General features: G+C 34.6%; 9 protein-coding genes across 12 annotated transcripts in view; 5 read left to right on the forward strand and 4 right to left on the reverse strand.

Annotated features, from left to right (window-relative positions):
• Positions 1-1261, forward strand: part of LOC129319725 (nuclear transport factor 2) — a 6085-nt gene extending 4824 nt beyond the window's left edge. Inside the window, exons 8-9 of the mRNA XM_054964804.1 lie at positions 510-573; positions 671-1261. Coding sequence (XP_054820779.1) covers positions 510-573; positions 671-927 — 321 coding nt within the window. The 3' untranslated portion in view covers positions 928-1261. The remainder of the gene's footprint in view (positions 1-509; positions 574-670) is intronic.
• Positions 1262-5716: 4455 nt separating this feature from the next.
• On the forward strand, positions 5717-10086 carry LOC129319384 (ninja-family protein AFP3-like). Of its 2 annotated transcripts, none has more exons than XM_054964435.1 (3): positions 5717-5883; positions 6217-6792; positions 9337-10086. In XM_054964435.1, exons 2-3 carry the CDS (start codon positions 6276-6278, stop codon positions 9789-9791), a joined length of 972 nt encoding a protein of 323 aa, XP_054820410.1. In that variant the 5' UTR covers positions 5717-5883; positions 6217-6275; the 3' UTR covers positions 9792-10086. The 2 variants fall into 2 exon arrangements, with proteins under 2 accessions (XP_054820410.1, XP_054820411.1); XM_054964436.1 differs by lacking the exon at positions 5717-5883 and adding an exon at positions 6065-6103.
• A 926-nt stretch (positions 10087-11012) lies between these two features.
• On the reverse strand, positions 11013-14686 carry LOC129320736 (replication protein A 70 kDa DNA-binding subunit B-like). 2 transcript variants are annotated; one of them, XM_054966314.1, is made up of 13 exons: positions 14459-14686; positions 13887-14033; positions 13574-13792; positions 13281-13458; positions 12901-13171; positions 12716-12818; positions 12498-12622; positions 12336-12414; positions 12114-12255; positions 11819-11976; positions 11610-11730; positions 11318-11523; positions 11013-11163 (listed from the first exon to the last, which is right to left on the reverse strand). In XM_054966314.1, exons 1-12 carry the CDS (start codon positions 14584-14586, stop codon positions 11326-11328), a joined length of 1869 nt encoding a protein of 622 aa, XP_054822289.1. In that variant the 5' UTR covers positions 14587-14686; the 3' UTR covers positions 11013-11163; positions 11318-11325. The 2 variants fall into 2 exon arrangements, with proteins under 2 accessions (XP_054822289.1, XP_054822288.1); XM_054966313.1 differs by having other exon boundaries at positions 11097-11523; positions 14459-14684.
• Positions 14687-19006: 4320 nt separating this feature from the next.
• LOC129319425 (uncharacterized) lies at positions 19007-21231 on the reverse strand. Of its 2 annotated transcripts, XM_054964489.1 has the most exons (3): positions 21141-21231; positions 19375-20431; positions 19007-19276 (listed from the first exon to the last, which is right to left on the reverse strand). In XM_054964489.1, the coding sequence occupies exon 2, from the start codon at positions 20393-20395 to the stop codon at positions 19532-19534; it is 864 nt and encodes a 287-aa protein (XP_054820464.1). In that variant the 5' UTR covers positions 20396-20431; positions 21141-21231; the 3' UTR covers positions 19007-19276; positions 19375-19531. The 2 variants fall into 2 exon arrangements, with proteins under 2 accessions (XP_054820464.1, XP_054820463.1); XM_054964488.1 differs by lacking the exon at positions 21141-21231 and having other exon boundaries at positions 19375-20580.
• An 8255-nt stretch (positions 21232-29486) lies between these two features.
• Positions 29487-32429, forward strand: LOC129319344 (exocyst complex component EXO70E2-like). Its single transcript, XM_054964384.1, has one exon. The coding sequence runs from the start codon at positions 30334-30336 to the stop codon at positions 32263-32265; it is 1932 nt and encodes a 643-aa protein (XP_054820359.1). The 5' UTR covers positions 29487-30333; the 3' UTR covers positions 32266-32429.
• Positions 32430-38612: 6183 nt separating this feature from the next.
• On the reverse strand, positions 38613-40265 carry LOC129319399 (presenilin-like protein At2g29900). Its single transcript, XM_054964456.1, has 2 exons — positions 39880-40265; positions 38613-39492 (listed from the first exon to the last, which is right to left on the reverse strand). The coding sequence occupies exons 1-2, from the start codon at positions 40046-40048 to the stop codon at positions 38708-38710; spliced, it is 954 nt and encodes a 317-aa protein (XP_054820431.1). The 5' UTR covers positions 40049-40265; the 3' UTR covers positions 38613-38707.
• A 141-nt stretch (positions 40266-40406) lies between these two features.
• Positions 40407-43450, forward strand: LOC129319396 (glycine-rich RNA-binding protein 3, mitochondrial-like). Its single transcript, XM_054964454.1, has 5 exons — positions 40407-40548; positions 41171-41321; positions 41430-41498; positions 41616-41722; positions 42110-43450. The coding sequence occupies exons 2-5, from the start codon at positions 41180-41182 to the stop codon at positions 43076-43078; spliced, it is 1287 nt and encodes a 428-aa protein (XP_054820429.1). The 5' UTR covers positions 40407-40548; positions 41171-41179; the 3' UTR covers positions 43079-43450.
• Positions 43451-44273: 823 nt separating this feature from the next.
• LOC129319397 (60S ribosomal protein L4) lies at positions 44274-46705 on the forward strand. The gene is made up of 2 exons (XM_054964455.1): positions 44274-45440; positions 46457-46705. The coding sequence occupies exons 1-2, from the start codon at positions 44337-44339 to the stop codon at positions 46568-46570; spliced, it is 1218 nt and encodes a 405-aa protein (XP_054820430.1). The 5' UTR covers positions 44274-44336; the 3' UTR covers positions 46571-46705.
• A 1765-nt stretch (positions 46706-48470) lies between these two features.
• On the reverse strand, positions 48471-53547 carry LOC129321039 (uncharacterized). The gene is made up of 3 exons (XM_054966767.1): positions 51820-53547; positions 50064-50482; positions 48471-49260 (listed from the first exon to the last, which is right to left on the reverse strand). Exons 1-3 carry the CDS (start codon positions 52718-52720, stop codon positions 48514-48516), a joined length of 2067 nt encoding a protein of 688 aa, XP_054822742.1. The 5' UTR covers positions 52721-53547; the 3' UTR covers positions 48471-48513.
• Between the last annotated feature and the right edge of the window lie 2327 nt (positions 53548-55874).

A 55874-nucleotide genomic window follows, 5' to 3' on the forward strand; every position in this document is an offset into this window, starting at 1 on the left:
GACAAATGCATGCATTTTGAATTTTTGATTAGGGTTCTATCTATGCCATGTGAAAGGAGGTGAGGGGGAGAATGAGAAATAAGTCGACTTAGTGATCCATTTTACTCATAAAACTCCTAGAATGGTTTTGGCCTCTAGAAAGATGAACTTAGTCTAGTTCCGTGTGTGTGTGTGTGAGACTTCTGCAGTTTTTGTATGTTAAGTTCGGTTGTAATACCCACATGAGCTTTTGTCAGTAGCAAAGTAGGGCCATGGCCATGAGACATAATTTAAAACCATATGTCTTTGAATTTCTATTTCTCTAGAATAGAAACCCCATCAACTGAAATAAGTAGTGATATAAATTATCCTCTTCTAGTTCTGTTATATTATTCATAGTTTGCACACTGGCAGACTGGAACAGTTTCTGCCAATTCAGATTGTTTTGTCTTCATGATGTCCTGAATTTTCTATCATTGAATATCATGACTTGCCGACAGTATAATAAACCTGGGTAACATTCATTTCAGGCGGCACATGTCGCTATTGGTGGTCGGCAAGCTGCCATTGAGGAAAAGAGAACAACTACACGAGGTAAACTGTTTGACATGAAGAAGTTATATCTTATGGGGATCGGACTATGGATGTAAGATAGAGGCTGATTTTGCTATTTCTTGCAATCCTATTCCAGTCAGCGGTAGTAGTGGGAGAGGGAGGTATCCTTCAGGAAGAGGTAGCTTCAGAAGTGAGAGCTTTAGGGGCCGAGGAAAATTTGGCAGCGGCCGAGGTTACGGAAGAAGCGATTTCAGAAACCAGGGAGAGTTTTCAGGGCGGCATAAAGGTTCAGCTGGACAGAAAGGAGATAGTTCGTTACAGGTAAGCCAAAATGGAAGTGGACGAGGCAGCCGGCAAGGTGGCGGAAGCCGTAGTTCTCAACCATTAGCTTAAGCATGATCGTTGGTTAAGAGAAACTACTCAATGGATTTTTACCCCCTTTTTGGTTAGCAGGAAAACAAGCAAAACACGTTAACATTTTTCCCTTGTTGAGGAAAGGGGACAATAATTTAACTTGTGGTTAAATAGGCGCAAGTTGAGGGTTCCGATTTGCATGTTCCAATCATTCAATGGTATATTAGTCATAAATTTATGATTAGGAGGCTTACTCAGCCCATACACGAGTGTTTTTTCTGGGTCATGTTATTTTGCTTTTTCAAAAACGACTTTTTTCTTTTCCTAACCCCCTCTCCCTCACTTGTTATGTCATTTTCGTTTCTAGACTGTCTCTTTTTGTTTGGTTTATTGGCCATGTGATTTTCTTTCAAGGGGAAAACGAGCACTTCAGGCTGTAGTGAATATTTGAGTGATTTAAGAACCATCTCTATGAACTTGACAGATTTAAAATGGCAGGTTGACAATAATCAATATTGTTATTTTTTATGTAAAACATAAACTCTATGGAGGTTGTATAATTTTAGTCACGATCATGTCAGTTTTTTTGACATTTCAAATGTGTTTTTAACTCTTCTGTGGCCTCTTCGATGACCGAAAGCGGCGGTGATAATGAGTTAAAATAGAATGTAAAACTGGACTAATGATTGGACAGGTCAAGGTAGCAGATCATGATATAATAGTTAAGCTGTGATTAAATCATGATCAAACTAGTTATGAACAAATTAATATATTTTATACAGTATAAGTTTGAAATAAAAAGAAATAATTATTCATAATAATAGAAATGAATATTTAAATTCAAAGAATAATAATATAAAATTAAAATGGCAATATCCAACAATTTTTCATTATAGTCATCCGAAATATTTATGCTTATTTTATAATTTTAGAATACATGCATGCATATTATCTTTATATTTGCTCATTTTCCCTCCTTCCACATGCTTATTTGATAGGGATATATGTAAATTTTAGTTCAAAAACGTGAATTAAAATTTTTAAAAATTAAATAGAAATAAAATGAAAAATGTGCTATGTCTATCCCATCATTGGTTTTAATCAGTTCGAGGTTGGGCTTAATTAGTTCTTGACCAATTCTTTAGCTCATCGATTTCCTCTCATGTGCGAACCAAATATTAAACCGGTTCTCAGTTCAATCAATCAAACCGATCTAGTTTTTAAGCCGTGCTCCATCACCATTTGAAAAAATAATAAACCAATTGATTGTGGTTAAAAATAATAAAAATAAGTGACATGCATGGTGGCGGTGACAAATGAGAGAAATAAATGAAAGGGAGCATGATTTATACCCCATTCGTTAAAAAATATAATGCATTTTTTGAAAAGTTAAATATTTAAAAATATAAAGTGTTTTTAGTTTTTGAGATATAATTATTTTTTTTTAAAGTGCCCCTGTTGATAAATAACTTTATATTTATTGTAGAATATTTAATAAGGGTAAATATGAAAAATATAGGGTTAGTTTAAAAGTAAGTAATTATTTTATTGAGGAGTGAGATTCAGTTAAAAATGTCTTACATTTTTAAATAGATAGACTACATAACATAAACATCAATATTTCTATAACAAAAAAATTTAAATATCTATTAAATTATATTAAGGGTATAAGTTAATAAAATCAAATATTAAAAAATTTATATCTATTATAATCATGTATTTTTAATTTTTGTTAAATAAAATCCATATACCTCTTTTGTGTGATATAATTTTTGGTGATAAAATTTTTATATACAATTTTTTTAAGTTATTACTCCCTCTAGACCATAATATAGGTTATTTTCTAAAAGTTCCACTTGGTCCAAAATATAGAACACTAGGAAGGTTATATACATATATATTCAATTATAACCCTACTTTTTTAATATTTCACCCAAGTAATTAATGATAATGTTTTAAATGAGTCAGATGTTATATTTATTTAACTCAAAGGTATGATTAAAAATATGTGAAATTTTTTTAAAAAATCAAGATTTTAACTATTCTTTTAAAAAATTATAAATTAATTAACAATAACTTATATTATACTTGTAGTCTAAATGAAGTAGTATTTAAGGCTATAAAACATGTAAAAATTTGATATGATAAATTTTCAAAAGGGATAAATAAAATTTTATAAGGAGAGAAGTGCAATTTTTTGAAGTGAGGGGCCTAATAAAATTTTTTTAAGAGGACAACTAAAATTATTAATGGTCATTCTAGATAGGTTTTTCTTGTGCTATGGTGAACGTGGATGCGTCCTGATAGTGGGCGTACATAAATATGGAGGAAATTAAGCATCCCCTGAAATAGTGATATGAAACATTTAAGACAATGAATACAAATCTTATTTGTCAAAAAAAAAAAAAAGTCGCAAGGTACTACTCCCCTAGTCCTTTTTTTTTTTTCAACCAACAGAAAATTTATTGGGGAAAAAAACACACTAAAGAAAAAACAAAGAAAATAATTGGAGGTTTTAACAATACCTGACCGAAATGGACACAATCTTTTTATTAAAAAAAAAACTTCTATCGTTCGTTAATTGCCTAAATCGTAAAAATTATTATTTTTATAAATTTCTCTCCCTAATTTTCTTTTTCAATATTTTCTTCTCACTTTTTTCTCCACCCTAAATTATCTATCGCTAATTAACAAGAATGAGAGGCGAACATAAGTTCATCATTGTCAAAGGAGTCTCAACCAAGCAACCCAAAACAAAGAATTAAGCAAATTTGATCCCCAGAATCTGCCATTAGCTATTTCCAATCAAAACAGACTTAAATTCAAGCTAAATCAAATGAATAATAATTGAACATTTTTGAATGGATGGAGTATGTGTTTAGTGTTCTACTTCTTTTTAATGTAATAAATTAAAAAAGTGCAATAACATGTTATAAATTATAATACTAATGTAAAATAAATATTTTTTTGATGCACAGGTATCTTTCTATTAGCAACAATATTATTGAAGAAACAGCTAGATATTAAATGTAAATATTTTTTTCAATGAGAATTTGAATATTGATTTGCTACATTATGAAGATTTTAAAAAACTAATCCTTTTTACTAGATTCAAATCCATTGGTAACTTAAAATAAAGATTTTAATAAGAAATACCACACATAAATGTACCATAGCATCTGAACCATAAACATTGTTCTGGTTTTCCATTTTAAAAATTGCACGGGCAAAATATGAATAGTTTTTGAATAATATTTCTTCTAGAGATAAAAGCAACGTATTTTTTTCTGTCCAAAATATACTTTTTTTTGTTAATTTTGATTCAAAATATAAGTAACTTAATATTTATAATTTTTTTAAATTTTTTTATTTATTAACTTAAGAATTTTATGTCTGTGAACTAATGTCCTTCTTTTCATTTGTCACAAAATGAAACTAAGAGTAAAAAGTAAAAATAATACTCCTTCCATTTGTATATATAAGGTATTTTTAACTAAATTTTGTATACCAATGAAAATATATTATCTAATTGAAAACACATAAAATTATGATAAGTTTTTAATTTTATTCTTAATAATATCAATTAATATCATGACGGTGGGTACCAAAGCATCTAATTAATATCTCCTCATCTTTTCAAGACAAGAATAATATTATTTAATTATTTAAAAATATTATAACACTTCTTATATTTAGAGGCAAAATAAATTTATAGAAAATATCTTTTATATATAAATAGAGAGTATATATTTTTATAAAAATAAAAGATTTATTGATATATAAATTATTATTAAAAGATTATTATATTTTAAACTGGATGTAGTAAAAATTTCATGTACACGTGTGGGCTCAAATGGAGAAGAGGAAAGGGGCAACGGTTATTTTCGTTGGGAAGCCAGGCTTGAGTCACTTGCCACTTTAATGCTGCTGACCCAAGCTTTGATTTCAATATAGTCTAGTCCTATTTGAGTGTGTTCTGTCTTTTCATGTTGACAATTTTTTTTAATGTTTTTTTAATATTTGACATTGTTTCAAATAATATTTTTTTAATATTTAACAATAATGTTTTTCTAATCCAGGTAAAAAATAATAATAATATTTTTATAGTTTGAAAAGCGAGGAGAATCTCATGAGTCATTGCATACTATTTTTAGCTTTGATATTTTTTCCACAATAGTATTCATTATATTCCTTCTGTTTACTACCTCGACATCTTGCACTATAATATCCAGATTGCAAGAAAAGCAATATATGAAACATTTTTAAGATGTTTTCTTAATATGTCTGTTTGATAATTTAATGAAAATGTCTATATCATTTTTATTTGATGATAAATCATGGATACAAACATCTTTAAGGGCAAAAAAATAACAAATCAGCTGTAACGGATACTTCAGTTTGGTCAACGTGATTCACAACTACATACTGTAAAAAAAGGCTAATTATGCATGCATAGATATATTAATTTTTAATGTTATTAGTTCATAAAAAATGATCAGCTAAGTAAATTAATTTTTTATTTTAAAAAAATGGAATGTCAAAAATTACATTCTGGCACCAGATGTGAGGAAGAGACACGGCGGGTGAGCGATCTCGCCGGAGAAGTGGGAGAAGGATCCAAATGTCATTTACACCAAAACAAACAAACAAACAAACAATCTCATATTTTTCCATTACCAACAATACCCCCATCTTCTTTCAAAATTACAGGACAGTCCCATGGCTCACGAGTCAGAACTCTGGTTCATGTAACAAGTGTCCCAGCAGAGCACTTTTGCTTCGACTTGCCCCTACTCGGAGCGCCGAAGCAAGAGCGAGCTGGCTAGAGAGGTCGCGCCAGAGCAAAAGGGTCTGTTAACCACTGGCGATTTGAACCCCTCTTTCTCTCTCTTCTGTCTGATCACCACGTGGAAATTTCGAAGTGCGTTGTCACACTGTTCACTATATACCAACAGCATGCAGACCAAAGTAACTGTGTATGATCTTCTCGTTCAGGTCCGCTCTCCTTCATCTCTATCTTTTTTCTCTCCGTTTGTCCTTCATTTCAGTGCTTTCTTTCTCTGCCGCCGTAGTTTTCATTGTAACAGCCGTATAATAGGCTGCTCTGCACCCACAGTTTTGATTCTCTTTTTACTTGTATAAATATTTTGTTCATAGAACTCGAGGTTGTCTTCAGATTTGAGCTTCTTCCCCTATTTCCTTGTACATTTTCTCTGTATGTGATCCCCATTAATCTCTTGGGGAAGTGGGTGTGGAAAATTTTCTTGAAATGATTTTAATGTGACAATCCAAATTCCTGCGTCTAACTTGTGTGTCTGTTTCTCTCAGGAAGCCTTTCGAGGGGAGTTGTTATCGTCAAAAAGTTTTCACCTTTCGCTTGGATTTCGATGGAGTCGACAATCCAGGTTGATCAGATTGATTTCTTCAAGCGAGACGGCAATACTACTCCACATTTCTTGCACCGATTCTTTCCGGAGAAGCCAGCAAACTCTGAGTCATCTACCAATGTGAAAGAATTAAACCTTTCCCTCAGTCTTTCTATGGGCGGGTTCTATAGTCAAAATGCCGAAGAAATGCCTTTGACGAGGTCTTCAACCATTCCTGGAGAAATTACTCTCGTGGCTCATAATGGGGTTCATTGGAATTCCTCTGCTGCTTTGGATAGGTCCTCTTCCCTTCCCGTGGAGGCTGAGAGGACTCTCGTGAGGTTTGGGGATTTGCAGACGATGAGAAGGGCAGAAACTGGTAGGAGATGGCTCCAAGAGAGGCTGAAGAGAGCGGCGGAGGCTGCGGCAGCGAAAAAGTTTGCGGCCGCTGTAACTGCTTCAAAGGTTCCTGCATCTAATGCCTCTGTCAACCTCATGGTAATGGCAAATCCTTCTGTGGATTCATCAAAGCATGAGGGTAACTTCATTTTCCTTTACTACATTTTTCTCTATGTTTCTTATTTGATTGATTGATAATCAATTTATGTTTTGCATTGGTCCTTTAATTATTGCCGAAAATACAAAATGAGAAGAAATGCTTCTGGAATGAGAAAATATCCTTGTGCTCCATCATCCTGGTGAACTGGCTGCCATATCATATATTGATGCTTTGACAGCTACCAGTCATATGGTGACGCTTTAACATCCTTGTATATGTATATTTCTGAATCAAATTCGTGTTCCTCTAATGTTAGGGTTAATTAGGAATGATTGCTTGCCTCTTAATACTTATGGTGATTGCATTAAAAGGCCAAGTATCAGTATCACATGGCTGGAATCGCAATTAAATGGTCAAAGAAAAGCCAATTTTCTTCTTTGAACGCTTAACATTCCCATGCTTCACGTTATTCTTCGTTCCTAAATGATTTTAAGCTAATTTATACTCGCTTAAGATTTTATGCAATTCTATTCAAGTTGGATCCTTGTGATGCTGGTGGTGGTGCGTAGTGCTGAAAGAGTAGAATAGAGAAAGTTACTTTAATAGGGAGAAAATAACTTGAATGGACAAAAGCAGCATTTATGGCATTTTTCCTTAGAATATCATTGTATAAAAGATACGCGTTGCCACAGTGGATAGTATGTGTCAAACACTAGGAATGGCAACATTAACATGTAAAACTGTTGTTTGTCGACCATTAAAGATTCGAATGTGAGATTTTTAATACTGCTTAAAGGCAAGTATGTGTTGAATGATATGACAAACCTAAAGGTGACAAGGTATCTACAAAAGATATAGCACTAAATCCCACAAGTTTGTTGCATAAGATTGATTGCATGTGGCAGCGTGACAACTAAAGAAACGACAATGGAAAAAATACCGTCAATTGATAGTAAAGCCTACTAACTAATTCCAGCCTAGGCAATACATGGTTATAGAAGCTTCTCCCTGATAGGAAAGAAGATCTATGTCTTGTTAAGATAACATGAGAGTCATTTTAGGTAGTATTTGGGTTGGCAGATTTGGATTTAAAATCTCACATTTCAAACCCATGCATTTGAAATTATTTATTTGAGTAGTTTAAATAATAAAGGTTATTACCATTAGTTAGTGTTTCAAGGTGCATATGGAGGTTTGAAATAACATGGGTTTAGAAAAGATTTCAAATTATGAAGGAATTAAGATAAAATTTGGATCCAAATAGGGGACTTGGCCCAAATCCAAATCCAAATGTATCCAAACATAGCATTAATTTATTTTCATTTACAGGCATACTAATCAACTATTAAGCAAGTGTTGAACTTCTGTTAGATCTCATAATTCTCTATTATTTTTCTGTGAGTAGTAGTATAAGTAACAAGTCATCATAGGACACATGGAAGTGAGCAGTTTAGTCGTTGTGAGAAGAAAGGACAGTAAAGTTCCCTCCTCTTTGTCTGGTGCTTCTTCTTGTTAAATATGTAGATGTTATCGGTGTTGTCTGATGCTGTTCATTGCTTGTATATGTTTGAACCACCCAAGATAATCAATCGTGGGCAGTTGAAATGATCAGAGTCACTGAAAGTTACATGTGTTTTCTTTTGCTGTTCCTTTATCAAGCCTCCCTTACATCGGACCTTCTCCTCAATGCTCCTCACCACACAAAGATACATTGATTTTTCTTTTTTGGGAGAATGATACATTGATTTTTTTTATATGCTCAGCTTTTTCATCTCTCTCTGTATCTCATGTCAATAATTTTCATATTGCTTTGCTTTTTCTTTGGATAAACCTGACCGTCTGGGTGTCCTGTCTTTCATCTATTGGAGCTGAAATAAAAACAAGAGGGCAAGGATATAATTCTAATATCAAACAATGGGTCTGGGAAAAAAATTATGTTTGCCATGTAATCTAAATAAATGTTCGAGCTTTACAAGGTGGTCTGGCATTTCTCGCTGGTAGTAAGACCACCATCAGCTGTGTGTAATTATCAAAATCATCTAATATGCTTGCTTCATTTCACTCACTACAAGCATTGATTATGTCAAATGCAGTCTCATGTCTGTGTTGCTGAATGACAGGCTTAGCCCAAACATGACCAATCCTATGCCAATAGGACTTGATGGAATCTGGACAGACTTCACTGTTATAGTTGTTTAGAAAACATCGATTAATTAAGACTTGATGTTCTGAAACATGGCTTAATGTTCATGACAGCAAAGCTGGGTTGAAAATTTGCCTTCTAGATTTATGTCGCTGGTCCTAGATTGATAACTTATGAACACTTGTGTGGTTCTGTCTTGTGTTCTTCTACCTCAATAATAATGTGATGAGGTAGAACTGCAGTTGACTCATAGCTTGTAGTGTTTCATTTAACAACTACTTATTTGCTTGGCTATAATATTTTGTAATTTTGCTTTTCTAGATAAGTTACCTACACTTCCTTTCTGCCACAATTCTCAATGCAGCAACTCAAATATTTTGTCATCTTATCATACCCATCCGAACCTAAATTTCTTTTGCTCTTTGTTTATGTTCTAAAAGGTGGGATCGTGAATAATTCATGCGGCATGCCCTACACAGGCCCAAGAGGTTTGGCTGAAGTGGGAGCCAATTCCAACATCCACACATCATCCAACAAGGGCAAAGGGATCATGTTTTGCCCAAAACCAATTACTACGGTTTTGCCACCGAGGCCCGCAAATACTAGACAAGAGAATCCACCGAAAAGGCCTAAGCTTAGACCTTTAGAACCATGCGGTCTTAGATATGAAGATTTGGCGGTCCTAAGCAGAATGCCGACTGTGACTACCACCGGAGATGGCCCTGGTGGGAAGAGAATACAAGGCTTTCTTTATACTTATAGGGGAGGCCAAGTCAGCATTGTCTGTGTTTGCCATGGCAACTTCCTGACTCCAGAAGGATTCGTGCGGCATGCTGGCGGCAAGGATGTGGCCAATCCTATGAAGCATATCACTGTCTGCCCCAACCCCTTTTAAGTGTCTTCGTCACTCACCCATCTTAGGATGTACAGAGGAAACAAAGAAAAATATGTATCCTTACATAGTTGTCCATATTGTCTGCTCCTTTAGGTGAAGGAAAACTAAACTCCAACTAAGATGGTTTTTCCTTCTAGTAAGAACTTCTAATAATTTTCTTTTACTAGATAGTTACAATTTCAATACTTGAATGGGCAAAACAGAAGACTTCATCTTGGAGAAGACAGTATTTCTGATGTAATGAAACTCTTGCTGGTATACACCATGATGTTATTATCTTGGTATTGAAGTTTAAAGTTGGTATAAAATTGTTGTTTATAGTAAACTTATTTTCTTTGTAAGATTTATTAGTTCATGGCATTCAAATGTGCTAGCGTGCTAGTGTGCAAAAACATTAGTTTTATCGCAAGTAGTATGTATTCCTTTTCAACCATCATTGAAGTTTAGCAAAGTTGTTCTAAACATGGAAAGTTGATGCACAATTTAAGTTTAGAAAATCACACCATCCTTATCATGTTATGAGATGACTGAATGATAAATTTAGGTAAATATTTAACTTTTTATATATACCTGTTTTAGACTTTTATTTTTTTTGAAATACTTGCACGAAATATTTTTATTTTCATCCGAGCAACTTATAATTTTTTTGGATGAAAATAAAAATATTTCGTGCAAGTATTTTGGGAAAGTAACTATAAAACTAGTGTCTATCTAATGAACTTGTACACATATTGGTGATTGCAAATTCGCAAATGACCTTCATTATTTTCAATAATGAAATTATATCTATAGAAAATATTGTTCCTTAATTTTTTAAATAAGACGGAAAAGGTGTTTGATGTTGAGACCAATGGCGGCAACTCTCATTTGAGGATTCAATCACCAATTGCCTTAATACTCAGGAATGTAAAGTATGGCAATATTGATTATTGAAAATGAATCAACCTAAACAATAATTTTGTTCACAATTATTTAATTGAATAATTTTTAGATTTACAGTTAGATTCTTCTTATTTGTTTGGATAATTTCTCTTACACTCGATAATGCCTGTTAACAAATTTAATTGAAATGAAAAATGACATAAAAAATCCATCATAGCTGTTGAAATTAACTTTCCAATATATAAAATATAAGGAATAAATTACACTACATACATCGTAGTATAAATATAAAAGTAGTTTTTATATTTTAAATCGATATACTGATTTGTTTGGCTAAAATTAAATCAATCCGAAGAAATTTATTTCCAGGCAGCTAAGTTTGAAAACAAGTGGTTACATCCATGAATTCAAAACAAGCTTCCGTTGCACTCTTTTTAAAAGACTGCTCCAATATATTCTGCTCATCCAGAGATGTAGTAAAGACAAAAGACTGCCAGCATAGAGTATGAAAGTTAAATTACGAATTTATATATACATTAATAATTAGAGCCAATAACAAGAACCTAGAGCTATTGGTCCCAAAAAATCTAAAATCCAGAACCTAGAGCTGTGAACCGAAAGACCTAAACTCTACATAAGCCTACCAATTTTATTATGAAGCGCTCATCTTTGAAATCTCTTCCAGGAGAATCCTTGACTCTGCAGCATAATCAACAGGAGCAACTGCTCGGACGGTTATCCTCTGCCTCTTCTCGTTCATATACTCGTTCTGAGAAACACTAACCCGGAACAGATGAGGGGTCCAAGTCGCTCGTTTCAATTTCATTTGATATGGATTATCTTCTCCCTCCTAAAATCAACAAAAGACTAAACAAGTTTAAAAGCATGTTCAACTTGCCATTATAATAATTTAAACACGGGTTACTGGCAATCTACCTGTGATTTTAGGCTATCTAGCTCATTAGCAGAACAACCAACAATTGCCTCAGCTTCATTATTGAACATTGAGACATAAGCTTCACCACTAGCATCAGAAACTCGTGCAACCAAAATATACCTAAAACCGATGGGATAAAATGATAAATTTGAGAAAAGGCTACGTAGACAAGTAACGCCTTTCACTTGAGCGCAGCTTACAGCATTACCTTAAAGTGCTTTCTACATTTTTCTGGCAGCCTTCACACCAATAACCAGACCCAATGGCTTCAGTGGCTTTCTTGTTGCATGTTGTACAAGCCCTATACCACATTGTCTGATCAGGCCTAATAGAGCTTATATGTGCCCTGACACTGAAAAGGGCAGGCTGCCAAAAGAATCAAAAGGGATTACTTCAAATTCATGACTCAACTGTTAACTGCAAATCCACTGAAATTGCAGAGTTGCTCGACCATATTTTCATTGAGCATTCATATCAAACAGTGGCAGGAATTAATATATCACCTTTTCCTCCCCCAAGGATTTATTCGAGGTTATTTGAGCTAGTGAAATACGGTCAGAGTACACTGATCTAATTCCATTTTTGGTTGCAGATGCGCCCGAGCCAATGGAAGCCATTGGAGCATCTTTACCTTCAGACTCGTACCTGTTAACAGCACGGCACATAAATAAGATTTACAATAGAATATCATAACATGAGAAATAGCCTTCTGAAAAATACTATACCAGCATCTAAGCTTGTTTGCTTCAGGTATATCAGGATTTATCAGAACTACACTTTTGCTTATAGTTGACAAGGAAATGCCTGAAATGGAAGAGATCAAAACACGTCAAATAAGGCCCTCACCATCATGCTATGCTATCCAATGAACATAAAGTTTTACGTACCCTGAAAATCCCCAACCCTGAGGGACTTGATTGCAACTACTGGAGATTTATCAGCAGTATCCAGTAATTCTTGCCCTATATTAGTTGCAAGTTCACTCCACAAAGACACTACCACTGTCTTCTTTCTGCAATGGAAAAGTTCATATCTTAGAATAATCAGTATAATGCAGAAGCACAAAGGTTAATCTTGATCACAGGGAGCAGTTGTATTTACTAACGTTTCATCAGCAATGGTAATATCACGCTTTGAAATACTCTCGTTGTTACTCTTCCTTCGAATGCTCATGGTGGAAGACACATTTTGAACAATTCCTATGACATCTGGAATTCATAAAAGTAGACATTATATATGGGCATCCGAAAGTTCAAAATAGATGTACTACGCCTTCTGGACAACACTCACCAACAAGGTCACTCCTGTTGACAAAAGGACCCAGCTGATCAATCAGGACAAAGTTAAATTTTGTTTCTGGTACAAAACTTTCTTCATTGGCGGCCTCTTCCACCTCAGAGTTCTCATTCAATGTCATCTCATAATCATTTTGGACGGTTTTGAACTGTTTGTTAGCAACCTTTAAAGTTCCCTTGGAAATGTAATAAACCTTCCCAAGCGCAAATCTGTCATAAAATTTCCTGGCAGCCTCATTAAACATTGTTGCTTGAATTTGGGTTCCCTGCATTGTTACAGCCAAATGGAGTTAAAAACTGCATAGATATTCAATCAACATTCAAATTGTAGCGATTCGCAGTCTAAAAGGTTTGATTATATGACTTGTGTATTACATCTTCATCTGTCAATTCCACGTTGAAGACACAACCTTCCCCTCTTGCATTCTTGTAGGAACGCATGTTGCCTTTGCTTGTTACACGAACCTTTATCGTCCAATTACCCTGATAAGGATTTAAGGAAACAAGAGGGCGCACCCTGCGTGTCATGGCCATCCGTGCAGTAGGGGCAATGCTGAAAGACAAATTCAAGAAGCGTTAAATGCTCAGAGTCAAACCAAAAGAGCTTAAAGATTGAGCCAGAAATTTTATTAGGCACTGAATCCAAAAAACATCACGGGAAGGCCTACTTTGTATGTTGTTCGTGAACAATCTGAGCGGCAGATTTGGACACTGTTTCTTGCTTTGGTCTCAAAATAATGCCAGCACCTTCGCTTTTCACCTCGCTTTTGATTTCACCCTCTTGCTTTGGATTCAAAAGCGTAACGGGGCACTCGCTCTTGACTTCTGTTTTAATTTCCATTTCAAGTGCAGGAGAGACCGATTCACATTTTGTGACAATAAGATATCTGCAACATAAAAACAAAACAAAACACAGGATATCAGTAAACAAATTAGTTAATATATCAAGTCATGTGCAAGGGGCATCGCAAACACTCTTACTTCTCTGACTTGTTTGGGATATCATTGAGAGTATAATCATCTATCCGGATAAGACCCAGGCTCTGAATATTTCCCGAAATGACCTGGGAATTCTGATTAGAAGGAAGAATTGCCCTTAACTTCATCTTCCCATCGTTAGCAGTGAACCTATAGCAGATAAATAACCAACAATTTCAAAACTTAATAGATCCCATGAACGATGGAACCGGAAATAATCAAACATCACTGGAATGGTGGCTGACGGATTTCATTTTCTTCGAAGAAAGATCACAGCAGAAATAAAACCAGTTCAATATAAATTACAAAGTCATCATCTTATTATCGGGTCAAAAGTTCGAGCATGGACCCAAAAGAGGGTGATTTCAAGAATCCCAATTTACAAGCAGCAAAATCAAACCATATCATGGTGGGTATCAGTCACTTGAATCTAAGAAGGGGGAAGGAAATCCCAAAGAAATCCCACGTCAAATGGAAAAAATATCAAACACAAGCATAAGATGAGACAAAAACTTGCACAGATTAAACTAAACAGACAAGCATGTGGTAGCAGAAGGTAAAGGGCGAAGACTTACATGAATCTATTACCGCTTTGCTTGAGATCCAGAACTTGGACGACGATCTCAGGAAGCTCCGATGAAGAATCTGGAGAGGGATTTGCAAGCAATATCGAAATCGCATCTGAGGTAACTGATTTAACCATCCTCTTTCAAAATAGTATATGATATTAGAGGTCTGGAGCTTAGAAGACGAATGAATCGAACTGTATTCTGAAGTTGAGCGAGAGAGTGTATTTGTACAAGGGGGTCTGGCGGGAAATGGCCTCGAATTGTTTTCCTCCCGCTGCGACCGCGTTTAGGCCTAAAAATTCACTCTTTCAAACCTGCGCCTTTGGTCCCAATTTCGCGGTACTTTTTTCAGCTGGCTTTTATTTCATTTTTTTCCCCCCTAATTCTGAGACCGCATTTCACCCCCTACAAGCAAGGTAACTTTTATTAATTAAGAGGAGAAATTACACGAGCAGTTATCAATTTCTTTCCCCTCCTTTCTTCTGAAGTTCAACTTTGGATTACTGTAATCGCCGTCGGCCAATCAAAAATAAATAAATATTGCGATTGCTCAAGTATGAACCTCAAGCAAATTGATGGGAAAAAAATTAAGAGCCAGTAAGTGGCTTTAAAATTTTTTGAAAAGTTTTTATTGTTTTTAAAAGTTGAAACAATAATTTATTAAAAAAAATTAAAAAATATTCATATTTTTTAAATAAAAATAAAAGAGAATGACAATTAAGAACCTTCTAAAAAAATTAATCTCAATTACAGACTGTGAAATTTTAAAATCTTGATTAAGGATTATGATCCTTAATCGTGATAAAAAAATGTAGTTTGTGAGGTGAAATTCATTATTATCGCTTGAGAATTCACTAATCCAACTTGAGAAAATTTGTAACGTATATTGTGAAAATATGAAACCCACTTGAAAATCAATTGTTTAACAAAAAGTACTACTTGAGAATTCACAAACTCAATTTGAAAAAAATTTTAATGTATGTTGTAAAAACATGAAACTCCACTTCAAATTGATTATTTAATAAAAAAATACCAATTTAGATAAGTCACTTTTTATTAATGATTTTTAAGTAGGGTTTCATTTTTCACAATATACGTTAGAAATTTTTTTAAGTCTAGCTAGTGAATTCCCAAATGATGTTTTTTGTTAAACATTCTATTTTCAAATGGGGTTTCATGTTTTCACAATATACATTAGTAATTTTTTTAAATTAAATTAGTGAATTCTCAAATCGCGTTAGTGAATTTAATTTACAAATTATATTTTTTTATCACAATTAAGGACCATGGTTCTTAACTGAGATTTTAAAATTTCACAATTTGTAATTAAAATTATTATTCTTAAAATGTCCTTAATTATCATTCTTCCTAAAAATAATTGAAACAGGCTAAAACAAAAGAAAGAAAGATTCAACCAGAGTTCGTCAAGACCATAAGGCGATTGGTCTTGCAGAAGAACGAAGAAAGAGAACGTCGTGCACCAAAATGATTGTCTGATGGACTAATAGTTTATATCATAATATTTATTATGTCGAGGATGTAAAGTTATTAATAATTATGAATTAGGCTTATAATGTAAGTATTAAGAATTACGAATAAGGAATATTAAGAAAAATGCTTATATATTATAATGTAAATATTTTGTACCAATAATAGGAACAGTTTTGAAATCGGAGAAGGTTAAAAGGGTCAAAGTAATAATATAGCCAAAATCCAAGCTTTTTTAACCCAAAAACACTTGTTTTTTGATAACCAAAGAAATAAAAACAATTCTAATCTATGATCAATGTGACCTGCTTACTTTTTTCTTAACCAGTCCAAGCCGGCAAAATTAAAATTTTTGTCGTAGTGAGAAGCTGAAAGTGACTAACAGCTACTTTCGTAGCTGATTTCTTGTGTGACTATAATATTTGTTTTAAAACGAGTCACGTTGCCGAATTCAATCAACGCTTGTAGTTAAAATTTCTTGTAGTTAGAACTTCTTTTCGATACAATCTGGTGTGCGTGCACTGCATTCTTCTTCTTGGATAAGACGCTGCATCCTTTTTTTAAATGCTCGCCCACGTAAAATCTGCTTTTAGATGGTTTAGGTTTTAGGTGTTTTGAAGATTTTAATATTGCTCTCTTGGCAAAATTTGCTCAGAGATTGTTGAATTGTAAAATGATCCTTCGGCAAATATGTTAAAAAAACGTGTATTTTTCTAATTCTTCCTTTTTAGATGTGAAAAAAGGTCCCCTTACATCTTAGGGTTGGACGAGTTTGCTTGTAAGGAGGGACTTTTTGGCTAAGAAATTATGGTGGAGGATTGATAATGGGTTAAGGTGTAACATGTGGAGAGATAGGCAAGTTTGGGGATTGAAAAATTGAAAGTTACAATTTTTTTTTATGAAGATGAGCTTCAAAGACCAATGGCATATTTGATTGATAACAATGGTCGGAGCCTACAAAGTATTTTAGCTCTATTAAATGAGGTAGAAAAGGAGAAAATTATGTGCAGCATTTACCTACTTATACTTGGGAAGATAAGATTGTTTGGAATGGTGCTGAAAATGGGATATATGCTGTCAAGTTAGGTTATGGGTATGTAAGAGAGAAAAGAGAAGTGGTCTTCAAAGATTCTAGTTCTTCAATTCAAGTTCATAATGAAATTTAGGGCGATTTGGCATCTTAAGTATATGCCTGATATGAAGCATTTTTTATGGAGACTTGTGATTAGTAATTTGACTACTTGATGTGCTTCATGGAGGAGGAAGTGCTTGGATGACCTTTTATGCAGGGTTTGTAGTAGTGAAAAGGGAACTAGAGAGCACATAGTCTTATTATGTCATTAGGCTAGGGCTTGAGAGAAAAATGGAGAGAACTTTCAGTAAGAATGGTTAAGGGTTGGTGTGCTACATGGTTAATGATAATAGTCCTTGTGAAATGACGAAGTGTAGGATAGCCCCTACTTGTCAATATAGTTGGAAAATTCATTGTAGATTTTATTTTGAAGGCAAAGATGTTGATCTCGTTGAAGTAAGTATGCTGGTTGCAATATCTGTGTGTGAATATAATGACTTGTAAATTTTTGTTTATGTGGAGAAGACTAGTAGTTGTGAGAAAATTAAGAAGCCTCGGTGTTTCATTGATAAAGGTGTGAAAAAATTGAATTTTGATGGGTCTTTTGATAAGGAAAAAGGCAGTGGTGGCATTGGAGTTGTAGGAAGGGATGAGTTGGGAAATGTTGTGACTAGTATTAGTGAGAAGGTGTTAGGTTCTTCGGCCTTGATGATTAAAGCTTTGGCTTTGAAGAGAGCTTTGTTACTAGTTAAGGATTTTTAGGACTCAGAGGTTCATCTAAAAGGGGACTATGATATTTATATTAGGTTGTTCTTAATGGTGTGACTGATAATGGTGATTGAAAAAGTACTAGCATTATTAATGATATTTATTTCTCATGGCCTTGTGTGAAGAATTGTTCGTTGTCCCTTGTTTACAAGGTAATAAAGTTGCATATTTTCTTGTAAGTGACGCCAAAAGGAAAATGGAACCAATTGGTCTGGTGTTATCACCTCTATATACCTTGGCTTGGATTTTGCTTCTTGTCAAGGCTAAAGCATTGAATATTGATGTTATTGGTAGTGATATTTCTTTTATAAAGAAAGGCATTGACTAATACTAATATTTCTCGTTGTGTTTGTTCTTTTTACTTTTGTTGGATATTTTTGGTTTGCTTGGATTGCTTTTATTTTCCTTTGAATTGGTTTTTGTCTTCTTCTTTTTTTATATGTTAAGTTGTATTGGTAGGTTGCTTTGAACGCTTTCTTTGGCTTTGACTATTAATGTGTGTATTTTTTGGGATTAATAAAATTGACCCTTTTTTGGCCAAAAAAAGTTGCCAATGTAGCCTCTTTTCCCCTAAAACCCACATAGCCTAATGAAAATAATGTGAATAGTAGATATGATCCCATACAAATTATTTTGTAATGTATAAGGCTTGTTGGGACTTAGGAATGAAATAAAAATTATAGCAATTTTAAATAATTTTATCACTATAACTATTTTTTCATAATTTTATTGAGATATATATATATATATATATATTTCAACAATTGAAATTGTCCTCAAACATTATAAAAACTTCAAGAAACAATTGGCCTTATTCACAGCCTATAATAGCTTGTCATGGGTTTTTATGTATTTTTGATAGATACATAGAAAGAATGAAAACGTTTTGAATTGATGATGCTTATGGGTATGGCCATAAAGTATAATTTTTGTTATTATTGCTGCAAGTTTCATTCTTCCTTGATTCATGGACTCAAAGTTAACTATGAGAAAATTAAAGATATTATACAATAATACACTAAATAGTATTGGTCAAGGGAAACCAAATGATTCCCCAACCATATGTGCACAAAGTAAGCATGCCATAAAGAAAGGAAAAAATAGGTTGTAACTAACTAGTCTAACTAGAGACATCATGCATTGCAAAAAGCAGTCATGCAACTAATCATTAATAATTAATAAATATATAAATAAACTAATCTATTCATTAATAAGATTGCATGGCATGCATTATGAAGCAAATGGTTCTAGCAAACTATGCTAAGAGGCTTATAGGAGCCAATGATCACTCGGTGATACCACATATATCATTATCTAATGCAACAAGTGAAGCAACAAAGCCATTTAAAACGAGCACTTGAAGATGGCTTTGAAGCTTGACACGATGCTTTTGAATTTGATGATTCTTTTAGGGTTCTATCTGTGTTTGTATCTTCTGTTTTGGCTTCTCTTGAACCCCTTTCGGTGAATGTTGACTCTTTTCTCCTTCTGACCGTCTTCACATTGTAAATAGAAATTTATTGTTCCAAATCTATGCAATATATCAAACTAGAAAATTGCAAGGATACAGAGTATGATTGATAAAAAAACTCACAAGTTAAATGCAAAAGACTTGGTGCTGCAATCTGAATGACGAGAAAGTTCGTGAAAATTATTGTTAGACCCATTATTATGATGAGACCCATCGATATGAGATGCCACAGAAACACATGACAAAGTATAATCCTCTGAGTTTTCCATTATAACTTGTCTCATTGTCTCAACAGCTTTGCTTCAGTCATCTCATCATAATCTTCATGAAACTTCCCTGCATTTTGGCTTATATCGTTGAACTTGTTTGCTTGGCTTTGATCACCCATGCTTATTTCATTTGACTTATTCACTTGGCTCTGATCACCTTTACTTGTATCATATAAACTGTTCACTTGGCTTTGATTGCTCATGCTTAAACCATTTGGCTTGTTATCTTGGCTTTGATTATTTGTGTTCCCGCCATTATTATTATCGTTGGTTAATGGAGGTAGAGGACCTGGCATGTTCATCTCACCATTTAACCAGTTTAACTCTCTTGAGAAACTCATATTCCCCATATGGATGCTGAATAATGATTCGTTTGATGCTGTGCTCCATTCTGGTGTATTTGTGTTTGTTCTATCGAATACATGGGATGGAATCCTATATGCTGACGATGTACTGGGTTCCTCTACTCGCTCCATTACTTGTACCGGAGGGTTTTGTATTACTGGTCTAGGATCAAGCATTGAACTGATCGGGAAATCATCATTGCTACAATTTGAAGGCAATTGAGGGACTGACATTGATTTAAGGTTTGAAACATCATCTTCATTGGGAATTTTAGGTTGCAATAGTGGTGATAAAGGTAAAGAATGATCCAGATTTTGATGATCCAAGGGGGTGGAAGATTTAATTTCAAGTCCAGTTGAGAGATCACTTTGATGATTGACGTTGGTTATTTCAGAAATTGGCAGTCTTTGATAGTTGATAATTTCAAGTTCACTGTTGATTGCATTACTTAGTGTTTCAGAGGGGTTCTGGGAGGATAGTGGCTTATTTTTAAGATTGTTGTTCATCGTACCTTCATCTCGTTGTTCCATTATTGACAATGCTCCATGTAGATCAAGGGTTGAGAGCTGACAGTGGATCGAAGGATGGTTTGGTTGAGAAATATATTAGGGATTGCATTATTTGGATCTAAAAGGAATCTTTTGTTGCTAACTTTGATGATACAGGCAATGAAGATGAGCATGAATCTTTTGCAATAATAGCTCTTGGATTACCACTAACTCTATTACAATGAACAAGTTCTGTCAGTAAAAGCTTCAAGTAATTCTCTATTTAAACATTCTTGCGCCGTATTTAGAACCAAAACACCCCAGTACGCAAACATAAATTAAAGGAGAATAGAGTTATGCTACTTGATTATATATAGATGAGAACAATTTTCTAGGCATGTGAAGATAAGCAAACAATTATTGCAAGCATATCGAAACCAAATATAGCAACACAAATTCACCACTTTGCTATAATTAATGTAAATGTGTATTTTACATTTAACCAACAAACAAAAACTACATTGGCACACATCTCAAAGAAAGTAATAAATAATTTTGATTTCAGTTGTGAATGTAATTAGAAAAAAGCACAATTCAAAGAACACGTAGAGCTTGTGCATATATTCTTCGGCCATTAACTATGTTGGTTTCATTAGGCTTACACTTATGTTTTTTTTTACTGTAGGTTTAAAATTAATGTCAAGGATCAAGACTTAAAACTTGTGAAGAAATAGCCTTAGAAAAAGATTTGATTTGAGAACATGAATTCAAGAAGATAGAAACTTACATGGAAAAACAATGAGCTAGAGAAAATGAACGATAATGAGACTGCCGATTAGACCCCTGAATCAACTAAATTTACAATGATTAGGAAATCAGCAGCCCCTAGGCCTCTGAGACTAAAGAAGATAATAAGGGAATGAAGAAATAGGTAGAAAAAATAGGAAAGGAAGGTGATGGCAAGATGGAGAGGGAGGGAGAGAATGTAGGTGAAGAAATGGTATAAGAAACATTTATATAAAAGAGACGGTGTCCCATAAATTTAGGCGTTTCATTCTGATACAATTTTCATTCATATTGCGTGTTCTTATTTTAATCACGCTTGCTTTATAGTTCATTAAATGGATGATTCATAGCTCTATTCCCATTATGTCAATTGCTTTAGTATCTTAGAAGATTTCCCGCAAAACACTCAAGAACTATAAGATTTCCATCTAAATATTTCCTTGAAGTTTCTGATTTAGATGCCTATAGAAGGCAAATTTCCCTGGAGGGATGCTTTCTTGTAAACATTAACATGAAATATTAAATTTATAATATGTCTAGTTATTTACAAGCTATGTTTAGAGTATCTTTTTTTTCCTAGAGTGAGTTATGATTTCGTTACTTGAAAGAATGGCAAAAAGGCATCACCTAGTTTACTAAAAGACAATATAATGAGGCAACTATCCAAAAAAAGCAAGATGAAATAGTTGCTAGGTCTATGAGTCAAAAGTTAAACCATGAATATAGTAATATGTGACATTTGTTGTTGTCTTGTGATTGGTTCTATGTGCTAAGACTTTTACAAGGTATTTAACATGAAAAAACCTCGTGTAGTTTAATTTATTTATTAGAAACTAAAATGCTTTCATGAAAATCAAATAAATTTGTAGGGAGGTTATAATGTTGGTTAAAAATAAGGCATGATACAATTTGCTCTTAAATGGATGGATCGAATTACAATAACAGATTGAAAAGGTTATCTTACCCACACATTTCATCGCAAATTAAGCTCTACTCTCTCAGCCTTAGATTTTACGAATAGATCTTCAATTGAATAGCCTGTGGGAATAAAGGGAAAAACTTAAATGAAACGTTGAGGGAAAAAAAATACTAAATATTTTCATGTAATGGTGCCTAAGCGACTTGGTAGGAATTTTATTTGAAGTCTCAAGAATGATGACGGCAATTACTGGGCAATAAACAAGAGTTATAGCAATTAATTTGGTCTCAATATTCTAGTCTCTATTATGATCTTAATTATTGATGAAATTTTAACTGAAATGAACTTCTCGTAGTTGCTTGTGATTTCTAATGCTTACGCTACTCAGCTTGTGATTCCCCCCTCTTTTAATGAAATTAGGCAAGTAGTTTTTGGCTTATCTAAAGACAGTGCCTCAGGTCTAGATAGTTTTCATGCACGCTTTTTCTAAAAATACTGGTCACTCGTGGTAAGGACACTTATGAACTAATGTTTCATTTCTGGAACTTTGAATTCTCAACAACTTCAACAAAACTCACATTATTCTCATTCCAAAGGGTCTTGATGTGCAAATGATTAAAGACTGAAGACCTATAAGTCATTGTAATGTCTCTTACAAGATTATATCAAAGATCCTTTGAATTATATTCAAAGAGTTTCTCCATCTTGTAACATCTCCGCACCAAAGTGCTTTTCTCTTAAAATGACTCATTTATGATAATATCTTGCTTGTGGCTGATTTTATGCACCAAATTCACATAGCGAATTCTTGGAGGAAGTAATTGGCTACCTTGAAAGTTGATTCCTCAAAAGCTTTTGGTCAATTGTCTTGGAGTTTCATTAAATCTATCATGATTAAAATAAGATTTCCTAAGAAATGAATCAATCCCATCATGCAATGCTTTATAATGGTCTAATACCAGTTGAGGTTTAATGGTGATCTTTTTGCTCTTTTTTTCACTAGAGGGGTCTTAAACAAGACAATCCACTTTAACCTTATTTTATATATTTTAGTTGCTAATGTCTTGTCTTGTCTCATTGCTCAATCTAAGGCCTTTAAGATGATTAACGGTATTAAAATTTGGCTGAAACTTCCCCCATTTCTTACTTACCATACATTGATGATTCAGTATTCTTTTTTTAGATCAACTCTTGTTTAAGGTTAAGGAAGCGTTAGACAATTATTGCAAATGGTCGGGCCAGCCATCAATCATAGAAAATCTTCTCTCATTTACAACACAAATGTTCCATCTAAATTCAAATATAAGATGACAATTTATTCAGGAGTTAATCTTTCGGATGAATTTGGAAAGTATTTTGGAACTTTGATAGATGTTAAGATAAATAAATCAATTATTTATTCCTAGATTCTCAACTCTATTTGAAGTATAATGAGTTCTTGAAGAGGAAAAATGCTTTCATAGGCTTCAAGGTTGACTTTAATCAAATCTATTCTATGTCAAGCTCCCAAGATTTATTTATCAGGCTATAGATGCTGCTCATTGATTTCTTTTAGGGCTGTGATGAGAATTCTAGGTATTTGCACCTAAAAAATAAGAATATTCTATTTCTGCCTACTAATTAAAGCATTCTAGGCCTTCGACGCATAGATCTAATGAACAAATCCTTGTTAGCCAACAAAGTTTGGAGAATCATGAATACTTATACTAACTCTTTGTTACCTACTACTCTGAAGGTCAAATATATAAATTTAAATTTCACAACCATTATTGAAAAACCTTATAGTTCGTCTTGATTGTAGAGAGGAATATTCTCTTTTGCTAACTTTGTTACATTCAATTTACAGTGGAAAGTGGGTTTTGGCTCAAACATATCTCTGATGATCCCTTATGGTTTAAATCAATTTTTTCATCTACTATTTCTTCTTCTTCCACACCTGATCCTATAACACTTTGTGTCCAAGATCTCATTCTTCATCATTCTGGTGGTTGGTTTGCTAAAGAGTGGAATTCACAATTTATTCAATCTCTTTATGATCATAAGGTGTCAAATTTAATCATGAACACTCCTCTTTCTTTTTCTCAACAAGAGGATCAATTGTGTTATACTGGATCTAACTTGAGAGAATAACTTGCTGAGAAAGTTTTTGAGGTGCTCGCTTCCCAACATAGAAATAATCCCGCTCTATTGATGAATTTTTCTTGCTGGAAATCTCTTTCGCACTTGCTCCTTCCTTTAAACCACATTCTATTTGTGTGGAAATTGCTATATAAAGCTCTCCCAACTGGTGAAATTCTCAGAGAGCATCACCTTACCAACACCAATTTGTGCCCTTTTGGTTGTCAGTGTGAAGATACTATTGATTATGTCTTTGCTTATTGTGCACTTACTCTATCCTTTAGTTTGATGGTTTGAACATTCAAACTTCAACCTTATAAGATGGTAGTTTGATTTTTTTTGGTTAGTGCCCACTTTGAAGCAACTTTTCAAGTATTCTCATTTTGATTTGATTCGGCACATGATCATTTTAACCAGTCAATTATTGATGTTGAGGAACTCTATTGTCCATAAAGGTTTAACTCCTAACTCAGCTCTTTTGTTAAGGAGTTTCAAGAGTCAATGTTACTTTCTTGACTATATATACTGCTGCCCTTCTTCTCCAGTACCGAGGTCGTCATCTTCATCAAGTTCACAACTGGTTGAAGCTCATCCTATTTTTAATTCCCAACTATGATTTATGAACAATCTAGCTTAATAAATTTAAAAAGGATAGAAAGCTTTTCCACTTTGTTGCAATTTGCCTCAATTCTCAATTTATTAATGGAAGAGTTGGCGATGAAATAGACTCAAGATGCACCTTAATTTCCTTTTATATGCTCGAGAGTTTTTTTTTAGTGGATAAATTCCATTTGTGCTTGTCATGATCTACTGTAGTTCGAATCAACAACATTCTTCTCCAACGGCATTCATTAGTAGCAATTTTAATACCATAGTCTTGAATGTTAATAATTTGCTCCAGAAATTTTGGCACCATCATTTTCAAATCATCCAAGAAGATTTATTTTACTCTGTATTTATCTTTTCTACTTGGTTATTTTGTAGCGCTTTTTTTCCCCCAACTTTTTCTTGTACATCATGTTCATGTTAACTTCTAACTTAATATAAAAAAGCAAAGAATTATAAGTTGTATTTGGATAACCCACTTTTGACTTTTGAGAAGTACTTTGCCACTTTTTGAATGTGAGATGTTGTTTGAGAAGAAAATAAGGAGATAAAAATGCATTTTAAAAGTATTTTGAAGATATTGTTAAAAGTGAATTTGGTGGATGTAAAAGAACGAAACTTTTAAAAAGTAAATTTAAAAGATGAGATATTATTTGATCACATTACTCCAAATTTAATATATTATTATTTTATTTAGAAAATATTGTCAAGTAATTAAAAATATAATCATCATTTAAATAATAATAATGATAATAATTAGAGATTAAATTTTTGGCATTATAGATTAAATAATTAATCATGTTAATTTTTAGCATTGATGTATATTCAATTATTTTTAAAATTTTGGTCCAATACATCAAATTTTATATTTTATACTTTTATTATTTAATATATCAAATTTTATATTATTTAAATTTTTTTATTAACCAACAAAGGTTTGTCTAGTTGGTGAAACTTTTTATTTTGAATAAAAAATTATCATATATTTTTTTAAATCATGTTAGTTATCAATATTAATGTATGTTGAATTATTTGTTGTATAATTTTTTAAATATATCAAACTTTATGTTTTTTATCTTTATTGTTTAACATATCAAATTTCATGTTATTTAAAATTTTTATTGCATTTTTAAACATTTTAAATATATTATATTTGTACAATAAAATTTTGAAATGTGAAATTTTATTTTAGATCTAAATATAAAATATAAAATATAAAATTTTACTTTAGATCCAAATAAAAAATTTTAATATTTTAATTTAAAATTTTTATATCATCTAAATAAAAAATTTAAAATCTATGAAATAAATAAAATTTTAAATTTAAATTTTTAATTTAAATTTACTCATCCAAACATAATCTTAAGTTGCAGCTGGTTTCTTTTATTTGAAAAAAAAAAAAAAACTTAAAGGAACACTAGTATCCAGGGCTTTTAGACAGTTACAGCTTTGTGCCAAAAGAAAACAAAAACAAAACACAAAAATCCTTTGGAGCTGATAGCCACAAAAGCCAATCGGAAAATAAGAGCCTGGCCGCGTATATTTTTAGACTTGTGACTGCATAGTTATTTGTTATTAAAATTAAAACTTTAAACGAACAATAATATCCAATGTTTTTGCTGTTGAATTCATGCTTTGGTGGCTTTTGCGGGAATCTCTCATTTCTAATTTTTCCAGAAATAAAAAATAAATAAATGTACAATAGTTTACTTGAATTATAGTATATCCCACCCCCCCCCCCAAATTTTTTTTTTTTCACTATACAATGCGAGAAAGAAATATCAAATCCATGTTTCGTTGTTGGGAAGAAATATAATAGAATGGAATAGAAGAGTAGAAAATAAAATTGATCATAACAAGATTATGAATTAAATTATATAAATAAGATCATCAATTCCAAACTTTATGCATCTATCATCACCTTCATTTTTAATCATTCTCGTATCTTTATCAATTCATAATCTTATTTTTAGTTAATTTCACTTTTTATTAATATGTTTGATTCCTTTTCAATAATCAAACAAGGCTTTAACCTGTCAAATTTTTCAAAATACGTGCTCATCTTCAAATCAAGAAAATTTGACTATAAACTCTTACCTAAACCCCTCCCTGCTCTGTCATGTTAGATATAGGCCGTGTTAATTATTGTTAATAACATTTATTGTTATAGATGTTACCTCTTTTGCCTTAAATTATAAGATTACTTTAAAATATTTTATTGTTCCAAAATATGAGATAACTTAACAAAAATAACGTTTTATCAGTAATGCTTTTTTGTGGGGAGAGAATTAAAATAATTGGTATGTAATGATTAAGTGTGTAAATTTAAAATTATGTTAAATGAAAAATATTTTTAAAATTTTATATTCTTGTTTTTAAAAAATAAGTTTGTTAAACGTCACTAGTATTGAGTTTGTGTCTTGTTGAGGTTTTATTTCTTTGGATTGCGTCCAATCCATTCCTCAAAAAATAAAAAAGAGATATACATGATCAGAATCCGCAGATAATCTCACGTTTAACATCGAATTCAAAGTAAACATTTTGGTTGTCTTGGGGAACAAGCTACATGTTTTCCAAGCTAAAAAAGCAACGAGTCCTGATATGCAAGTCAAAACCTTGGCTTGACTTTTGAAAGTTGGAAATTTCTTCCTAACCAACGTAGCCAATCAGCTTCATACGCGCCATTCATGTCGTTCCAATTTCCCTAACTACCCATATTTGGCACTCAAACTTTTATCGTTAATTAAGTTAGAAAACGACCCCTTTTTTCCCCACCTTTGAAAGCCGACAATTGTATTTTCATCATTTTCTCCCTTTCCACAAACGTCGCTAGTTGCTTTTAGATATATGCCAGACTTTTGTGACAACATTTCATTTACTGATTTAAATAATACTCTTAGTTAATCATTGAATTAATAAATAATTGTTGTCTCATACCCAAACCCACTTGCACGTTCTATGAGTTCTGTCATAAAATATTACCAGAAAAAAATTACATAAAAAAGAGGTATTCTTATAACAAAGCATTAAAGCAATTTGATGGTCTGAATGTCTCGAGCTAAGTTGCAACAAACTTTCAACTCATGTAATTTATCCCGTTTTAGATATAAGTAAAAAAAAAAAAATAAACCACCTCATGCTTATTAAAGATATAATGATTGAAAATGACTGCTCTTCTTAATTTTGTCAAAAATTGAGCTTACTTTCCTTAAATACTAATATATATTGCCAAAAAAAAAATCCAACTGCAGATATTTCCGTCGTGTTTTCATCTCATTAAATAAGGGCACGACAGAAAATGGCATGTTAAATCAAGTGGGCAACGATAGCTCCCACTTGTCTTATATAGGAGAGGCCAACAAATTTTCCTCGATATTTACTTTATGCACACATACATGTGATAAGAGGGAGCATGATTTTACACATTAGTAAAACCACATATTACATTTTTTTTAAATCAGAAGTACATGGAGGACGAATGTCGTATTTCTTCAAATTACATCTGCTTCGTATACAAAAGTTAGGAAGCAAAATCTAACTTCAGGAACTTATATGGCTTCACTTAAGCCAGTCTATGTTAATAATGAGTTTACTTTATCTAATTTAAAACAGAGCATCACTCATAGGATCAGGGACGGATAAACAGGGGCCAAAAATTCAAATAAAATAAAAAATGGGGCGAGAATCAATTTATCAATTTTTATAATTTTCTTTTTTATAATTTTCAGGCAGGGCTGGAAATTACGAGGGGGGAGCACGGTTGCATGCCCCTAGATATAGAATAGGATAAAATATTCACTTTTCTTTTAAGATTTTGGAAAAAGAGTGTGATTTTTAAAAAAGATTGTAATTATTCATCGCCTGTGACTATCTCCCTTAATGCAGAAGTTTTAATTAAAAGGGTAATTATTCATCGCCTGTAACTATCTCCCCATAATGCACAAGTTTTAATTAAAAGGCAATATATTCTAGGTGGCGTAGATAGTCCTCCCCCTTGCTCTACTTCTTCTTCGGCCATTCTATTCGTAATTTTTTTTTTAAAAAAAAAATTATTTTTTTAATTCTTTAATTTTTAACTCACTTATAATTCAATTTTTCAACTATGACTCACTTTGACTTAATCTCTCAACCATAACTCACTGCGACTTAATCCCTCAACTTTTGATTCACTTATAACTTGATTCTTATTTTTAATTTTTTTAAAATTTTTTTATCAAATAAAAGAATAAAAAATGCTTATATATTATTTTACAATACCATCCTCTTGTTCATTGATGTGAGATATAATTTAACATAAAAAAATTAACAAAAGTTAAGAGACTAATTTGTAAGTGATTCAAAAGTTGAGGGACTGAGTTATAGGTGAGTTATAATTGAGAGACTAAGTCACAACAAGTCATAGTTGAGGGATTGAGTTATAAGTGAATTAAAAATTAAAGGATTAAAAAATTAATTTTTTTTAAGAAAAAGAAATTCGACTCATTATCTTTCTTGATTATGAGAACAGTTACAGTGAAATTAACGGAGCAATCTTGTTTTTCGTTTTAATAATTAGTCCTTAGCAATGCTATATTTCAAATTCCAGGCTCAACAGCAAGGAGCTTAGTATTTTATCGTAGATTCGTGGCCACGACTGCAGCTCAATTTCTCGCAAGGTTCAACAGTTATTGTTTATTGGCTAGTCAAAATGCTAGTACGAGTCAAAAGTCAAAGCATTATTAAAGATGTAATGGAACTGCTTTTGAGGGAGAAAAGCTTTGCCTGCACTCTTTCGTTGCCGAGAAGCTTCAATTTAGACATCTCTTCCATGTTCTTAGCGGCATAATCCCATTTTCTCTTTCGTCTATCTTTTTCCCCACGAAATTTTCCCCTACTCTCTCAATTTCTCCCTGCAAAAAGCAGCTTCTGCATCGTCATAACTTCTTTGTGTCACTGTCTCGGATTTGAATTTGGTCGGTGCACCGGACCGGACTCTTCCCGGTTTATCGTTTTCTTTCACTCATTTCTGAAATTAAGACCTGTGTGTGCTTCCAGTGTCATAATTTGCCTGGTTGAAGCTTCATTGGGAGCTGGTGGGTGCGTCAATGAGCGGAGGGTTATCTTTTCTTTGCTGCGACTTTGATTGTGGGTTTTTGAGTTTTGAGGTTATATTTTCTGGGAACTGGGGCTGGTTGTTGTAAGCATCTGTTTACTCAATGGGAATGAGGGTTAAAAGGTGAGAGGACAAAAGTAGAAAGAGAGTTCTGGCATTGTTCTACCATGAGTTCATGTTCCTGATCCTTTTTATGCCGGGAAGTTTTACATTTTAAATCCACAGGGTCATAAGTAAACTCTCTTCTGTTCTAATTTCTTTCCAATTTTCTCGTGTGAAAGATTTTATATCATTTTTGGCTCTGTATTGGACCTCCATACTCTTTCTTGAGTCCATCGGGTTTAGATTGTTAAATTTCAGAAATCAGATCCTATTCATCTGCAGAGGGTGCTTTCTGTTCTCGATTTCTTTCTTTCTTTCTTTATTTGCTTGTTCCCCACTTTGTCTGCCATCTTCACCATGATGGAGGAACATCAATCTACCATCTCTACCTATGAAGGAGAGCAACATGTGATAGCTGCGGCTCAGCACATTTTAAAGGCATTAGCAGCAAGTAAGAACGTCAATGATGGCCTAAGAAAAACTCTCTTAGATCTTGAGACCCATTTGTCTTCAATGTCCAGCAGAGTTACGGAAAGAAATGGAATGGGTATCAGGGAATTTGAGAGGCGTCTTGAATGTGCTGAAGACAAGGTAATGAGTTGGGAGGCAAATAATTTAATGATATGGGATTCTGGTCCTATGGAATCTTCCGAGTATTTGAATGCTGTTGGTGAAATCCAATCTCTGACTCGAAGTTTGCAGAGCCTGTCTGTGAATGAAAATGGGAAGCAAAAGGAACTCGTTCAGCGAGCTGATGGAGTTCTGCAGATTGCTATGTCAAGGCTTGAGGAAGAGTTAGTCCACATTCTTGTTCAGCACAAGCAATTTTTTGAGCCTGAATACATGTCTTTCCATTCAAATAGAGTTGATATAGGGTTTGATGAATCGTTTGGTTCAGCTGAGGATGACCCAATTGAGGAAGTATTGCGGAGCGATGGTGGTTTTAGCCAATCTGAGGCTTGCGCTATAGATTTGGTGCGTCCAGATGTAATTGCGGATCTCAAAGTCATAGCGGATGTCATGTTTGCTTCAAAATACCATCTGGAATTCTGCCAGGCTTTCATTACTTCCAGGAGGCATGCGTTGGATGAGTACTTTGTTATTCTAGGAATGGAAAAGTTGAGCATTGAGAATGTGCTGAGAATGGAATGGAGTTGCTTGAACTCTGTGATGAAGAGATGGATTTGGGTTATGAAGATCATTGTCAAGGTATATCTTGCTAGTGAAAAACGTTTGTGTAAGCAGATTCTGGGACAATTTGGATCTGTTTATGAGTCTTGTTTTTGTGAAATATCAAGGAATTTTATGCTGCCCCTTTTGAATTTTGGTGAGGCTATTGCAATGGGAACCCGTACCCCTGAGAGATTGTTCCGCTTACTCGAGATGTATGAGGTTCTGGAGAATCTTGCTGTTGATGTAGATATCTTGTTCTTTGAAGAAGCTGGTCTTTTCGTTAGAAATGAGTTTCAAAAGCTGTTAAGGAGCGTTGGCCACACTGCAAGGTCAACATTTCTGGCATTTGAAAGTGCCATTGCAACTAATACATCAACAAAAGGGTTCCCTGGAGGGGGAATTCACCATCTTACCAAGTACGTCATGAATTACTTGAAGACAATCACTGGATATCAGGATACTCTTGGTCTGCTTCTTGCAGATGTAAGCTCAGTAGCTCCACCAGATACTAAACATGACGGCACTTCAGGCCTTACAACTTGTCCAATGGCTTGCCACTTCAGGTCAATAACAACCGCATTAGAATCCAACTTGAGTAACAGGTCCAAATTATACAAAGATGTGTCCTTACAACATATTTTCATGATGAATAACCTGCACTACATGGTCCAAAAGGTTAAGGGCTCTGAACTAAGACATTTCTTTGGAGAGGAATGGCTTCGCCAACACACTGGGAAGTTTCGTCATGAAGCCATAAGCTATGAGAGGGCCATTTGGAGTTCAATCCTTTCCATGCTTAAGGAAGACAGCGGGCCACGTTGTGCTTTAAGTTTAAAGGCAACCTCAAAGAAAAGATGCGCTGACTTCAACACTGCCTTTGAGGAAGTGTATAGAACCCAGACAGGGTGGTATATATCAGATCCTCAACTTCGGGAAGATCTACAGATTTCAATTTCTCAGAAACTGGTTCATGCTTACTGGACTTTTATTGGGAAAATCTCATCCAGCATTGGTGAGAAGTGGATCAAGTACACAGTAGATGATCTGGGAAAGTTGATTTTGGATCTTTTTCAAGGTTCTTCAAAATCTTTGTCGAACCATCAAAGTCGAAAGTGAAGGGTTTGAGTTTTAAGTGTGTCACCTCAAAGATTACTTGTCAGGCTTTCTTTCTCGGTGTAATCTATGCAATTTTCTTGTCATTAGCAAATGACTAATTTAGCATCTTGAAGTCCTGATCTGATCATCACACGAATGAAATGGCTTTTTGTATTGTTTGTAAATTTGTATGAAATTGGCGGATTTGATTTGTCCATGCCATTTGATTTTGCAGTCATATTCTTTCTAAATGGGGAAAAAATCTTCTGGGGAAGGTTGATACAAATGATCAAATATAACAAGTATAGGATGGCTCTGATATCTTAGTCTTAAACGTTCCTTAAATATGACAAAAGCGATGATAAGCTCTGAATCTCAGTTGTGAATTGACATGTTTCATGTTTAATAGAAAGGAGTAATCCAAATAACCACACTGATGACTGCTTGCTGCTGCTTTATGCTGTCCATTGTTTTTATATGAACGCAAGTTTTCAGTTCTCTTATTTTAGTTTCTTCAACCAAAGAGAGAAGTATGTTTAGTTCTTTTCATTATGATTTTTGCAAAGGAGCCTCGTCCCTGTACTTCTGACTCTGGTTGAACAGTTGCAGAAACAAGTAAAAGCTATTTGTCCTTTTACAAATGATTGTTAACTTGAAGAAGCCGGATTCTTCGGGCCTTTAGGAAACAGTGATTCATTGAATGTATAGCAGTTGGCTCATGAAAGGCCACATACTTTTCAGAGTCAACTGAGGGGTAGACTTTATCTTCATTTCTGGCATTCAATCACAAAAGGGCCAAAAAATAAACACGAAGAAAATTTCTACGTGTTGGCATATTACTAATTACAACATGTGCAATGTATGTAGTTAGACATACATATAGCAGACAGGAAAAAGAAGTGCCTTTTATTCACATGTAACAACTGACAAGCGACGAAGTCTCTACAACTGCACGGTGCTGGGTGGAATATTTCAAGACCTGGGCAATTTTTCTGGTGGAACTTTCTTGTTTTAATTTTTAGTTACAAGATGATGTCTTCGTTATTGTTCTCCGGGGGTCACAGGAATCTGATTGTGCTGCCTTTTTTTTTTGTTTTTAAGGTTTTATTTGACACTGATGCATTTAATGTTTGAAATGAACCGTACCAGCTTTTTAATATCAGGCTGGCCCTTGGATTTAACTTTGTGGCTCACATTTTCTCATTCTGGATGGTCGGTTCCTAATCGTCTTCCTCATTACTCCCTTTTTACTCTCTCTGTTCTAGAGGAATTTTAGACTTTTGACGCTCTTCTTTTACGGAGTTATTCTCTCAGCCATCTTAATGGTACTAATGGTATAGTGCTACTTTCTTTTTTCATGGACTTGAGGGTCAAGGCTCTTCAGAACCAAGAAAGTGCTATTTCTATATGAAACAGACAGATCGTGCAAGCTAGAGAAGGATATTTTGGATATTTTAGTTTTAGTTTCAGGTTTAGGTTTCTTCTTTGACCAATTCATGGACAAGAAACCCATATGTTCTAGAGAGTCATTTGGAGTGTGAACTGAACATGAAATATTTGTTTCTGGGGGCCAAGAATTGTCAACGACACGAGGGACTGAAAGGAGACACTTGCCGAGAGAGGTCACATTAATTCCATCTTTTGATTTCATCTAGATCCTGGATGTATTCATTGATGCAATATAATATGACTAGGTGCTCAGTATAACTTGTTAATTCAACTTTTTTTTTTTTTCCGGATAACAAAGGAAGAACACTATTAATTCCACAGATGCTGATAATACAGCACAGGGAGCACTGCCCGGTCAACGGAAAATATCTCAAGGCAAGTATTGGTTTTTTATTTGTAACACTTCCAGAGATAATCCTCAATATAGGCCTTGTTTTCTTATGGCACATGTGGTCATCTTTCTCAATACAATAGAAATCAAAATTTGAGGTGTATTCAAAGGTTCTAAAATGATAACATTTTTAAGAGGAAAAATATAAATATTAGTCTCTATACTTTTAGAATTTTTTGGCATTGGTTTATATATATATATATATATATTTTGTTATTTCAAATTTTCTAAATTTTATTTGTTTGTAATATTAGTCCCTATATTTTTAAATATGACTACAAGGACTTAATGGTGGCTAACTTCTACATAAATAGTGTTGCATCTTGTGCTAACTTGTAAAAATTATAATATGTTATATAAAAAATGGGTAGAAGTAAAAAAAAAAAAACACACCTTTAAACATGCAATGACAGAAGTTTAAGAAGGAAGAAGATATAACAATTATGATAGATAGGCAAAAAGGTTAGTGGCCATTTTAGTTATACAATGCTCAATTAGCTCATCATAATTTTACCAATTCAACAATATAATTAACAAAGCTATGCACAACTAAGCAGATTTAACCTTGTTAATGATAATAAAAAAATTAAGAATTAATATTGTAGAAAAATGAAATTTTAGGAACTTGGAGCAACGAAAAGAAAATATAGGAATTACAACTAAAATAGTTAAAAGTTCAAGGAACAATAATTAATTAATTATATATATTTTTTTATTACAAGGCCACGACAAGCTGTGCAGAAAAAAAAAATTAAGTCAAGTCCCATAAAAGGACGACACTCGGGGGGAACATTAAAAATTAAAGCATCAGTATTATTATTTGTGACATGTCGAGCTAGCCAATCCATACATTTGTTAGATTCTCTAAATGCATGGTTGAAAGTGATAACTCAATCTTTCATGGCAAGGCATTTGATCTTTTCTATTGTGGCATTAAATGATGATTCAGATTGTGTTTAGATCGGATAAGCACCAAAGCTGCAAATGAATCAGTGTGAACATTAACTTGCTTGAAATTGCTTCTGTAATAAAGAATAAGACCTTTAAGGTTATCAACAAGTTTTGCGGCTGTATTAAGGTGATAGCCAATATATTTTTCCTTTTGAAGTGTAGAGAATAAACGGTGTATTTCAAACCTTCAGAACCAGAATGTAATATACCGGGAAGTAAAAGCTGAGATCTCTCGTAATAGGCCTCAGATTCGTAAAATGCTTTCTCGTGATTGAGTGGTAATTTTTTTTTTTTTTTTGTGTGGAAACAATATCAGATGTGCCGATTATATGGCAAAGAATGCTCATGATGCTCAAGGAGACGCGTCACTGCTACTGAATTGCCCTTTGTGATGTTTATCTACACGTTGTTTTCTGATAAGAGGGGTACTAAGCTTTCTTTTCATTTCACCTGTATTTTTTTCAAGCTTTGGCTTGGCAATGTAAACCAAAAAAGAAAAAAATTATGAAGCTGGTCGCATCAATGGCAAGAATGTCGTTGTTGCCTTGTCTTCACAGGTGTGAAGTGTGAACACTACCAAGGTGCGTGAGTAGGACATCAGATCAAAAAGCTGAGCTGTTCGTCATAAAATGGCTGAGTTTAGTCGTGTACTCCAAGTCGTTTTGACCCCGTCCAGATTCCAGAGCCCCCACCCCCACCCCCCCTCTCTCTTTTTTTTTTTTTTTTTGAGAATTACCAAAAAACAATTCTTTGAGAGTTTGAGTAAATAGAGATGACAATGACATTTTAGCGCTGGAATTTTCAGTGAAGTAGAAATCCTCGAAGGAAGAATTACAAACTGATTCTAAGTTAAAAAAGATAATTATTTTTAATTTTATTTACAAGTCAAATTTTTTTATTTACATGCCAAACCTCTTTATTTGCAGCTAACTAGATATGTGAATAATTAATCTTTTTGATTAGAATCTATATCTAATTCTTCCAGCCCTGAAAGAAGAATGACAAACAAGTTTTAAATAAGAAAATTAATTGTTTTCTTAACTTCATTTATAAATCAAATTTTTATATTTACATGTCAATTTTATCAAATTACTAGTAACTAGGATATATGTAACTTTTTTTTATTTGGAACTTGTATAATTTTTAAATAAAGGGAAAATTATAAATAGATATCAAATAAAAAAATTAATCATTTTCTCCTGACCATTTACAAGTCAATTTTCCGTATTTATATGTTAAATTTATATATTTACAAGTAACTAGAATTTGTGGATAGTTGGTTTTTTCTCATTTGGGACTTGTACATAATTCTTCCTATCCTAAAAGCATCTACTTGTATGGTTTATGTTTTTCTAATTTAACTCATGATATTCTTAAAATTAAAAGATAAATATAAAAAATGCTTAATTGAAAAAGATTTCGATCAAAATTTCCAGGACTCCTGACTCAGCTCTCGGAGATTTTAATAAAGGCGTTCCGAATTTCTAAATTTTATGTAAACAGTGAGATTTTTGTCAATTTTTTTTATTAGTTGATTGACCAAAGCCTTTAATTGGGGGAGAAAAAGATTGACTTAAGGTCTTTAATTGACAATTTCAGATTTCAGGGTCCTAAATTATCATTTTTTATTACGTCCCAAAGTGTCATTTTCTCTTTTATAATATGTTTATTTTATATTAGAAAACAGTTAATGTCCTAATTTTGAAACAGATTAGAATATCTAGTCTTTTTTATACATCATTTAGTCTCTCACCAATTCCTATTAATGTTAAATTTAAATTCCATTTACTTTAATTTGATTAAAAAAATACATAGAACAAGTAGGCTTGACATTCTAACATTTCTCCTTTTAAATTTTATTGCCAAGGCACAGGCATAAAAAACCCTTTTCATGAGCATCATGTTTGTTCTGGTTGAAGAAAAGTTTGAACAAGCTTATTGAGACCGAAGGTGCAGCATGTTTCATTGGGTCTCACGTGTTACATAAAGCATAACAAACAAGTAATCCTGTTCATGTTTAATAACAAAGCTTATTCTACCAAAATTGGAGAGAACAGATTACGGATGTATCCTTTGTTGCACTCAAAGTTCAGGGCCAATGTTTGTATTTAGCCAAAGTTTTCCCATATGGCTTCTATTTTTTTTTCCCCCCAAATTCTATCACCCAGTATTCTGAAAAAACTGGGATATCACTGTCTCCCATTCAGACCAATACAAATTCTCGTTATGTAGGACCTTTATTACAAATAACAACCTTGCAAATATATCTACATGTTACTGTTTATATAAAAGTGACATAGCAGTAAACTGAACTCTCTCTCCAACACACTAAATAACGCTATCCTGTTACAATCCAAAAGCTAAATGTTTCCCCTTACTTTTGCCCATAAAACCTACATTTTGAATTAGCCACAATTTGGCCTCTCATTTCATGAAAATAATCACCAGTCATCTTTCCAAGCCTAAGCTTCAAAATAACCCACACAAGATGACAGCAGTTATACTCTCCACGTCTGCCCTCACACCACATCTCATTCATCTCGTTAAAGGAATCTTACTTCAAGAAGGAAAACTCTCCGCATCACAAGAATTCTGCTATGTAATAATAGACACGCCAAAAATTCATTATAATGAAAAGGCACAAATGTCTAAGGCAGGTTCATGAATGCCAAAATCCACACTTCTTTCTGTTCATGTAGAGCCAGCAGTAGTCATCCATCTTTCTGTGGACAACACTTTAGGGATCATGCATATAAAGCTCCTAAGAAACTAAAACTCCAGTGGAATCAGTAGAAAAGTATCCATCACATGACTGAAATCCTCTCTTTGATGCATCATGCATTTGCATATCTACACGTTACCCACCCAAGACCAGCAAATTATACTTTAAAGATAACCTCAGAAACCCACTGGTTTAACACGATGAAATCAACTAATAAGGTACATCATGTCCAATTCCTTAGCTGGGGATATATTTCTTCAGTTTTTTCTTTGCACCATATAGTTGTAATGTAATATATCTCCGGCCCCCGGGGGAACATTTATACAAACTTTATATTCAATCTCAGTCACCCTCATGACTGCCTTTTGGCGAGGCCTCTAATGTTGTGACACAACATCTATCTGCAACTATCCCATGTTAATTAAATGATTTCATAAACTATTACCTACCAATATATCTGCATTCCCTAATTACCTACCAATATATCGAAACCAGTTTTCTATGGGGAGTAAAAATATTATTGAAAAACCTATTGGCTTGCGAAATTATTGCTATTTCAATAGAAATTTTTGGTCCACGTGTTTAACAGAATGTTTTATATGCTATGATCAAGGGTCAATCAGTGAATTAAATTTCCTTGATTGATCATAAAGCCACAGAATAAGTGATGGGTTTTCATTCACAGATACTAAACGTGCCATACTTCAGATATTTTCCAATCATTGGTGAAAAATTGAAATAAATAAAATTTGTGACCCTGACTGAACTAATTAGTTGAGAGACAGAGAAAGTAAACTAATATAAAAGTTAAAGAAGAGATACATTGTTTGAAAGCCTCCGGCCAGAGATGACATATTAAGCACAGAATTTTAAACGTAGTATATATTCATGGAATGATAGAATATATTTCATAGTCAACTTCCAAATTCAAGTAATATAGTCAACTTTATTTAGAACATCAAGAGATTCAAGGAGCATTCTACCACAAATACCTCAAGCAAGAGCCTGGTTAAAAAATAAAACAACACTCCCAATGTTACTGAGACTGGAAGAGCAGGGAGGGCTTTCTGATATAGTGCCAAAAACATCAAAGTGATTCCCAGACCAGCAATAATAGCAAGATAGCATGCATATACTGTCATAAAATCGTACATTGCTGCCCTGCCAACCAAAACACTATAGAAGATGAAATCTCCCAACCCTAACTTGATTGCACCAGATGACGCCAGTCCCATTCCCTCTAACATCAAATTCTCATTTGACACTGCTTCTGCTGCTGTATTTAACTGGACATTCATCCCATGATCAAGTAGAGGAGCAGAAAGCTCTGAATCAGTTTCCTGAATTTGTCCTTCTTCCGCTTTGACTAAACTTCTGTCAGAACAGATGCCATAAGAAGTATTAGAATTAAAACTTGGATTCGAGACAGCATTTTCCATAACCATATTTGCTGCATTGTGAGTTCCATCCGAATTACTGCCATTTAAATTTGAATTCAAAATAGAATTGGCATTCAGAGTGGGGTTGGATCCATCACTCAGGTTGGAATCAGTTTGATGATTTGAATTCTCAATCCTCCTATCCCTCCATACCCGCCTCTGAGTCACACCAACCCTTGGGTCTACATTTTCAGAATTTACTGGCCTAGCCTCATAAACCAATGCTGGGATTTCTTCGTCTCTCGATATTGCAAGCTCCACCAAAAGCCTTAGTGGTCCAATAGGCAGCAGGACTGCTGCAAGATCATACAATGCCATGGCAACCAGTAGCACCCAAGTGGTCCATTCAGGTAACATAGTAAACCAATAAGCGACCAACACTCCAATAAGAACCAAGTACCCTTGGGTAATTACAATTGCCATTTTTGACATAAAGACGGCCAATACACCAACAACAGCAAAATTAAAGGCAACCAGAGAAAATGTTATGCAATCAATTGGGAAGCTAAAATGTTCAATTAGAAAGATTGCAATTTCACTACCCAAAAATCCCAAAACAAGAAAAGAAGAAAAACCCATGTATAGTTTTAAAAATCTGGTGAATCTGAAATAGAAGAGAAGGACCAAAACAAACGTTACAACAGTAACAACAACTACGAATGCCAAAGAGTTCAAAAGAGCACCTACGAATTTGTCCCAGGAAGAGTCTGTGCTGGTCTCATTATATGCTATGGTGGCTATGCTTGAGATCGATTGTGAAGAAGAGCTGCTATTAAGAATTGAGACCAGGATTACAACCAAAACCATACAGAGCGATACAGGTGCAACGATTCTAACAATTTCTTCCCCCATAGTGTCAAGAACGCCTGAGATCTTCGGATTTGGGCCATAGGAGAAGTCAAAGACCGAAAGGATTCAGGCTTTCTTCGAATCACAGAGTGTTTGGGCTGATGTATTCGCCGGTCAGGATTTCCAGGATCGTAATGTCTCCGGTTTTGGTTCCTTGGCACTGACTAGTGACTACGGCTGACTAATGGATTGGTGGAACCAAAACGACGTCCAGCAGCTTCCCTAGGAGACAGGCATGTAATAAAACGACGACGTATCAAACAAATGAGGGGAAAATGATAACTCCGGAAATATCTGAACACTTTCACTCGCATCTAACGGCTATATTTTTTCCCCATGCAATCAGCGGTTCTTAGTCATTCAAGCTGTCCACGTAGGCTTCTCGCATTGGAATACATTCATTGCACTTACATAAACCGAGTCTCATGAAAAATCCTGCTTAGGGTTTTAGCGTTGTGTCCAGTGTCCCCGGTCCCGTTTGAAACATTGCGAAGCAAGTGAAGGTACCATACTGCATCACGACGCTTCATTCAATTTCAGTCTTTTCTTTCTTTATATCTCTTCATTTTTAGCCCTGTAGCTGTGATATTCTTTGGCTTACTATTCGCTAATTTCCTTCGTTGTTATATTGTTTCCTCCCGAGAGTTTACTGAAATAGGCCAATGGTTGATTCAAGCGTGATCTGAAAGTCTCGTTCTTGCTTGAATCGAGTCTTTTTTTTTTTTGGTTGGAGGAACACTATGTAATGAATGAAAAGTTTGACTGATGGAAATGGAAAAACGGTTTAGGTATTCATTTTGTTGGGGGGGGGGGCTCGTGTATAAGGCGGTTATGAGTATCTTAGAATCGTATAGTTTCTCCGCTTACTAATTTTCTTATCTTGTTTGGGACGTGCGGGAAAATGATTGTAATATATTATTTTTGCTGGGGTGGAATGTGATCGTAATTAATTTGATAAATTTTTGCAGTCCATCAATACTTTCTAGAGGGTTGTGTTGGAATACTTTTTTTTTTTTTTCATTTTTCAGGTGTGAATTAATTTTTGAAATATTGTAGGCATCTTGCGTATTTATCAATATCAATATGATACCTAATATACTCATCAACGTTAAAAATCTTGCGCAGATTATAGGGATGGCTTTCTTTGGTAGAGTTGGGAATATACTAAGACAGGCTGCAAATAAGCAGCTCAGCTCAGAATTGCGTACAGCTCCATCTATTTTCCAGGCTATACGGTTCATGTCATCTGCTGCAAGTTCAAGGGTGTTTGTAGGAGGTGGATTTAGAATTCCCTTTTCATTTGCCATCATGACCCTCTCTGTATGTTTTCTTAAGTCAATAATAATGATACATAGATATATGTATTTGGCATTTCTTGTTGTAGGACTGTCATATTCCACTGATGAGCAAAGTTTGAGGGAAGCATTTGCAAAATATGGTGAAATAGTTGATGGTAAGTAGTTAGGATTTCTGTTTATTGTTTAACATTTTTTGGCTTGATAGGAGTTCTGTGGAATCTTTCGGTGTTAATTTTTGTATGGATCTCTATTTGATCTCATAAATTTTGTAGCAAGGATAATTATGGACCGTGACTCTGGTAGATCTAGAGGGTTTGCCTTTGTCACTTTCACATCAGTTGAGGAGGCATCAAGTGCTATTCAGGCATTGGATGGTCAGGTAATGGAGCTTTGTTACTCTTGGGGTTAGAGTCTCACCATTTGCTGTACCATGTTAATATCCACATTATAGATGTGTTGAAGCTACATAAGCTATTAAATTTGTGGATGTGTGTATCATGTGTGATATTGGCAGTTGCCATTTTTTCATGTTGTTGAAACAGTGTTTTTTAGCTCTATTCCATGCCCTTAGAAAGGTGGTAGTTGTTTCTTTGGTACAGTCACCATAATTTGTTTGTAGCACATCAAGAATTTAGACAGTATCAGCCATTAGGGAATTACTTCCTTACCTGACTACCATAGAAAAGTTTGCCTTTTTATATCCTACAATTTAGTTCTGTTGGTGATACCACTGTTTTATTTTTATAATTGCTTATCATTTTCATAGGATCTTCATGGTCGCCGAGTTCGGGTAAATTACGCTAATGAGAGGCCTCGATTTGGTGGCGGTGGTTTTGGTGGTTCTTATGGCAATGCTTCGTATGGTGCTGGAGCTGGTGCTGGCTATGGAGGCAGTTATGGTAACCCTCCTTATGGTGGTTCTGGTGCATATGGTGGCAATGCTGCTGGAGGTTATGGTGGTAGTGGATATGGTGGAGGAAGCTATGGATCAGGTGGCAATTTCGGTGACAGTGCCGGCAATAACTATGCTCCTAACAATTTTGGAGCTGGAGCTGCAGGTGGCAGTTATGGAAACGATGGTAGCTTTGCAAGTGGAAGCCCTTATGCTGGTGGAAGTGGGGGATATGGTGGTAACAATGGAAGTGGACCTGCTGCTGATAGCTTTGGAACTGTAAGTGCTGGTGGTGGCTTTGGGGGAACCAATTATGCAAGTGATGGGAACTTTGGGAGTGGAAGCACTTATGCTGGTGGCAGCAGTGGAGGCTATGGTGGTAATAGTGGGAACTTTGCAAGTGAAAGCACTTATACCGGTGGGAGCAGTGGAGGATATGGTGGCAACAGTGGGAACTTTGGTGTTGCTGGTGGTGGTGGAGGTAGTGATAACCATGGAAGTGCTCCTAGTTTTGGTGCTCCAGTCAGTGGTGGTAGTGATAGCTTTGGCAGTGCTGCTGGATTTGGCAGCAGCGGTAGCTTTGGCAGTGGTGATAGCTTTGGTGGTGCATCTGGATTCGGCAGCAGCGGTAACTTTAGCAGTTCAGCTGATTGTGGTGGCAGTGGTGGTCCAGGTTCTGGAAGCGGCTTTGCTGGTGGATATGATGGAGACATCAGCAGCAGTGATCAATTGGATGGCAAAGAAAGCAGCAATATAGGTGAGGATGTTGGAAATTTTGGGAACACGATAGAGGAAAACTACCGGGATGACGATGATGATGGTAATTTTGCCAAAAGGGCTTGAAGAAATCTTGTAGGGGTCTTAGATTTCTGCTGCTTTCTTGACCAGCCCTCTTTGAAGCTGTGTTGGATGGACTTGTGCCTGATGAAGTTTTTCAAGCATGTAATTTCGTTCAGAAATACAAAGCTGAGAAGAAAGTAATATCAAAGGCGATTTTTCTCGTCATTCTTCCTTCCTATTCTAAGAAAAGGGCATTTAGTATTTGTTGCGTAATTTAAGGCGATTTTTGCATTTGGCCACGTTGGAATCCTTAAATTTAGATTGTAAATCGATGCTTGAGGCAAACTGCTATACTAATAATTCATGGCTGACTTGGAACTTTTTGATAAGCCCTTCTAAAGGCGCTATACTTAATTTACTTGCCCCTTTTTTTCCCGTTCTTTTCTTGTATCGTTGTAGCAGATGCAGTATTTTTGTTCTGCTTCTGTATTGCCCTGGCAACGGGGTTAATTCTCCACAATTCCATCGTACTACATTGTTGGTTTCAGGAGTTTGCATAGTGTCTCATCAATGTGATGGTGCCAACGTTTGAACCTTGAATACAAGGGTCTAATTGCCAGGGTCATCACGGGTCTAATTATCTCGACATATTGTCTCATATGGAGATGTGGATCCAATCTTCTTGATGCCGAGTTCCCTTATCAGTTGTCATATGAAGCCTAAGCCTGAATTGGTTCATTGCCAATTCGTGAACTCAGGAGCTGGTTAATTTTCCGCTCTGGCATGAGTGGGGAACTTGGCTTCTCTGCACGATTTCATGGCTGGTTTGATTTCTGTTTTTAAAAATTATTTTTTAAATATAAAAAATGACAATTATTTAGATAAAAGTTTTGGATTTAAATATTTTTGAAATTTTATTATTTTTATAAAAAAGCAAAAAATAGACATCTTTTTTTTCAAAAGCAGGAAGCACTATTGAAAATTATGTCAGTTATGACCAATCATTATCATAGATCATATTAATTAGTGGCAACCACTATTATTAGCAGGCTGTTTCACTTTGAAGTTCAGTCAGATTTTTTAATTTTTATTTTTTTAACTCCAATCTTTTGTTTTGGCATAAATTTTTAACTCTAATTTACCACCATCCTCTCCTAACAGCAATCTGACCACAACCCATTGGGCCCATATGGCCCCACCAGCCCTAAATTCGGACCAACCCGGTTTTCGTGAAGCTATTTGGAAATGGAAACCCTACCCAAAACCCTGCTAATAATCTCAATCGCAGTCTTCGTCACTCTCCGCCCACGTTCCCAACAGCATGGCAGCCGCGGCTAGGCCTCTCGTCACCGTGCAAGCCCTTGAGGGCGATATGGCCACCGACGCACCCCCAACAGTTGCACTTCCTGATGTCATGAAGGCATCGATTCGACCCGACATTGTCACCTTCGTTCACTCCAATATTTCCAAGAATAGCCGGCAACCTTACGCAGTCAGCAAGCGTGCTGGCCACCAGACCTCCGCCGAGTCTTGGGGTACCGGCCGCGCTGTCTCTCGTATCCCTCGTGTCCCCGGCGGTGGTACCCACCGCGCCGGCCAGGGTGCTTTTGGCAACATGTGTCGTGGTGGACGCATGTTCGCTCCTACCAAGACTTGGCGGCGCTGGCACCGTAGGGTTAATGTGACTCAGAAGCGTCACGCCGTCGTTTCGGCTATTGCTGCTTCGGCGGTTCCGTCCCTTGTTATGGCTCGAGGTCACCGGATTGAGTCCGTGCCGGAGATGCCTCTGGTCGTGAGTGATTCGGCTGAGGGTGTTGAGAAAACAAAGGAAGCAATCAAAGTGCTGAAGCAGGTTGGTGCTTTTCCTGATGCTGAGAAGGCAAAGGATAGCCACTCTATACGACCGGGTAAGGGTAAGATGAGAAATCGCCGATATATTTCTCGCAAAGGTCCTCTTATTGTGTATGGAACTGAAGGAGCTAAAGCGATAAAGGCATTTAGGAACATACCTGGTGTTGAGGTTGCTAATGTGGAGAGGTTGAATCTACTGAAGCTTGCGCCTGGTGGTCATCTTGGGAGGTTCATCATTTGGACCAAGTCGGCCTTTGAGAAGCTGGATTCTATCTATGGATCGTTTGATAAGCTATCGGAAAAGAAGAAGGGTTACCTGCTTCCGAGGTCCAAGATGGTCAATTCTGATTTAGCAAGGATTATCAACTCTGATGAGATTCAATCTGTCGTTAGGCCGATCAAGAAGGAAGTCAAGAGGGCACCCATGAAAAAGAACCCACTTAAGAACTTGAATGCTATGTTGAAGCTGAATCCATATGCCAAGACGGCTAAGAGGATGGCTCTTCTTGCTGAAGCTCAGCGAGTGAAAGCAAAGAAGGAGAAGCTCGATAAGAAGAGAAAGTCTGTCCCTAAGGTGCGGTATTCTGAATTTCCTTGCTTACATTTAAAGCATATTATGCAGAATAGACTATTAGGTTCTTTGTTCTCTGCCTAACGGAATTCTTGATTCTAGCGAAGTACTAGATGATATGGTTGTTGAAGTTGATCTCATGTGTGAAATATGTCCTAGTATTCTTTGTGTAGAATGGTTTCATTTGCATATGATGACAAGCATACTGCATAAGGGGTAAAAAATTGATTTGTATGGTAAGTATTCCCTTTCTGCAGGAAAAATGATAGCAAACAAAATTGTTGATGTAGCGTAGCTTCATACATCCAAGGGAACTTCCGATACTTGTATGAATGGGAAGTTACTGAGTTTCCTGAGTCGTCTTGTGAGTGGATCTTCTGTGCTGCTGAAAGCTGAGTTCTTCCTTTTAAAATAGTTCTTTAGCAGTAATGGAAGTTGGCACGATAGTTATCCAATTTTAAACAATTTCCAGTTGAAAATGTTAGCTTTCAAACACTTGTTACCTTTCATATTATTGATACATCGATTAAGTCACAGCTGAAGAAATTTTCATCTTAGACTTCTCAACTAAAGACATTTAATATGGCATACATGGAAATGTTCCACATTACATTCAGATTCTCGTAGCATTGATAGTGACAATATTTTGTTTAGAGGGAAAAATCTGGGTGTTGTCCTTTTGCATGAATGTTTTGCTTATTGCATGGATAACTTTTTGGAGGTTTGATTTAGTTTAGTCATATGTGCTGTGTTAAACGCATGAGATCGCGTATTTTTGGGCAATGAATGGAATGGTTACACATATTTTATCAGTTACCAAGAATTCTGCATAGAAGTAAGAGGATGGGCAAATATAGTAGTTGATTTATGAATAATATTTTGCCGGATTTATATTTTATGCCATTAGTTCTTGCTCTTGTTACGCATTCTGAATGTTAAATGAAACTCGTGACCATTACTTGACTAGATTTACGTGGTTGGCAATTGTTTTAGTTAACCCCCTGTTTTGCCCTATTCAGGAGGAGGCTTCTGCTATCAAGGCTGCAGGAAAGGCATGGTACCACACCATGATCTCTGATAGTAATTACACCGAATTTGAGAACTTCTCAAAATGGTTGGGTGTTTCCCAGTAAAGTCTTGTACTATTGGGCGTCACTTAGATTGGGTTTTATTTCTATTTTGTTTTGGTCGTGCAACTTATTTGTGCCTTAAGACTGTAATGATAGATGGGGCTAAAAGTTTTCGAATAATAGAGGTGATTTGTTTTCCGTTCCTTGCATACCACCGTTATATTTTTGCTTCGGTTTCCGGTTGGATGGAAGAACTATTATATCAGATCGGGAATTAGATGCATTAGAATTTGTGTGCGATTAAATCTTAACGGAATATTTTTGTTGCCAAGTTGAATCTCGGGCTAATTTTAATTTTACTAATTCCCTCAGAAGTGAAAATTGTTAAACCTCTTAACTCTAGAGTTCCCCATTTCAAATCTTATAACACGTCGTGCTTGGTTGGTAGTCCTACTGACGAACAATGTTTTACCCTCAAACCTTAGACCATCTGGTATTCTAGACTTCGTGTGGCTATATTCTTAGGGCTTCAATTAAGTGCTTAATGGTATAGATTGTTTCTTTTATTGTATTTAATCTCAGGTTAATCTTAATTTTACTGATCCCTTGAAAAGTGAGAAGTGTTGAGCCTCTTGACTTTAAAATTCCCCATTTCTAATTTTGTAACACATCGTGCTTGGTTGGTACTTCTACCGATGAACAAGGTGTTCAAACGTAACCTTAAACCTTAGACCATATGGTATCCTAGACTCTGTGTGGCTATATTCTTAGGGCTTCAATTAAGTGTCTAATGGTATAGATTGTTCCTTTTATTATATCCTAATTTGGTATCATAATCTTGAGTTAATCTTAATTTTACTGATCCCCTGAAAAGTGACAATTGTTGAAACTCTTGACTTCAGAACTCCCCATTTCAAATCTTATAACACGCCGTGCTTGGTTGGCAGTCCTACCGACGAAAAATGTTTTTGAACGTACCCTTAAACCTTAGACCATTTGGTATTCTAGACTCCGTGTGGCTATATTCTTAGGGCTTCAATTAGGTGCTTAATGGTATAGATTGTTCCTTTTATTGTAGAAAAACTAACGCTCTCATTTTACACGGTGGATATCTATTAGCTGCAACCACGCGCTCACGTATACGTATGCCTGTTGGTGCCGAACCTTGAATTTCTAAAACCGACATGAGTTGAAAACTTTGATTTATTCGGTTTCGGTTTGGTTTTTCAAATGCCATGCCTGAATAAGCTGCACCGACTTTTGATAAAGATAAATAATTTTTATATTTCAATATTATATACATGATAAAACAAGAGCATAATTTGTGTAAAAAAATTGTTTTTTATTTTCCTTAAAGAAGCTAACTTAATTTCTATACATGAAACATGGTTAAAAATACACGCACGTGTGTGTATTACATGAAAAAATTAATTTCAATGGAATAAAATATATTGAAAGAAAATAGTAATCTGTTTATTCGTATGCGTTTTATCCAATTGTTTTAATTTTAAATTTTGTTCCTTGCTACTCAAAATTTGAGCGGGGATATTTTTAATATGATAACTTAAAACAATAACCAGAGACCAAATTGGCTTAAAATGGATTTAATGGAACCGAAGAAAACCAAAATACTCGCCCCTGACTATGTCCAGATAAGCTCCTATTAATACAACCTTGTTCTTGTCCTTAGATGAATGTGCTGGGTTAAATATAACTTTCCTCTGAGCGTTCGCAAATGAGGGCAGATTCCCCAAAATATTCCGGACATTTTGTAACGAACCTTAGCTATAGGGCTACCAAAGACGGTGGAGTAAATGGAGTAAATAGTGAATTTGACCCGTCTATATGAGGCTTATAAAATCGAAACTCACTTCTCTTTTCCTCTTTTTACATCAAAGACGGTGTTTCAAGAATTTAGAGACTTACAAAGCAAGAGCGTCTGACTGATTTAGCAGAATAGAAATGAATCCAGGTAACTCTGCTGTATCGGTAATTCATATCAAATATCAACGTTCATCCCCATCCATAGAATACAATAATTTTTGTACATTCTTAAAAGCAGGAGATCCTCTCTTGGTCCTGTCAACAATTTGTCTTATCACCTGCCTTTCCATCTCATTGTCACTACCATAATTTTCATCTCTTGTAACAGCTTTTAATTCATAAACATCAGGGCTTTGCCCTTCTAACATGTTGACCCCGCTAGAAGAGAGTTCTAAAAATCTCTCCCCATTGCCTGGGAAGAAAGTTACAGACCTGTTTGTTCCACCCCATTGAATTCCAAACACTCCTTCGTCGTCATGGGTGGTTGATGGTGAATTCTCTTCTGACTCATCTGTTTTTATTAATTCTTCATAAGCTTCCTTGTAGGCATCAAGTGCTTCACCTGATAAATTCATAACTAGAGGCTGGGCCAAAGGGTCACAGTCATCATATGTCAATGGATTTCCTTCCCCATGGCTACTGAAGTTTCTCAGGTAACATCGTTTGTGCTCTGATTCCATAAGCTGTAATTTCCTCTGGCTATTTTGAAGGGCAATTTCGAGTTCCTTCACATGCTCTTCGAGCCTGGATTCAATAACTTGATGCAATCGTAGACTCAATTCATGAGGCGAAACGGCATAGTTTCCAGGGAGAGGTGTGACACCATCACTAGTACTCTCCTCCGGATTTGGTGGGGGAAAGGCTTTACCCTGGACCTTGTCAGTTCGCAACTCACCTCCAGCAAAATCTGCAACAAAGTCTGGGTCAACCTGTGGGAATAAATGCATCATTAACATTGCATCATCATTACAATTATTCGCAACTCCAGAATAATTGTAGACAATTTTCTAAAATCTTATCATGTTTACTTTTCTCTGTTTTCTTTCTTTCTTTGATACATTGTGAGGATTCGCACCCTTAACCTCTACGACACCCCACCCTTCGTACTTGAGCATCCGAAGCATCAGATCCTTAAAAGTGAGAAAGGAGCCTCTAATAACAGGCTACGTTAAACTTGAAAAGATAACAAAAGTAATAAGCCAAAATAATGCTCCTAAACGTCAGCTTAAGAAATGATTTCAGAAAAGACATAAAACAGATAGTGCGATGGTTCAGCAGTTCAGCATCTATGGGCACCATTTATCTTTCATGTAAAAGATCAGTCAAGGAATTGCATTACAGAGATTTTTTGATTAAAAAAAAAACTGAATGATTTACATCACAGAGATGAAAACAGGGAGGTTTTATCACATTTTTCCCAGATTGTCCCTCATAAATGTAATATTTATTTTCACTAGACAAGTATGTTTCATCAATTACAGGGATAACTTAGTCCAAATTTTTTAATCTTAGACATGATTATTATACTTAATCAACTTTCTTAAACTATGTAAATTGGTTATTTTCTCCTATATTTGAAAACGGAGGGAGTACAACAGAACCCATCACAACAGACATATTCTAAGATGATTAAAAAAGCCATTCTAAACAAAGTTATGTTGTGTGACTAAAAAGTCCATTGCTACACTCGACCGGGGGAAAAAAAGGTTCACAGTTAAACGTTAACGCTAACCTCAACAAGCTCAGAAAGCCTTCTCTCCAGGCTAGAATTCATGTTCAACCCCAATCTCTCCAGTTCAGCTTCAAGCTCAGCTTCAATTTTGCTCATAGGTTCTGAATTTTCTTCTTCCTTTTTATGGTACAGTCCTCTGCAGTCATCTCTCAGAGAGTTATCCACATGTTTCTCAGAGGAAAATCCATTTGGCTCCCTATTATAGGAGGAATGGTCACAAATATCCTGTGAACCATAATTCTCGTTACTCAACTCCTTCACTGTCATTGAATCTTTCATTTCAAGCTCTTCTTGTAGATCTTGAACTAAGTTTTCTGTCTGCTTCAGCAAATCTCTTAATTTGTCCGCTTCTCTTTTATTTGTCATGATGGAAATTACTATCCCAAAAGAAAGCCCAAGACTGAAGAGAAATGTCACGTCTGAAGATTACGGAAATGTCAGTAAATGGAGTAATTACAGAAATACATTGCAGGACACAATCAAATACCCCGAGACATGCTATCAACCTATAAAAAATAAATTGTGATTAAAGAGCTAGCTGAGACAACAGTTTAATATACGAATGAGACTTGAGAAACTGAATTTAAAATTCTCAGCTAATTGGTGCTGGTAATGCCATTTTGGGATTTGAAGCATGGGAAAATTACAGTTCAGGAACTAATGTTGGAGATATTTATACTAAAGGGCCTTAAATTTATTAATTTATAGTGGAGGATACTATGCCAAAGACTTTTTAAGTGGTCAAGAATATAGTACTCCCTCCATCCCAAATTATAAGATAATTTGAAACAAGATTACACATATCAATAAAACTCAATAATAACACCTTACAAACTTACTTTTTCAAAATAAAACTATAAAATTCCAAAAATGACCCTACACACTCAATCATTACTCCCTCCGGTCCTTATTATAGAACACTTTCAACCATTTCACACATCTTAAGAAAAGTTAGTTTTTTTTCATGATATTATGAAAAAATGAGATGTACTTTACATTAAATACCTTCACGTTAATTAAGAACGGGTAAAATTGAAAAAAGTAGTTTTATTATTACAAGGTGTTCTATATTTTGGATAAAAAAATTACTTTTAAAAGGTATCTTATAAATAGGACCATAGGACCAAAGGGAGTATACTATAATATCATTTCAATTCTTTCTCCACTTGAAGGGTAGTATCGAAAAAACATCATTAATGACACCTTATTTTTCTCAAATTGTCTTATATTTTGAGACAACAAAATACCCCCAATGTTGTTTTATAATTTGGGACAAAGGGAGTAGTTTAGGACTCCAAGAGTCCAAGTTAAAATCTTTTTATCCTGCGGCCCAAAAAATGTAACGTTCTTTCTTTCTTTCTGGAGGGTGGGCATTCTGATTTTCATTACAGCACAAGGAAAATGCATTTTTACAATGTCTTAAAATATAAATTCTCAAGAGAGGTTTATGGATAGAGAAACTGAATCTACGCTCTCCACCCTAAAAGAGTTTAGACCAGCTGAAAAACCTTTTAATTTTAAATTAACATATACATATTTTTCCCTGCTGCCCACGGGCTATATCTATATGAAAATAGAAACAAACTTTATAGCCTATACTACAAGAGCAGACTGATTAAGTTTCTAAAAAGTTCAAAGGCGTTTTAATATCCTATTTCTTAGGCAGTTAACCCTCCCTTCTCTAATCTCTTGAACCAAAAAAAAAAAAAAAACACAGGCATAAATGACGAGCAAAGAAAAAACTTGGGAACAATACCTAATTGAGCATGGATGTTTTTTCTACTGAAAGCACTGTCAGAAGAGCTCAATCTTTCACTTCGCAATTTTCCTGCCCTATGTTTCAGCTTCTTATGATCATCTAAAGATCCAAATTTTGTTAGCGAGGGAAACCCAAGTATACTACCATCATGGTCTTGATGGGCTCCCTTAATCCACTTATGTTCCTTCTTTCCAATCAATGTACTGAAAGATTTATGACTTGATCCACTGATTATTCGGCTTCCATTACTTACAAGAAATGACCTTGTAGGTGTAGGAGGTGGTGGAAGAGAGCTTAAGACATATTCTTCCATCTCTGAGTGTTCCTTGCACAGCTGAGCCATAAGGCAACTTTCTAAGGAATTCAAGGGTCTACCAAAGTGTCCATAAAAATGCTTAGTCTTGAGACAAGTTTTATTGCCAGCAGAATGATGGTTAGAACCCACTTCTCCTGCTGACGAGTCAGGAAACCTGAAACCATAACTGCCACCAACATCATAGATTTGCTCATTCCCATCTTCAATATCATTCAAGTTCTCATTTGGTGACAAGGACAGTGGCAAGTTTGATATTGAAAGTGCAATGCTGTCATCGTGCATCCCAAAAGGTCTTGTCCTTTCACTAAGCAGCATTTTGTTAGAAGTTATTTCCATTGTCGACATACCGTGCACTGAGTTCCCTTCTCTAGGTTTTTCTTTGGAAACCTTTTGTTCTGAAGACACGTCTTTGTTTAACTTGTCTCTCTGCAATTCTCTGTGAGAGGACTGGCTTGGGGACTCAAGATTCTCAAAATTGGGATCCTCCGAAGATGATTGGCATGAACTATCACTATTCTTTAAATTTCTGTTCCAAAATAAATAACCAGCTCCCGCAGCTGCTGCAACAAACCACAAGTCCATTTTTTCTCTTCCTCTCACAAAGCAAGAAAACACTAGCCAAACTCCACAACGTAAATTGTCGTCTTTCAATCAATTATTAGCATCAGAAAGCAAACTTTTCATGAATTTTGAGAAATTTCCAACAACTGTTCAGCAAATGATAGGTCAGAGAATACAACATTGCAAGCCACATCCAGAGAAACAAGACCACAGTCCTTTATTCACGAAATAGACTTTCCTCCTTCCAAGTATCATCATGAAACACACAAGAACTCTATCATTCATTAATCAAACTACAAGAAACTATCACAAAAATTGAGAAATAGGCAAACCGTTATCCTTAGCCCCGTAAGTCATTGCATTGACAACGTATCCCTCATTCCCCCAACCACAAAAGCAACGGTAGTTAGAAAAGTTCTATCAAGTGGGAATCACCAGATAGAAGGAACAAGAATAATCAAGATATGATATTTATAAGTTTTTGTGAACCTCGGAAGCATCAGATATAACCAATGTCAGAAACAACCACCACCTTGATAATTACTTTCTTCGGAGAGAACGCAAAGGACTGTAACACCGATGAACAATCTGAACTGTCTGAAAGTAGCTTCCTCACGGCAAAATTTATGCAACAGGCGAGCCCCTTATGAAAAACAGCTCTTGCTGCTGTTTCTCCAGCATTAAGGAGAAGGGAGATTAAAAAAAATCTATACTTTTTGAAGCAAATCTATCACGCCCAACATTCCCCTACGATGTTAGTCGAAGCTCGAAGGTTTGACGATACCTCCATTGGGAAGAAAAAGACCCGCTCCGCCGTTATCTCCAAGAAACAAACGCCTGCACTGTACTGAGCGTCGAAGCCAGTGATTTTCACAGATTAATGAAGGAGTCGAAAATGTCATAAATATTTTTTTTTTACAAGAATATTTCTCAAGGGAAGTTTTCTCTGATGCTCCCTCCATTTTTAAATATAAAAATAATTAATTTAGGTAATGTAAAAAATTAATTAAATATAATAATTATGTTTAAAATTAAAAAATTTAAATTGAATTATCCTTGAAATTAATAAAAAAATTATTTAATGAAAATAAATATTAACTTAATGAGAGAATTTAAAAAAAATGTAATAAATATCTTAAGGCTTCCATTAAAAATTGAAAAAGGAAATTCCCTTTTTTCTGTTCTTCCTGTTTTGCCCTCCATTCCTCCCATTTTGCCAGCAGAAAGTATTCTTTTTTTTTCCCCCATCTTTCTCTTATATATAATTTTGTTTGTTTATACATAAACTTTGCGAAAATATCAGAGAAATGGATGTCCAGGCGTGATTGTTGGACAAGGACGTACCATGAGTCCAAATGTAATTGGTGAGATTCAGTTAATCATAGACCCAATATGTTTATTTGCCCACAAAAAAAAAAGACCAAATATGTTTATGCTTTTTTATAATGATATACTCTCCTCTGAATTATAATATAAAATATTTTTTATATTTATTTTTTTAACTATACCCCTATATTATTTATTACTCCTTTTAAAAGATTATGCTTTAAAATTTTAATTATTATTATCAAAACTCTCATATTCTAGTATTTAATGAAGGTATAAATGAAAAGATATGAATATTTTTAAGAATTTAAGATTTTAATTAATATTGTTCGTGAACTCTGAATTAATTAACTATGATTTATATCGTAGTTCTGAAGAAATATTTATGCTTTTAGCACACTAATGAAAAAATTATTACACCTATTGGCAAAATGAAAAAAGAATAAATTAAATCATGGATAATAAACATTAGATCACATAAGAGATCTGACTTAATAACATTAGAGGTGAGCAAAATCAAATTAAAACTAAAAATCAAATAAATTTTGTCTATTTAATTTGATCTATTCAATTTTCTTTTAAGGACAATTTTAGTTGATTAATTCGATTCGATTTGAGAATTTTTGAAACAAATAAACCGAACTGACCGAATTATACATTTTTTATATTTTTAAAAATATAAATAAATTTTCATTTAGGTGAGTAAAAAACATCTTTCTACCACATGCAGTAGTAGTATTTTTTTGTTTAATATGATATTCTAATTTTTATTTTTATAATTTAGTTTTTAATACAATAGTATTGAGTTTTGTTAATTTTTTCATGAATGATAGTATAAAATTGTCATTTTTTTGTTGGACCTTTAACATCAAGAGATAAAAATTGGATAGAAGAATATATAAATAATTAGATTTCATAAACCCAAATCAAAGCTTTTAAATTAAATAAATCAATTGAATCAAACCATTATAATTCAATTCAATTTTATTTCTGTTTGATCACGTGTTTCAATTCAATTCAATTTAAATTTTTTATATAATTCAGTCAATCAATTTTAAAAAAAAATAAAATTGAACAAATCGAATGCTCACTGTGTCATAAAAGTAGTTTTCTTATATGCAATAGCCATCAAGTTTTTTTAAAAAAAAAATTGAGCGAGGTGCAATATAATTTTTATCAACAAAGTGCAACTACATAATTTACACTCGTCGAACTGAGTGTAAATGCATGTATAAAATCCATAGGTCTCACTAAAAAAATAGTCTTTCCGCGTTGACAAGCGAAAATGAAAGCAACACGTCAATAAATAAATACATTTATTGTACCCAAAAAATAAATAACTAAATTTACTTGCTCTCACAGATCATTGGGACTAAACATAAGGGTATATTTATTTTAGTTTTAATTTCTAAAACTAATACTAGATTGAATGGAGTGATTACTCTAAGAAGATCACATCAAATCTCTTTCTTCCACGTCCCAACTTAAGCGAACAAACGGGCCCAAATGACAATCCAGCAACTAGTCTTAAATTTGTTTGTTAGCAAATTTGCTCACCGTATTATCGACGTGAAACCACTTTAACAAAGTATATTTGACTTGTTAGCCACACAAAATAAAGTATATTTGACTTATGGCTTTTGATTCAAAACGACAAGGTGGGTAATGGTAAGTAGTATTAATACATGGCGCCTGCTTTCCCTGACTCTCCTATGGACCCTAATATGGACTCGGTTTCTATCCGTTTCGTTACATGCATGAAGAGAGTAAGAATTCAAAAATTAATTAAATAGTAAACGAGATTATTTTTATACAATAGTGATTTTATTACTTTATGGTGTGTATTTTA

Source organism: Prosopis cineraria, unplaced genomic scaffold (genome assembly GCF_029017545.1).
Source record: "Prosopis cineraria cultivar Desert tree isolate PC_DT_omini unplaced genomic scaffold, ASM2901754v1 PC9, whole genome shotgun sequence".
NCBI lineage: Eukaryota > Viridiplantae > Streptophyta > Magnoliopsida > Fabales > Fabaceae > Prosopis > Prosopis cineraria.

What these genes read in the sequence shown, in the direction of transcription:
- LOC129319425 (XM_054964489.1), bottom strand. Translation starts at nt 20,395, where the DNA reads ATGGAACAACGAGATGAAGGTACGATGAACAACAATCTTAAAAATAAG.
- LOC129320736 (XM_054966314.1), bottom strand. Translation starts at nt 14,586, where the DNA reads ATGGTTAAATCAGTTACCTCAGATGCGATTTCGATATTGCTTGCAAAT. An exon ending in ATCCCAAACAAGTCAGAGAA is followed by an intron (nt 13,793 to 13,886) that starts GTAAGAGTGTTT and finishes TTTATGTTGCAG; the next exon opens with ATATCTTATTGTCACAAAAT. An exon ending in GTTCACGAACAACATACAAA is followed by an intron (nt 13,459 to 13,573) that starts GTAGGCCTTCCC and finishes TTTGTCTTTCAG; the next exon opens with CATTGCCCCTACTGCACGGA.
- LOC129319396 (XM_054964454.1), top strand. Translation starts at nt 41,180, where the DNA reads ATGGCTTTCTTTGGTAGAGTTGGGAATATACTAAGACAGGCTGCAAAT. An exon ending in TTCAAGGGTGTTTGTAGGAG is followed by an intron (nt 41,322 to 41,429) that starts GTGGATTTAGAA and finishes TTCTTGTTGTAG; the next exon opens with GACTGTCATATTCCACTGAT. An exon ending in TTCAGGCATTGGATGGTCAG is followed by an intron (nt 41,723 to 42,109) that starts GTAATGGAGCTT and finishes TCATTTTCATAG; the next exon opens with GATCTTCATGGTCGCCGAGT.
- LOC129319384 (XM_054964435.1), top strand. Translation starts at nt 6,276, where the DNA reads ATGGAGTCGACAATCCAGGTTGATCAGATTGATTTCTTCAAGCGAGAC. An exon ending in GGATTCATCAAAGCATGAGG is followed by an intron (nt 6,793 to 9,336) that starts GTAACTTCATTT and finishes ATGTTCTAAAAG; the next exon opens with GTGGGATCGTGAATAATTCA.
- LOC129321039 (XM_054966767.1), bottom strand. Translation starts at nt 52,720, where the DNA reads ATGGACTTGTGGTTTGTTGCAGCAGCTGCGGGAGCTGGTTATTTATTT. An exon ending in AAACATCCATGCTCAATTAG is followed by an intron (nt 50,483 to 51,819) that starts GTATTGTTCCCA and finishes CGTAATCTTCAG; the next exon opens with ACGTGACATTTCTCTTCAGT. An exon ending in GGCTTTCTGAGCTTGTTGAG is followed by an intron (nt 49,261 to 50,063) that starts GTTAGCGTTAAC and finishes TTATTCCCACAG; the next exon opens with GTTGACCCAGACTTTGTTGC.
- LOC129319399 (XM_054964456.1), bottom strand. Translation starts at nt 40,048, where the DNA reads ATGGGGGAAGAAATTGTTAGAATCGTTGCACCTGTATCGCTCTGTATG. An exon ending in TTCCTGGGACAAATTCGTAG is followed by an intron (nt 39,493 to 39,879) that starts GTGCTCTTTTGA and finishes ATGATCTTGCAG; the next exon opens with CAGTCCTGCTGCCTATTGGA.
- LOC129319397 (XM_054964455.1), top strand. Translation starts at nt 44,337, where the DNA reads ATGGCAGCCGCGGCTAGGCCTCTCGTCACCGTGCAAGCCCTTGAGGGC. An exon ending in AGAGAAAGTCTGTCCCTAAG is followed by an intron (nt 45,441 to 46,456) that starts GTGCGGTATTCT and finishes TGCCCTATTCAG; the next exon opens with GAGGAGGCTTCTGCTATCAA.
- LOC129319344 (XM_054964384.1), top strand. Translation starts at nt 30,334, where the DNA reads ATGATGGAGGAACATCAATCTACCATCTCTACCTATGAAGGAGAGCAA.